This window comes from Quercus robur, chromosome 2 (genome assembly GCF_932294415.1).
Source record: "Quercus robur chromosome 2, dhQueRobu3.1, whole genome shotgun sequence".
Classification (NCBI taxonomy): domain Eukaryota; kingdom Viridiplantae; phylum Streptophyta; class Magnoliopsida; order Fagales; family Fagaceae; genus Quercus; species Quercus robur.
Genome location: NC_065535.1, coordinates 3,647,654 through 3,719,742, shown reverse-complemented (window position 1 = coordinate 3,719,742; position 72,089 = coordinate 3,647,654). Strand labels below are relative to the sequence as shown.

At 36.4% G+C, this 72,089-nt stretch overlaps 3 pseudogenes; all 3 read right to left on the bottom strand.

Moving 5' to 3' along the window:
- Positions 1–33,621: 33,621 nt before the first annotated feature.
- On the bottom strand, positions 33,622–36,004 carry LOC126716193 (putative receptor protein kinase ZmPK1; annotated as a pseudogene).
- Positions 36,005–50,061: 14,057 nt separating this feature from the next.
- On the bottom strand, positions 50,062–51,702 carry LOC126716192 (putative receptor protein kinase ZmPK1; annotated as a pseudogene).
- Positions 51,703–67,368: 15,666 nt separating this feature from the next.
- The window catches only part of LOC126716191 (putative receptor protein kinase ZmPK1), a 5,471-nt pseudogene continuing 750 nt past the window's right edge, over positions 67,369–72,089 (bottom strand).

The following is a 72,089-nucleotide window of genomic DNA, read 5'->3' as shown; positions in this document are numbered from 1 at the left end:
AGAGGTCGTCCTCATGGTCTCAACACCGGAGACGACGGGAGTAGCTGAAGTAACTGGTGTAACAGACAGACCTTTCCCAGTTACATGTACCCCCTTCTTCCCGATACTGGACAAAGGCTCGTCCTTCTTAGACCTCATCTTGGCATACATGTCCTTGTTGAACTTGGTCTTCATCTCTACAAGAAGAAAACACTTGTAAAAAAGAAAAGAAAAGAAAAGGGTGCTTAAAAGAAAGTTAACACTGACAGTATCAAACACTGACGAGATTAATACTTACTCTTTTTTTCTTCAATGCCAAGACTTCGCAGAACCTAGGAGGATGGGTTGGGACCAAGATGATAGAAAGCAAGTGTCCACGGATCTACCAAGTCGTCCCAATTCTCAATCAACAAAGCGTACTGTATGGCCTTCTCAACACGCTCCTTATACCTGCTCTTGAGCTTAGGTCGTCTTTTTACTACACAAGACAAGAAACAAGGAGTCAGTAACAATGACAGCAAACATAACGAAACTGAAAACAACGAGAAGAAATACTGACGTACCTAAGGTCGGGGTTCCCCACCGACGAAGCAACCTCGGGATATCACCCTAATCCTGACTGAAGGGAGTCTCAAAATCATCCTCGGACACAAAGAAAAATCTTGACTTCCAATACCTGAAGGACGATGATAAACCCCTAACAATCCTGGTTTTCCTCTCCCAGGGCATTAACTCATAATACCCATACTCTTTAGACCCTTTCAAACGGTACATATGGACGAGCTCAGCCACCTTAATCATGTCCCCGATAGCAGCCAACCATATTTCCATACAGTTAACCACTATCTTCCACGAGTTAGGCATAAGCTGCCTGGGAGCAATGTCAAAATGATCCAATAGCTCCATGATCAACGGGTGGATGGGGAACCTAAGGCCACAAGTGAAGGCAGCCTTATAGAAGCAAACCTCACTAGGAAAGAAGTGGCAAGCCCTATCCTTGTCATTAGGCCAACAAACATGAACCCTCTCCGGAAATTGAAATCTGTCTCTAAATCTACCTACGATTTCGGCATCTAGCCCACACACCTCCTTGAGGGCGTAAAAGCCCTAACCTCTCGAGGGGTAGAGACAACGGTATCTCCCTCTACCGGCTCGCCACTAGATGACAACCCAATGTCAAGCTCACTGGACCTAACCTCAGACATCGTCCCCCGCTCTTTAACCAGACCCTCGAACCAATCAATAGATTGATGAAGCAGAGGGCACAACTCCGCCAATACAACACCTAAATTGTTACCCTAAAAAACAAAGTCCTCGACGTTTGGGAAAACACCTAGAGACCCACCCAAATGCGCAAAAAGGAAAGAAATTGAGGGGCAAGCTATCCTAACCTCAGAACTACCAACCATAGACACCTAGAAAAAACGCAGAAGAATGAGGTAAATACTAAAACCCCAAAAGCCAGAAAACAAAAACAATCATAGCGATAGAAAGAAAAAGGAAAAATCAGAAGCTTACAACAGAGTACAAAAGAAAAGAAAAAGGAAATAGAGGGAAAGGAAAAGGAGAAACATACCTCGAAAAAGTGCAGTGCAAGTTGGAAAAGGAGAATCGCTAAAACAAAAGTTGGAACGGTAGCAAGAACAAGCGGGGAAGAAGAGACTTAGAGCAATGAATAAGGAAAATAGGAAAAGTAAAGGGGGAAATGAAAGGAAAAGGAAGTTTAAAAACTAAAGCCCAAACAACTGAAAAGCAGCGGGAAACCCAATGGTCATGCAAAAACCCACCAATCAGCATGCGCCACGTGGCCATGAAACGTGTGGCACCGCCACTATGCATTTAATACAGTGCAAAGTCCCAAGAGTCACTTACAAACCAATGACCTTTTATCTTCCACGGTCATCGTGACATGTCATAACGACCATAGAATCTGGGGGCATTTGATAGGATTGACGAAATTGTCTACAGACGAAATAAGCCTGACTGACGAGACCATCCCCCAGTGAAGAGCCTAACCCTTGCCCACGTCACTGACGAAGACAGCTGGACCATTCAATGCCACCAATAACGCCTCGGACGGTTACAGAACCAACTGTACAGACCGTTGAGAGCACATTAAAAGCTCCATTACAAGGCAGGAGGCGTTACCAAAGGAAGACATTAACATCACAATGCCAAGCATAATGGCTAGAATCCAGGGCAACATATATAAAGCTCCCCACACTGCCACCACAAGATACACACAAAAAAACAAAAATACTCTAAAACAATAGTGATTGCCATTTTACTGCTTTGTTTCATTTTACAATATACTCTCTCGTTTTGACTTTGGCATTGGAGATGTTGTGGCAGGCACCACACCAGTAACCACCATTAAGGAAGCAATCTCGTCAACTTTACAGACATCCAGGCGAGGATTTGGATCTATCTAGGCAATTTCAATTCGACTAGCGAAGTCACGCTTCATCAATTCTCATGCAAATAGGCTAGGCCTTAATCCAATTGTGATTTTTTTGCCCATAATATGGTAACCAAAAACGGGGACTTAATCCAATGCGTTCTTTGGATTCACAAAAAGAACTACTCTAGAATCCTTTTGAAAATAAGTGAGACTCTTAAGAGAATTTTGATTACAGACTATAAAGCTTAATTAAAATGCTTCATAAAACTTTTACCTCTAAAGAAAAAAAAGATAAGCTTCATTAAACTTGATTGACAATTTAAAATATTACAAAAGAAATGATGTTGTTTATTTGGCACTTAATGGCCACGTCAATCACAAAGATGAACAAAATGACCTTTTTAATAATAAAAAAAATCAAACTTGATGTCTAAAATAAAGTCTTAAAAAAAATTCAAATTTAAGAGATTAAAATAAAAAATAACCCTAAACTTAAGAGTAAAAAAATGTAATTTATTCATAAAGCTCTCTTATATATGTATGTATGTTTGGTGCCAATCAATTCATTTTCTATCACAGACATACAAAATATAAAACGTGCTTTTATTTATGTACTATTAAAGTTACAACCTTATCGGATCCCGTAATAAGAGATTATTTTGATATCGTTTACTTAAGTTAGCTTGTGGTATGGAGTCTATGGACTTTGCAGTTATTTGTATTATTGACTTACTGTGCTAGACTGCTATACTCCATATCAGAGAACCAAGCGAGTTTAATTTGAGAATGTATATAATTATGTGCTCCGTATGTATGATTGGTTGGGATTGTTAGGCCTCTTTGGTTTGTTTGGTCTGTTATTTCGTAGTCATTAGGAGATGAAAGTAAACAATACTATCACATTTTGTTAGAAAAGAAAAATGCATTTTCTGTATTTACCTTTTATTTTATTTTATGATGATTTTTTCGTTTCGGTTTGCTAAACACCATTAATCTTGGTCTCTTCCCCCGTGCATTGCGTTGCTACATGGCTAGTTCAAAGGGAAGATGCACAAATTAAATTCTTAATGATGTGAGATACGGAAGCGACAAGAAATAAAACACGTCTACTTCTAGAAAATTAAAAACAAAACACGTTTGCTTCTGAAAGATAATCTCGTATAAATAAAAAACCTAAACTAAAAATAATTAGAATTTCTTTTCAAGAAATTTGTGGTTTTGTTGTAGTTTTTTTTATGCTAATTACAGCTCCAATTGTGAATATTTTTGCCTGAACATTTCATAAAAATGGAATGAGGAAAGTGATAGAGGTTTTATTTAGGGGTAGAAAAAAAATTTCTAAAGTAAGAAAGCGTAGAAAGTGGGAGAGAGTAGATATGTATGAGGAGTTGCAAAGAAAAATAGATTACAGTGAAAGACTTAATAAGGAGAGAGAAAAAAGATACAAGAAGTGTTTAGTAAGTAGAGAAATAATGAGGATGCTATTAATTAGGTAGTATTTAATGATGATATAGATAATGGTATTTTCTTTTTGACCATCAGATCTTTTGGAATAATCGAAGTCTAATAGTTAGTTTTATATTAAATGTGACATCAACTTTCAATAAGAACTATTTTTTTTTTAATATAATATCTTTATAGCATATTGAAATTTTTGTTTTGAAATTTTTTTTTTAAACAATTAGACAACTTTTATATATATAATTTGGACAGTGATTAATGTAAGGCTCCCGGATGCTCCAGAACAGCTCCAGAAGCCCAGGAACCACCTTTGTAAATCCGGTTACTATTCAAAACAGTACCCGCACTAGCAGAGTTGCCGACAGAACACTATTCACTGCACAGTCCTGAACACTATGCAGAGTTACTATTTCAAAAAGCAAGAGGACAAGATACTGTTCATAAACAGTGACCAGTTACTGTTCACTCTACAGTACCCCAGCAGAATCATTGAGGTTACTATTGCTTTCGGCTGAAAAAATATTTACCTAGAAGTAAAAGCATTTCACCTCCCGTGATTTCAGCAGTCTCCTGAATGGATCCAAGACTCCCTCCATCTATATAAGGCATCCTTGGCCTCAGTCTTCAGCAGGCTCAATTCTAGACTAAAACTCAGAATTACCTCAGAGGTCTTTCTCTTGTAATCAGAATGACACTCTTCTTCTCTTCCCCCCTTAGTTTACACTTGTACCAGAACTACATTTGTAACCTATTTATGCTTCCGCCCCCAGTGCCCTCTGAACGGCACCTGTTTGTTGTAGCTTACCCCCATTTGGTATCAGAGCCATTTGAGCTCGATCGTAAGTATTTGTAAGTTACAGTAATTTACATTGTAATTATTTTGAATTATAATCAAGTTACAATGTATATATAAAGAATTTATCATTTGAAAGAGAGAATATTATTTTGAATCTAAATTGAGTAAGATAATTCAAGAATAAAATCTTTTTTTTTTTTTTTGAAATAGAAGCATGCCATTCAATTAATCAGAAAAATTAGCATCTTGGTACAAAGCTTCCCTAGCTATTGGAGGAACATCTTCCATCCAAAACAAATCATGACTAATATTCCTAGCAAATTGAGCTAACTCATGAGCAACTCTCTTTTTAAGACTATAATTTAAAAAAAAAAAAAAACTTAAATAATAGTTTATTGCATCGCAATAATAAAAATTAATGAATGAACAACATAAGGTCCGGACTCTAGACTGTAGACTATATGTAACCTTGTTACTGGGCTGGGCTGCTTGAACAAATCCGATTTCATCGTACTAGACTTGGTTAGAAAATCTAAGGGAAAGCCCAGTATCCACTTTGCTTATCTCATTGCTACCAGCTTATGTGGTCCCTCAAAATCCAATCTTAAAATTCTAGCTCCCTCATTGCTCAAGGCCTGCACTGTCCAAATTTGTTCGGCTATTTGAACATACAATGGGCTGTGTAACTCGAAGCCCAATTGGTATAACTGGGTGGTTCACAAAATGAACATTGCATCTTAGAAGTTAGTTGTACTCGTCGTTAACTGGTGCTATGCACTAAAAACCTTTGCATAAAATTATAATTTAATTATGTTTTTTGAAACTTAAACCAGTAAACTTAATTTATTATAATCGGATTGTGATCTTCACTAGTTTGCATCAAGTCATCGGGAAGAAAAAAAAAAAAAAAAAGTAAGAAGGAAAAGCCATAAAATATGCACTTCGAGAGGATTTATATGATTATTTATTTTTGAAAAGAAAAGGATAAAAAGTAGTACAAATTTTCACACATATATTTTGCTTAGGAGCTCATAAAATGAAATCTTCCAAAGGAAATAATATAATATAATATAGACTAAATATTATTCCTGTACCTACCATTTGTTTGAATTTCATTTTTCTGTCAAAGAAATTCACGCAAACTTTAAGTAGGAAAATTATGTAGCTTAGAAAATAAAAGAAAACACATGGAATTTAAGCGGCAAGAGACTGAAAACTTATTTCGCTGAAACTAAAACTGAAAATTTTTTGTTGAAAATGTAAAAAACAAGGTTAAAAAGCTAACCGAATAGTACAATGAGACTCATAAATAGTATAAAAAAGAAGCTAAAAATTCAAATAAATTGAAAATTGTAGCTCATTCCAAACAAGCTCTTAGAGTGGAAATAGTCCTAATTTAGTTTGGTTTTGTCTTTTGGAATAGATTTTTTTTTTTTTTTTTTTAAAAGTGAAAATTTGTTGGTCTCTTTAATTTAGTTTCGTCTTGCTTTTTGAAATAGAAAATTAACCAAAAAAAGAGATCAGAACGTGGAAATTGGTCTTCTAGCTTAGTTTGGTTTTGCATGTTGGAATAAAACGTGGAAATTTGTTGGTCTCTTTAGTTTCTTCTAGTTTAGTTTGGTTTTCCTTTTTGTAATAGAAAATTAATACAAAAAAAGAAGAAGAAGAAAATTAGAACGTGGAAAGTTGTTGGCCTCTTTAGTTTAGTCTCTTAATTCAGTTTGGTTTTGCCTTTTGGAATAGAAAATTAAGGACAAAAAGAAAAATTATAACGTCAAAATTTGTTGGTCTTCTAGTTTAGTTTGGTTTTACCTTTAAGAATAGAATAAAAAAAAAAAAAATGATTATGACATGAAAATGTGTGAGGTCTCCAAAGTGACATGATAAAATATTAAAAGTACTGAAAAAGTCACAAAAAGTGTAACAACTTTGACAATTATATTATTTTATTTATTATATAGATACCATGATAGATATAAATAGTCCATGTCAGACAACCATGCGAATTTTAGTTATATAATTATTATTATGAGCTCTGCAGCTGTGAGTACATGATTTGTTGGAATTGTTAGGCTTTTTTAGTTTGTTTGGTCATGAATTTCATCTTAACTTAAGGTGTTGAAAGGTAAACAATACTATTTGTTGGGTTATAAATTGACCCTAGTTAATTAATTCAATTATCCAAATTGATTAATTATTCAAATTTTATGCAAATATCATGAGGGCACAAACAAATCACTAAATAATTTAGAGTGCAGCAGAAATTAAATTTAAACAAGCGATTTCAAGTATAAGGAATTTTACCACTATCCAGACTATCCTAAAGTACCAACCTACAGTTGAATTCTTATGCTAATCTTCAATTAGACTTGATCTTGTAGAGACTTCTTCAATTGTACAAATATTCAATCTGTTACTAACTCCCAACAACTTGAAGTTTGTTATTGGATGTGAAGTTCTTCACTACACACTTGTATAATAGAAGCAATTTAGTTACAAAACTCTAAGATGCATAAGAGCGCAGTAGCTTCTCAAGAAGTATGTAAATTCTCTATGTATGAATGACGGTAGTAAAGTAATGCTTTTATATTGTCCAATAGGATAGAGAACGAAACCTTAGAAAAATCAAGCAATCATGAGCCAAAAAATAAATCTGAAAATTTTAGATCTACGTAGCTCGATAAATTGAGAGGTGTTGAGCCTCATTAATTCTCAATAGAGGCAGGTATTGAGTTAGGTGTCAAGATTCCTATTTTCAGCTTTTCACACTTGTTTTTTGTGCAGTTTTTATGTCTTAAATACTATCACTTAAAAAACCTTTTCAAGGAACTTCAAAATAAATATTCTTGAATCCATTTAGATTTATCAAAATACAAGTAAAATGCGTTTTATCATATGATATGACAACTACATAAAAATATGACACTAACACTATACATTTTGTTAGAGAATAAAATGCATTTTTCGCCAACTTATGTACTTAATTACCTTTTATTTTATGATTTTGTCATTTACTTATTTGAATTGACACCATTAAACTTTGTCTCTCATCCTGCGCATCATGCAGGTACATATCTAGTTTAAAGGAAATAAGATGCATGCCAATGAAAATATTACATAAAAAAAAGAAAAAAAAAAGGGCATAATTCTCAATTTACTTCGAAGTCAAGCTAAAGCCTAGACGCCATGGAGAGACTTCAATTTATTGGGTAACAGTTGTATGAAGAAAAAAAAAAAAAATTATTGGGTAACAGGTTCAGAAGTATCAAGTTTGTTTGCTTTAGGAAAGAAATTAAGCAGCCACTAGACATATCATATATTGTAGTCACCATCACTGAATCTTGTTTTTCATCTTTGTCTTCTTTTACACGTTGTAGAGCTACCCAAACCAAAGTTTCCATCTTGCTCATGTCATATTTTCCTTCCAACGTAGGATCAATTATCTCTTCATGATGTCGCCTAAAGAAAAGTACACATGATGCTCTCTTAATGGAACAGAAACTAAATTGTTAGTTTCTAGTAATAAACTTCGAATCCACGAGAGGTTTCCCTGAATCCACAAGGAGAATAAAATTGGAATCCATCAGAAGAAAATTTGACAAAATGTTTGTGTTTATTGATAATAGTCTCTTTGTCTCTGACGGCTACAAAACATATAAATACTAAGAAAAACGTCTTAAACCCTAATTCGCACTAATTACGCAATTATGTGACAAAAATACCGAATTTTACCAAAAATGGAAAAATTGAGTTAAATGTAGAATCATAAATTACTGACCTCAAGGGTTGTCCCAAAATTGACGAGACCTTATTCTGACTTTTAAACTAAAAGTTATTAAGGAAAAACAAATATTAGTATAAATAGCAAAAACATTGTTTTCGGGACCTTAATGAAGGAATTCGCCTAAATTTTGGCAACGTTCATAGTCATAATTTTAGATTAGAACATCGTTTCTTTTTAACTTGCCAAATTTCATTCAATTCTGACACTGTTACCTCAATGGCTTCTACCGACACCCTCCTTTGATCTTGCGTTGTGACTTCCTAAGCCCCTGCTACTCTAGGGAGGTATGTGTTGTCTGTTTTACATCACTTTAAGTAACGAAGTATTTGCAGCCACTCTATTCAATATTTCCCTCACCCACATCCCTAGCCTTTTGTGCTCTACCTCCTCTCCATCATCCATATCTTGGATACTTCTTGATAGTCGCTTTCCAATGACCATTTCCAACACAACAATCCCATAACTATAAACATCCATTTTGGAGATGATAGACAAATTGAAAACCCACTTGGGAGCCATATAACCTTGGGTTCCTCTTATCCTTGAAAAGCTTGAATTCTTAAAAAAAAAAAAACAACAAAACAAAAAACAACTCATTAGTGATTACTCAAAAACGAAGTGACAAATTTATTACAAACTCATTTGGAGAAAAATGATTGAATTGCATTCCATAGAAAATAGAAACAGAGTATTTATACAATAGGAATGGGAAGTAACTAACTTTCCGACTCAAAACTCTAACCAACTAACTGCTAACAGTACAACTGTCAACTACTATTCACCTAAACTACATGTAGTATACATACATAATTTTAATGTAAACGACCTGTAGTTTTCACTACTTCTGCAGCTGCTTCTTCTCTCCAATTTCTGCAGATTTGCTGCTGCTTGACTTCTTCTTTGCAACTTTACCTTCTGATGTCTTGAGCTCATCTTTACAAAATTCATAATTCTCGCTCCACACAGCAACATAATAGAGAAAGCAAGGGAACGATTGGTACGTCAAGATATAGACTAGTCACCTTGAAACAATCTTCACTAAGTCAAATTTTGTGGTAGAAAAGGCATATAATCTTAGAGCATCAAATCTTTTCTTAACTGAATTCTTTATTTGCACCGATTTTTGGATTACAATCTATCAAACAATGAATCTCTAAAATTTGTAGATTTATACATATTTATATTTGGTTGATTCTTATTTATTGGAAACTTCTTGTGGAACCAGCTTGTCGTTGTTCAGCTTTCTCAGGCTTAACTTGTCGATGAAATGAAGCTCTTAACAAGGTGCTTCCGTAATAATGTTGACAAAGGAATGTAATGAGAGCATGTAATTCAAAAAAAAAAATTTGAAAAATTATTTTTTCTTTTCAACTAACTAAACATGTTTTTCAGTTTGAAAACATAAGAAAATTGCATTTTTCCTTAAAAAAAAGAAATTAAAAATAGAAAACAAAAACATTTAATTACCAAACATAGCCTTAGAGTTTAATGATTGAACGTACCTAAGATCTAGAGTCTAGACAATAGACTATGTACCTGTTTGGTTTTAAGTCCACGTTTTGCATTTTTTTTTCCTGCACATGAATAGTAAAATCACATGATTTTATTATAAGGAAAAAAATACTGTTCACATACTATTCATATATTGTTTATACACTGTTCACGGGTTCCACAACACTATATACACATTTAAAAATTATTTTGTTACAGTGTTTTCAATTTTCAGTTTTAAGTTTCAACAACAATAAGTTCAATCCAAAAACCTTATTAACGGGCTGGGATGCTTGAACACATCCGATTTCATCTTACCAGACTTGTTGGAAAATCTAAGGTAAAGCCCAGTATCCTCTTTGCTTGGAAAGGAAATAAGAAATTAGGAAGAAAAAAAAGTAACTCAGGCCTGGGCTGCTTAACTCCTTACGGCCAGCTTATGTGGTCCCCGAAAATCCAATCTTAAAATTCTTGCTCCCTCCATGCTCAAGGTCTGCACTGTCCAAATTTGTCCGGCTATTTGAACATACAATGGCTGGTGTAACTTGAAGCCCAATTGGTATAGTAGGGTGGTTCACCAAATGAACTTTTCATCTTAGTTGGAAAATTATTTAGCCTATAAAATAAAATAAAATAAAGCATGTAGAATTTACACGGAAAGAGAGAGTGGAAATAGTCCTAGTTTAGGGGCTGTTATTGGGTATTGGGCTCACCTTTACGTAAGAGGGAGGGAGTATATTCCATAAATACCAAATAAATTTTTCTAGTTTAGTTTGGTTTTGCTTTTTGGAATAGAAAAGAAAATTAACCAAAAATAAAAAGATTAGAATGTGGAAATTGGTCCTAGTTTAGTTTGGTTATGCCTTTTGGAATAGAAAAAGAAAAGGATGTTGAAACTTGTTGGTCTCTTTAGTTTATGCTAATTTAGTTTGGTCTTGCTTTTTGGAATAGAAAATTAACAAAAAAAAAAAAAGATCAGAATGTGGAAATTTGTCCTTCTAGTATAGTTTGGATTTGCCTTTTGGAATAGAATTTTCTTTTTCTTTTTCTTTTTTTTAAATTAAAAAGTGGAAATATGTTGGTCTCTTCTAGTGTAGTTTGGTTTTGCTTTTCGGAATATAAAATTAACCAAAAAAAATAAGAAGATCAGAACGTGGAAATTGATCTTCTAGTATAGTTTGGTTTTGCCTTTTGGGATAGAGTTTTTTTTTTTTTTTTTTTTTTTTTTTTTTTTTTTTTTTTTTTTTTTTTTTAAATTGTGGAAATATGTTGGTCTCTTTAGTTTCTGCTAGTTTAGTTTGGTCTTGCCTTTTGGAATATAAAATTAACCAAAACAAAAAGAGGTCAGAACGTGGAAATTGGCCTTCTAGTTTAGTTTGGCTCTGCCTTTTGGAATTTTTTTTTTTTTTTTTTAAAAAAAACGTGGAAATTTGTTGGTCTCTTTAATTTCTCCTAGTTTAGTTTGGTTTTTCTTTTTGAAATAGAAAATTAACAAAAAAAGAAGAAGAAAATTATAAAGTGTGTTTGTTTGTTTAGACCCCTTAAAACTAGATTGTTTAACCTAATTAAATAACCAAGTTGACACTTAGGTTAAACAACAATAAATCATATCATGCAGTGCGAAAAATAAATAAGACAATGATATGATTATCTAGGAAAACCAATAAAACCAATAGTTTCAAGCTAAAAAACCCGAGGAGGATTTGACTTAACTATCCTCAAGGTAAAAGATTCGCTATGATAGAATGAAAGTTTTTACAATAAACATAACCCTAAATCTACTGCTACCTCTTGTAGTACTTACTTATAGGGCTATCCAGACCCGACCAGAGCCTGACAACTCAGCCAAATTGCCCGACGCCGACCCGATTCCAGCCCAAACCGAAGGTCCAGTGGGTTAGCGGCGGGTTTCTGTTTTCAAAAACTAACACCGGCGGAGATATATAAAAAATCTGAGCAACCCGAACTTGACTGGAGCTATATAAAAAATTCGGCCAAATCCTGCAAAAACAAGGTAGATTCGGCGAGATCTCGACCAAATCTGACTAGATATGGTGGGATTTAGCCAGATTCGGCCAAACTGACTGATGCTCACCCTCACCCAAAATTGACTTGTCCGATTGATTTCAGTGGTCGATTTTGGGTTCCTCCACCCTCCATTTGACGCCAGCGGGTCGTGTCCAAGTTGGGTCCAAAACCAACCCGACCCGACCCATGGACAGGCCTATTCACACGACCACGTGTAGCTCTGAATCCATGGACTCTTCTATCTTAAATTTGTTGCACACAAACACCCACATTTGTGACTTTGAGATCTACCTCAAAGGTCTTAGATCACCATCAGTAGTTGATCTTGTATGCAGCAACTTCTATAACACCGGATCTTGAGATTCTTTAAGGAATATTGCCGATAGAAGACTTTAGAAAGCTTTGGGTGCAAAAACCCTAGATCTACAATTAGATGCACAAGATGCACTCTTCTCACTCTAAAAACCATCACTAGGGTTAGCTTATAATGTCCTTTAAATACTGCAACAAGCAGATCGCGATTTGGGCTTCAAATGAACAAGTTTGGGCTAATGGGCCGAACTTAAAATTCTATAGATGTGATTCTCGATCGGTTGAGCCTTGTTCTTGATCGGTCGAACTTGTGAGAGACCATACCCCCGACCCATTGTCATTTGGAATGTTGGGCCAAACCCACGTGAATGGGTGGAGTCGTGTTATTGCCTCTCAAAATGGAAGTTCGACTAGTTATATTTTCCCTTTTAAATTAAGGGTTTTACAATGGAGTCGCCACTTATTTAATTATTGGAATAAATAAGAAAACCAAAAATTGAAAAATTCCTCATTTTACTAATCTGTAATTCAATTTACATTGATCATAGGAAAATTACATGGTTTTGTCCTAGATACAATCTAAGATAAAGTACATGGCTTTGTTTCCTAGTTACAATCTAAAAATCGAAAATTACATGGATAAGCATTTGATCTATTAACCCTTGATCTAAGCTCGGAGGCTATGTTACAAGGTGGGAAGGTGTTAGGCACCCACTTTGCCCAGTGAAACCGATCTTTTAGACTATAGTAGCCAACATTCATATCATAGCATCCAATATGTCAATCAATTTACATATTGAATTTAATGTGTGTGCATATGATAAACCCTAATTGAATTTATTAAGTATTGCATTTGGATTGAAAAATAAATTCTAGTGAATGTGTGTGAATGGTAATAACCTAGATTTAAGGATTTGAAAGAATTATTAAACAAACATGTTTTTCATATTTTTTTATGTGGATTTAAGATTAAATCTAGTAATATGCATGAACATGTGATGAATAACCAAGAACATGTGAAGAACACATAAGAATAATTAAAAACATTTAAATATATTCAAGAGAATTATCATGCTTTAATCTTAAATTCTCATCATGGCAACATAAACAAACAGTTAGGGAAGGGGATTATACTTTCATGCAAGATCCATATGGTGAAGGAGGGGACTCTTGATGGAGGTCCTAAGGGTCGAGGAAAAGAAGAGTTAGGAGAGGGAGAGTGAGTCTCACTTAATACCTTGAGTCTCAGGAAGACCAAGATATGACAAGACTACTCAACTTCACTAGAACAGAGGGGGGTTTTTTGTGTCTTTGAAATGAAGGAGAGGAAGGTTTTATATAGTAGTGGTAGAGGAAATATGAATGGAAGACCATTTAATGAGGGTTGACAAAGAATCATGAATTTAGACCTCATTTTAGCTTTTGGGGAAATTTGGTGCATTAAATGTGGAGATAGATGAGAGTGAGGAGCAAGAAAAGTTTGGTTTTCCCGTAGTTGCTGTAACAGCCTGTAGAACCATATTCGAAAAATCATATCTGACTCAATTCTAAGTGGAATTATCTCGTTCTTATGCTCAAATTGAAGCCCCGGATGTCTAGTTTCTAGGAAAATTAACCTCATTCACAGATTCAAAATATTATGAGAGATATTGATGAAATAGTGAGCAGAGGTCATTTGTTAGAAAATGGTTTCAGCACAATTAACATTAATAGGTCCCAAATTAGCTCCCAATTAACATTAAATGGCACCAATCACTCCCATTTTAGACTTAAATGATTCCAAATTTACTCTAATTAAAAGATAATTGCATAAATTACTCATTGAATAATTAATGTTTAACTATCTAGTTAATTAGGTGTGTGCAACTCTACCATATAATGTAGTCCTAACCAATCAAATTATGACACATCATCGTTCTTAAATTGATTATACTTATAACCAATTGAAATCAATTATTCATAATCACATATAGTCAGACTCAATTTGTGATTATGCATCTCGGCTATTAGAACTTGATTTGATGATAACTTTCAATTTGATGGTCCGATTAGGGCTTATGACCAGTCAATTTGATCGTTACAACATCAAGATCATTTTGGTGAAATGAGGTTAAGGATGTAGTAACCAAAATTAAGATGCATGTTTTTAAGGTGAAATTACCCTTTTACCCTCTATGTGAGGTTAAATGCGGGTTGTCAAATGGGAGGTCAACAGAATGCCCCTCATTGGCAGAGCTTGGAAAGCGAATGTCAATTTATGAAAGAGACACCTAACTTTGCAATCAGTATTTAACCGTGGTGAATGTATGTAGATAAAAATGTAGATGGTCATGTTGTGGATCAAAATATGGACCGAATCTCGAGGGAGATTTCCTACGTACCTCTTGGTGGGGGGATCAGGTCCAAACGTAGTTCATGCATGCAAATTTTTTTTTTTTTTTTGAATGAGTACAAGATATGCTTACCTGGAGGATGACGGGTCCTGGCTCATGTTTTCAAAGGACCAAGGGTTTTTTGGGCTTTGACTCATGTTTTCAGATGACCAAAGGTTATGGATCTTGGCTTATGTTTTCAGAGGACCAAAGGTTCTGGATCCTGACTCATGTTTTCAGAGACCTAGGATTTTTGGACCTTGGCTCATGTTTTCAGAGGACCAAGGGTTTTTTGGGCTTTGGCTCATGTTTTCAGAGGACCAAAGGTTCTGGATCCTGACTCATGTTTTCAGAGGCTTAGGATTTTTGGATCTTGGCTCATGTTTTCAGTGGACCAAGGGTTTTTGGGGTTTGGCTCATGTTTTCAGAGGACCAAAGGTTCCGGATCCTGGCTCATGTTTTTAGAGACCTAGGATTTTTGGATCTTGGCTCATGTTTTCAGAGAACCAAGTGTTTTTTGGGCTTTGGCTCATGTTTTCAGAGGACCAAAGGTTCCGGATCCTGGCTCATGTTTTCAAAGACCTAGGATTTTTGGATCTTGGCTCATGTTTTCAGAGGACTAAGAGTTTTTTGGGCTTTGGCTCATGTTTTCAGAGGACCAAGAGTTTTTTGGGCTTTGGCTCATGTTTTCAGAGGACCAAAGGTTCTGGACCCTAGCTCATGTTTTCAAAGGCCTAGGATTTTTGGATCTTGGCTCTTGTTTTTCAGAGAACCAAGGGTTTTTTGGACTTTGGCTCATGATTTCAGAGGACCAAAGGTTCTGGATCCTGGCTCATGTTTTCAGAGGCCTAGGATTTTTGGATCTTGGCTCATGTTTTTTAGAGGACCAAGGGTTTTTTTGGGCTTTGGCTCATGTTTTCAGAGGACCAAAGGTTTTGGATCCTGGCTCATGTTTTCAGAGGCCTAGGATTTTTGGATCTTGGCTCATGTTTTTAGAGGACTAAGGGTTTTTTTGGGCTTTGGCTCATGTTTTCAGAGGACCAAAGGTTCTAGATCCTGGCTCATGTTTTCAGAGACCTAGGATTTTTGGATCTTGGCTCATGTTTTCAGAGGACCAAGGGTTTTTTGGGCTTTGGCTCATGTTTTCAGACGACCAAAGGTTCTGGATCCTAGCTCATGTTTTCAGAGGCATAGGATTTTTAGATCTTGGCTCATGTTTTTCAGAGAATCAAGGGTTTTTCTGGGCTTTGGCTCATGTTTTCAGAGGACTAAAATTTCCGGATCCTGGCTCATGTTTTCAGAGACCTAGGATTTTTGGATCTTGGCTCATGTTTTCAGAGGACCAAGGGTTTTTTGGGCTTTGGCTCATGTTTTCAGAGGACCAAAGGTTCTGGATCCTGGCTCATGTTTTTAGAGGCCTAGGATTTTTAGATCTTGGCTCATGTTTTTCAGAGGACCAAGGGTTTTTTTGGGCTTTGGCTCATGTTTTCAGAGGACCAAAGGTTCCGGATCCTGGCTCATGTTTTCAGAAACCTAGGATTTTTGGATCTTGGCTCATGTTTTTAGAGGACCAAGGGTTTTTTGGGCTTTGGCTCATGTTTTTAGAGGACCAAAGGTTTTGGATCCTAGCTCATGTTTTCAGAGGCATAGGATTTTTAGATCTTGGCTCATGTTTTTCAGAGGACTAAGGGTTTTTCTGGGCTTTGGCTCATGTTTTTAGAGGACCAAAGGTTCCGGATCCTGGCTCATGTTTTCAGAGACCTAGGATTTTTGGATCTTGGCTCATGTTTTCAGAGGACCAAGGGTTTTTTGGGCTTTGGCTCATGTTTTCAGAGGACCAAAGGTTCTGGATCCTAGCTCATGTTTTTAGAGGCCTAGGATTTTTAGATCTTGGCTCATGTTTTTCAGAGGACCAAAGGTTTTTTTGGGCTTTGGCTCATGTTTTCAGAGGACCAAAGGTTCTAGATCCTGGCTCATGTTTTCAGAGACCTAGGATTTTTGGATCTCATGTTTTCAAAGGACCAAAGGTTTTTTTGGGCTTTGGCTCATGTTTTCAGAGGACCAAAGGTTCTGGATCCTGGCTCATGTTTTCGGAGGACCTAGGATTTATGGATCTTGGCTCATGCCGATGTGTGTGGCCTTTTACACTAGTACCTGCAAAATAAATGTTTTCAATTAGTAACGAAGTTATTCATTGAAAAGAAATTGGCATACCTGGCGAATGCCCCTAGTTTTGGACATATTCCATACTTCGATGAATGCTGAGGGTGGACAGTTAACTTGATGTTGCACCACTGGAAAATGTGGAAGAAGATCATAGCTTTTTGTTCCTGGAGAAGAATTTAATGAAGATTTTTTTTTTTTTTTTGGAAAAATTTGCAAAACCTGAATTTTTTGAAGGAATTAAAAATTTTGATTGATGAATTTTTTTTTAAAAAAAAATTGGAAATCTTGAATTTTTTCAAGGAATTGAAAATTTTGATTGATTTTTTTTTTTTTTTTTTAAAAGCAACCTAAGAAGTACGAGCCCAATGCCCCTAATCCGAAGGCCTTTTTTGGAAATTTCCTTCTTTTTTTTTTTTTGAAAGAATTAGAAAGAATTGATTTTTTAATTTAATTTAATTTTTTGAAAATTTTGTCTTCTGTCTTTTTTTTTTTTTTTTTTTTTTTTGAAAAATTTGGAAATCTTGAATTTTTTCAAGGAATTGAAAATTTTGCTTGATTTTTTTGAAAGCAACCTAAGAAGTATGAGCCCAATGCCCCTAGTTCCAAGGCCTTTTGAAAATTCTCTCTTTTCTTTTCTTCTCTCTCTTTTTTTTTTGAAAGATATGGAAATCCTTTTTTTTTTTTTAAAGTGAAGAAGATGAAGATGAAGATGGAGTAAAAGTGATGAATATTTATTCATGATTATTATTATTATTATTATTTTTGAAAAACCTATCCTTTGAATGAGAATAACTTTGGCTGGAAGTTGATAAGGATTGTTGGATAAGTCCTTGCTCAATTCCTGCAAAAAGATAATTTCAATTAGTAATGAATTTATTCATTGAAATGAATTGGAAGTACTTACCCAATGCCCTTAGTTTGGGGCATATTCCATGCTTAGATTGAAGTTGAATTCATTTGATATTGTAACCATTGGGGAACATGAAAGAAGATCATGGTCCACCATCCTTGGTTCCTACAAAAAGGCTTTCTTTCTCTAACTTGTTAGATACCAATTATCATGAAAACTTGCACACAATATAAATAGGCTAACGCACCAAGTTTAAACATCCTTAATGCAAACAAATGGGCTTAACCTAACATGCACCCAAACAATTTTGTCACATTGTTTTGACTTTGTTCTCCAAGGTTGTTTGGGTGAATGGGACCGGGCCTCTGCAAGGCTGCCTACGTACCTCTGTCATAGAGGATCAGGTCAAGACGTAGTTCAAGAGAATTGGATTTTGGAAAAGAATGATTTTTTTTTTTTTTGAAATAAGATTTCACTTCTTTTTTTTTTTTTTTGAAAAAAAAAAAAACAAATTTCCAATTTTTTTTTTTTTTTTTTGGAACAAGAGGTGATCCTTTGAACAACCATTTTGGCAAATCAAAGTGTTTAAGAATTGAACAAATCTCTTTGATTAGGAAGGATCAAGATCATTAAACTCATGTAATCAAATTTGTTTCATCCTTTTGAACATCGTCAGATTAAGTCTCCAAAGGCAATCAAGAAATGAAATGTGATAATATTTATGAATCACATTGTTGGGTGCAAACAAGGAGAGTGTTCCAGGTTTGGAAGTTCTTTTGAGTCATTTTGAGGATTTGAGAATTTGAGAAATTTTTTCTTGGACATGTCATCATGTGGGGTTTGACAATTTTAAGCATTTTTCCTTTTTAATTCAAAAGAAAATATTATAAGAGTTTAAGATGTGCCTACAATTAGCAAGACTTCAAGGAGATCTTTACTCATGGGTCGTAATGTAGGCCGGGTTTAGGTTATGAAATGAATGATATAAAAGGCTCAAAATTCCCTATGATCTTTCCCCAAGTATACATTACTCAAAAATCAAGTATTGGAGGAGTTTTCTCATATCTTCATTGTCATCTTCTCACTAGTCTTCATTGGTCACTTATATCAACATTTGCTCATTCATCTTGAATCATACCTCTAGACTTTCATCTTGTAAAATTCTTCTCTTTTTAGGTTGCTTCCTCAAGTTTCCAACTTGGTGGGGATTTACCCCTTTTTTTCTTTCCTTTGGCCCTAATTGGTTTTCAACGTAGTGGGCTTCCTTTTTTTTTTTTTTTGGTAATCTCTTGATTGAATGAACTTTTGGGGACCTTTTTCCCTCCTTGTATTTCTCAGCTTAAAGATTTTTAGTAATTTTGATGCACTTTCTAAACTTCTTTCTTGCCTCAATGCACCTTTCTGTGCTTGATGAAACTTTTCCCTTTTTTTTTAAAAAATTATTTATTTATTTATTTATTCATAAATTTTCTTTTGGATGAACCTTCTACTCTTCTTGGCATGATGAATTTCAGGTTCTTCAAACTTGATGCACTTTTTTTTTCTCTCACATTGATGGAATTTCATTTCTCTTTCCTTGATTGAGTGAAAATTCCTTTTACTTTGATGATCTCTTAGCTTAATTAATTCTCTACTTGTCTTTCATGTCTTCTAGGAGAGCTTTATCAATTAGCTTCAAAACTACAAGGTCGACTCCTCCTCAATATGAGATTTAAGCATGCATACTTTGAATTTTCCCACCCTAGGTTTAGATTTTAGTAGGTTCATGCAAAAAAAGTGGCTAAAATGATCATTCTAGGTGTTAAGGTATAATCTTGTTTTACCAAAGACGGCTTCCTATCCCTAGTAATGCTTGCTTGCAGGCACAGTGACTTGAGCTCTTTTAATAAATTCCTCTTAAAAGAAAAAGTATGAATGCTCTATTGGAGACACAAAAGTTTTCAGAAATTTGGAATGAATGTATGAGCTTTTTGAATTTTTTGATGGATGGATTCTTTTTGATTGCCTTTTAAGACCATTTCTTCTTTTATTCAAAGTAATTTAGCAAAAGTGTTTACACGGATCAAATGAAATTAATCCTTTCTCAATACAATTTGATTGTTCAAGCCTTTAATCATCACAATTTAGAAAAAGTTTTGTCCAAGGGATCCTCATGTACCATTTTGAAAAAAAGGCTTTAAAAAATCTTGAAATCTTTGAAAAGAAAAAAAAATGATCTTTTTGAAAAAGTCACTAGGTGGTCCAATGCTCATAGTTCAAGGAATTTTTTTTTTTTTTTTTTTTTTTTGTTTGTTTGTTTGTTTTAAATGACTTAAGGGCTCAATGCCCCTAGTCCAGAGACTTTTTTCATTTGAAAATTTTTCTCTTTTTTTGGGAAAGATTTGGAAATCTTGATTTTTTTTTTTTTGAATTTTTTGGTTTTGTTTTTTGTTTTTTTTTTTTAAAATATATATACACAAACAAAGCTCATTAAATGCTACATGAAATTTTTGAATTAAAAAAAAAAAAAACATAGAAACATGGAATAAACAAACAAACTTTAAGCTTAACCATAATGTTGCAAACCAAATGTGGAATGAGGCAAAGTTGGGCCACTTGCTTTTTCTTGATCCATTTAGGATGCTTGAGGCTTGGTGGGCTTGAACCTTGATTATGATGAAATGGCTTGGGCTTGCACTTGGAAGGGATGCATCTTGTGAGCTTTTGCCCTTTGATGTTGATCATCCATATACACCTTTGATGGGCTCAAGTGGTGGGCTTAGAATGATTCAAGAAACAATTGGGCTTCCATTTCAAGTAGAGTTCAATCATAGGCTTTAGGGTTTGAGTTCATTCATAGCATACAAGGTTCAAAAAAATTATAATGGGCTTAAACGTTGGACTTGGGCTTATCATAGTTCAAACAACGGCCAAACACATGCATAATGCAATGCAATTTATGGGAACCGACCTAAAGGTAGGTTCTATTGGTCATTACAACATGGGTAGAAGGTAGGCTAAAGGTCCCTACAATCTAAGACGTCGTACCTCCCAACTTGTGACGCCAGGAGCGCCACGTTGGTCCGAACAGTACAGTTTATCCCTATGAACCACCATGGCATAACCATGATGATCCTTGTCACGGTGGGTGGTAGGTTCACCGCTAGGTATGTGAGTCTCAGGAAGACCACAATCCACGGCTAATACTACCGGGCTTCTAGGCTAGCACACAAATAAAATAAATTTCATTCAAGCAAATGATGCATGACATGCAAATATTATGACATATTAGACATATTATATACAAAAAGCAATAAACAAACAATGACATGGTTGGCCACTATAACCTAATTGAAGCTTCGCCCTCAATATTCCCCAGTGGAGTCGCCACTATGAGAGACCGCGCCCCCGGCCCGTTTTCATTTGGAATGTTGGGCCAAACCCACGTGAATGGATGGAGTCGTGTTATTGCCTCTCAAAATGGAGGTTCGACTAGTTATATTTTCCCCTTTAGATTAAGAGTTTTACAATGGAGTCGCCACTTATTTAATTATTGGAATAAATAAGAAAACCAAAAATTGAAAAATTCCTCATTTTATTAATCTGTAATTCAATTTACATTGATCATAGGAAAATTATATGGCTTTGGTCCTAGATACAATCTAAGATAAAGTACATGACTTTGTTTCCTAGTTATAATCTAAAAATAAAAAATTACATGGATAAGCATTTGATCTACTAAACCTTGATCTAAGCTCGGAGGCTATGTTACAAGGTGGGAAGGTGTTAGGCACCCACCTTACCGGGTGAAACCGGTCTTCTAGACTATGGTGGCCAACATTCATATCATATCATCCAATATGTCAATCAATTTACATGTTGAATTTAATATGTGTGCATGTGATAAACCCTAATTCAATTTATTAAGCATTGCATTTGGATTGAAAAATAAATTCTAATGAATGTGTGTGAATGGTGATAACCTAGATTCAAGGATTTGAAAGAATTATTAAACAAACATGTTTTTCATATTTTTTTTATGTAGATTTAAGATTAAATCTAGTGATATGGATGAACATGTGGTGAATAACCAAGAACATGTGAAGAACAAATAAGAACAATTAAAAACATTCAAACATATTCAAGGGAATTATCATACTTTAATCTTAAATTCTCATCATGGCAATATAAATAAACAGTTAGGGAAGGGGATTATAACTTCATGCAAGATCCATACGGTGAAGGAAGGGACTCTTGATGGAGGTCCTAAGGGTGGGGGAAAAGAAGAGTTAAGAGAGGGAGAGTGAGTCTCACTCAATACCTTGAGTCTCAGGAAGATCAAGATATGACAAGACTATTCAACTTCACTAGAACTCAAGAGAAGAGAAGAGAGGGGGGGTTTTTTGTGTCTTTGAAATGAAGGAGAGGAAAGGTTTATATAGTAGTGGTAGAGGAAATATGAATAGAAGACCATTTAATAAGGGTTGACAAAGAATCATGAATCTAGACCTCATTTCAGCTTTTGGGGAAATTTGGTGCATTAAATGTGAAGATTGATGAGAGTGAGGAGCAAGCAAAGTTCGGTTTTCCTGTAGCTGCTGTAACAGCCTGTAGAACCAATTTTGAAAAATCATATCTGACTCAATTCTGATTGAAATTGTCTCATTCTTATGCTCAAATTGAAGCCCCGGATGTCTAGTTTCTAGGAAAATTAACCATATTCATAGATTCAAAATATTCGGAGAGATATTGATGAAATAGTGAGCAGAGGTCATTTGTTAGAAAATGGTTTCAGCACAATTAACATTAATAGGTCCCAAATTAGCTCCCAATTAACATTAAATGGCTTCAATCACTCCCATTTCAAACTTAAATGATTCCAAATTAATGTTTAACTATCTAGTTAATTAGGTGTGTGCAACCTTACCATATAATGTAGTCCTAACCAATCAAATTATGACACATCATCGTTCTCAAATTGATTATACTTATAACGAATTGAAATCAATTATTCATAATTACATATAGTTGGACTCAATTTCTGATTATGCATCTCGGCCATTAGAACTTGATTTGATGATAACTTTCAATCTGATGGTCCGATTAGGGCTTATGACCAGTCGATTTGATCGTTACAACATCAAGATCATTTTGGTGAAATGAGGTTAAGGATCTAGTGACCAAAATTAAGATGCATATTTCCAAGGTGAAATTACCCTTTTACCCTCCATGTGAGGTCAAATGCGGGTTGCAAAATGGGGTGTCAACAGAACCTAGCATGTTTCGAATGCACTGAACCTACAACTTCTTTTTTCTTGTATTCTAACTTGCAACACCTTGAACATTGTCTAATAAATCCTATAGACTCTAAGATCTATACCTAGACAAGTTTGTCCTCATAGTTTGCCAATTGTTCTAAATTTTTAGAATCTAACAATCTCCCCCTTTGGTAATCCGTGACAAAACTTACATACAAAAGGAAATGCTCAAATACAAGAACAAATTAGAATCTAACAATCTCCCCCTTTGGTAATCCATGACAAAACTTACATACAAAATGAAATGCTCAAATACAAGAACAACCCGTTTATAATAAAATGCCCAATTGCATCACAAATCCCAATCTAAGACTCCTAACCTAGAAGTTGCAAGAAGAGGCAGAAGATCTTAATTGAAATATACTTGTCTTTCTTGAAACACTTAAAAGAACACAACAATGCATGTATGGAAATCAAGACAGATAAACAACAAATAATAAATATACAAACTAACTCTCCCCCTACGTTAGATACATAAAAAAAAACTTTTATTTTCTCCCCCCTTTAAAACAATTTCATCTCCCCCTAAATAAAAATAGTTAAAACCCTTTTCTAAAATTTCATCTATTTCTCCCCCTTTTCGTCACGTATTGACAAAGACAACCTAATCAGAAGGTAAACAGGAAATATACATAACAGAGGACAAGAGAAAATAGAGAATTAAGGGAACACAAAACATAAGCTCTATAGAAAATAGAGACAACTCCACATATGAAGAGCAACAACTCCCCCTATAAAGAGCATAGGTTTAAAAAAAAAAAACTTTCTTCCCCTATAAAAATAGAAAAAACAAAACAAGTTTTGAGAAAAACAGTTTAGGGAACATTTAGGAGGTGGAGAAAACTAAAGCAACACAAACCTAACTTAAAAAATAAGTTGAGGATACACATGAATACAATAATTCTCTCTTTCAATATATGAAAACTTGACACTATGTGACCCATAAACAGATGCATGCAAACACTCCAAGCATAATCAGTTAAGACTATACAATATAGATCTCAATGAAGTAAAAATATCTAGCATGCAATGTGTTTTCATGTGTCAAGGTGTTTTGGAAACTCAAATCGACCTCAATAGTAGAGAAAATACTTGCACATTCATTATCCATTATATCTCAAAAAATAATATTTCCATTTTTCAGCAGTTCACACATTAAGAAAAAATAGCATATACTAAAATGCATAGAATTCAAAAATTAATAAATCAATTTTTTAAATCAAGTTAAGTATCCAATTTAGCAAAGTGTATGCATGTTGTGTGTGAAAGCAATGAGACGTATGACTGCAAAAATGCAAGATGGATAAAGAAAATAATGCAATGTATGTAAATCCTATCACAAATGTGCTTGAAATTAAACTATTAGTTTCTAGGTAGTAAATCTCGAATCCTATCTCAAATGATGGATAGAAACTAAACTGTTAGTTTCTGGGTAATAAACCTCGAATCCACAAAGGGTTTCTTAAATCCTCAAGGTGATAAAACTGGAATCCACCAGAGATAGAATTATACAGAAGTCTGTATTTTATTGATAATAGTCTAATTTGCATCTAACGGCTACAAAACATATAAATACTAAGAAAAACATCTAAAACCCTAATTCACACTAATTACGCAATTAGGTGACAAAATACCAAAATTTACCGAAAATTGTAGAATTATAAACTATTGACCTTACGGGTCGTCTAAAAAAAAAATGAAATTTTCTTTTGACTTTTGAGTAAAAAGTTATTAAGGGAACAAAAAATTACTATAAATAGCAAAATTGCAATTTTCGGGGCTTAAATGGAGGAATTCGCCATTTTCAGAGGTACCTCATGGCGATGCAATGACTATTGCTCAGAAGGCCGTTTCACTTCAGCCTATCAAATTTCATGCAATTCCGATTCTGTCGCCCAAATGATTTCTACCAGTGCCTTTTTGCCTTGCACGATTTCAGGCGCGCTTGGGACTCCCAAAAAGGCCATGGCGATCTATTCTACATCAATTACATTTCTTTTTTCTTATATTCTCTATACTTGTAAAATTTCAAAAAAAATCAAAGATAAATAGCTATGTCATCAATTAAATGTTTAAATTTTAAGTTTTTGTAGTCTAAAATTATACATACAAAATAAATTCATGGATCAAATATAAATAATATCTGATTGACATGAAATTTGACATGTGTTTTAAGAACATATAGAACATGCAATTCAATTATTAGATTTTCAAAATATGTAGTTGTGGGAGGACTTGATCACACACACTACGGTACACCCTTCCTTAGGCCAAAGGCTTATAAGGCAAGGGTGGGAGGCATCTCTCCCCGATGTGGGATTGAACAAATTTGTGCGGGTGGGACGCAGGTCAATCCTTGCCTATCCCAAAGCGAACAATACCTGATTGGAGGCCGAGAAGAAATTCCTCCCACAGTAGCCATTTTAATTTGTTTAATGAGAGTTTTAGCTTTAGGTATCAATTAAGTTTGTAGCCAAACTTTGTCCTTAAACTTTGGTCCCTTTAACAATATATTAGGTCTTTACAAATAAAAAGAAAAGGCCTTAAAAAAATTTTATGTAACTAAAATTTTGAAAGAGATGTAGCTTGCAATATTGATAATGAGATTATAATGCAACTATTTCAAAATAAGCAAATTTGTATAAGGAAATTGTAAGAATTTATGTATTTGCGTGTTTTTTTGTCAATATATTAAGTTCTCTTTCTATTAAATTTTGTATAATTTAAGTTTTTTAGTGACCATGCTGAAAAAAATCTTTGCAATTGCCACTGAGTTATAACCTTAAAGAATCCAATAATAAGAGAGATTATCTATATATATATAAAACCGAAACCTTTGCTGGCACCACAATTTTCCACGTCAGCACAATATTTAAAAAAAAAAAAATAAATAAAAATTATAACTCCTCAAAACCCTAGTAACTTTACCCCTCTCTCAAGTTAATAAATATAAAGCCACGGTTTCTGCAAACTCTCTTTCTCTCCAGACGTAGGAAGCCCTAAAGCATTCAAGATCTACAATGCACAGTATAGATTTTAGCTTATAAAGTTTAGCTTTTGTAAGGTTAGTTTTGTTTATATATTAGTTAATACATAGTACTTTGTTCACCATTGAATACTTATATAATCAATTTTCAATTCAGTGTTCAAGAATTAAACCAAAATTCTAACTGCGCTATCATAAAATATTATTATTAGTATGAATTTTATGGAGTTGCGGTGTTCAAGAATTAAACCAAAATTCTTTTAAATTATCTATAATATTTTGTCCTCTGAAAATTTTATCTCTTTGATTTTATTATATTGTGTTTCTTAAGCTATAGAGAGATTTTCTTTGGTTTCTGCAAACTCTCTCTCTCTCTCCAGATGTAGGAAGCCCTAAACGCACGGTATAGCATTCAAGATCTAAAACTCACAATATAGATTTTAGTTTATAAAGTTCAGCTTTTGTAAGGTTAGTTTGTTTATATATTTAGTCCTTACGTTTAGGTTTAGGTTTAGGTTTTAAGAGATTTATATATTACTACTATGTGGCTAAATTTTCCGTGACATCAGTTTTATGTTTTTAACCAAATACATCAGGAAAGCAAGAGAAGGCGCATAAATATTTAGTCCTTACGTTTAGGTTTAGGTTTAGGTTTAGGTTTTAAGAGATTTATATATTACTACTATGTGGCTGAATTTCCCGTGACATCAGTTTTATGTTTTTTTTTTTTTTTTTTTTAATTTGTTTAATGTAAGGTTAGTTTGTTTACATCAGTTCTTTATCTCAAAGATAAGACTTTTATTTCTACCGCAAGAACTATTTAGGTATGTATCCCTTGCAAGCACACATGAACTTAAATTGTCTTTTAATATATGCATGCTTTATTATTTTCTAATAGTTTTCCCGTGCATCGCACGGGTTAGCTGCTAGTTTATTTGACTCCTAAGCATTGGAAGTTGGAAACAATAAATGCTAATAACATACCTTAGGTTTGTTTGGTTTTATTTATTTATTTTTAAATATCGTTTACTTAGGTTAGCTTGTGGTATGAACTTTGATCTTAGTTGTAAAACTATGCTAGATAAAAATAGTCCTTGTAAGAGAATAACCATGCGAATTTTAGTTATCTAATATCACATTTAGTTAGAAAGAAAAATGTATTTTTTTTTTTTTTTTTTTGTATTTACTTTTAGTATCATGTTAACAGATGCTCTTAGGGCAATCGTTAATAAACCATAATAGGAAATTTTTGACACCATTTTCTTGGGAAATATAAAAAGCTATCAACAACATTTATTGTTTTATTATTCTCCCAATAAAATATTTCAAAAAATAGCTCCTAAACCAATGTCGTAAGGATATCGGTTAACATTTCCTTTACTTTTATTTTATGATGGTTTTGTCATTTTGATTGACTAAACATCATCAATCTTTTTCTCTTGCGCATTGTGCAGCTACATAGCTGGTTTAAAGGGAAGATGCACACTAATGAAAAGGCTATATATATATATATATATATATATATATATATATATATATATAATTCTTAATAGACTTCAAAAGTGCAAGCTAAAGGCTAAATGCCATGGAGACACTTCAATTTGTTGGATAACAGGGTTCACAACTATGTATGCCACTTCACGGCACTAAATCTTTTTATTGGCACTAGAGCATTTCAACTATTTGGCTCATGGTAGGTTGTATTTTTGTCATCTTCTACGCAATGTATAATTTTAAGCATGGAAATTAAAATCCAGGTGCTTAAAAATTTTAATTTGGAACATTCATTAATCCACTTGTGTTCCATAATTGTTGGGTCCACTGATCGTTTTGGTATTTGTTTGGTTAAGATTATACAAAGCGTTTTGGAAAATATAAAGTGACAAATTCATAAGAGCAATAGGTGTTATAGGTGATGCTCCCCATAATTGATAATTGTGCTTAGCTTGGGTTCAAACTTCAAATTAGCCTATGTTTATTTGGCTACAAATATGGCTAGAGGAGCTTCGAAATCCTTTGGGAATTCTCGTTCCACACGGCAACATGCACACAAACTTTAAAACACGCTTTCATATTATTAGTTACAAACTTAGACAGTTACTAGCCTCTGAGCATGCGCTCACGCGCGTGCTCATTGGCTCTTGTATTTTTTTAGATAAAGGTTAATAATTTACATCTATTATAATTTAGAAATATATAATTTTTATTTTTCAAAGAAATAAAAAGGATAAACTTTAGAGATAAGTAGTAACAGTAATTTCTTTTTTGAACGTGAAGGGAAAAAAAATTCTAAATTTAGGAGTTATCTTTTTGAATTCAAAATAAAATTTTTTATTTGACATTTATGACCTTATTTTTAAATGAAGTTATCATTCATTAATGAGGGTATTTTTGAACTACAAAAAAATCCAGTTGAAAGAGCAGAATCCTCTTATATATAGTATAGATAAGTGATATTATTTATGCTTAAATATATTGTTGGTCTCCAAAATTAAGCATATTAGGGCCTGTTTGGTAAGAGTATTTAAATATAGTTTTTTGTTTTGCAGTCCATAAAATAGTGGGTCTCATACTTAAATTTATTGTTTGGCTAATATTTTGTAAATACAGTTTTCAAAAAACTATATACTATTTTCCTAATTTAGAACATGATTTTGAAAACGGGTAAGGGAGTGTTTTCGGGTTTTTTTTTTTTTTAATGACATAGTTGTAAATAAATTGAAAATAGTGGACCCCACATATTTGTCCAAACTCTTTTATCTCTTAAATTAAGGAGTTTATCTTTATCACAAAAAGAATTCTCATACTTCAAATTTGAAATTTATCATTAAAAGAAAAACATGATAAGTTCTATTCTCGTATCATTATCCACAAAATAATAATAATAATAATCTGCAGATTTTACATATTACTTTTTGTAAATATATATATATATATATATATTTAAATCTCAAAAATAGAAATGGTCTCCCAAACAATTATTTTTTTATTTTTAGTATTTTGAAAATTGTTCTTAAAAATGGGAACCAAACACGTATAATATAAAAATTATTATCTGAAAACTAGTTTCAAGTTCAATTTTTTGAAAATTGTTTTTATACACAAAAATCTTCCTACCAATCAAGCCCTAAGTGAATTTAGTCCTATAGTTTAAAGTGAACGTGTCATGGCCCAAATTCATGGAATATGAATTTAGATGCATGACTAACTCGGTGATCTTACATAACTCAATAAACATAATCAATTTCAAATTTAAATACAACTCCAAATAAACAATGCTCTTAATAAACCTCTTATAATATCTAAAATACACAATTTAGAAATAATCTCCAAATACTATAAAATCTAAAGTGAAATAAAAATAACTAAAAATCCTTTAAGGCTTCAAGCATTATTGACGTTGCCTAAAAACTCCCACGTTCTATCTCGCACCTTACGAAGTGATTCAAAGGTTCTGTTTCCCAACTAAACTTTAATCTGAAAATTGTAATTGATGGAATGAACCACACATTTAAAACGCAATTATTCACAATACACCACAGGATAGAGTCAAGCATAGCACAAGTATTTTGATTTTTCACAAACTCATTCAATGATATCAAATGTAATTATTCCAAAACATATAATGAACCACTTAATACATATGTAATCAAATCTTAAAATAATTCAAAAACACATACAGATAATTGATCAGAGCACAGTGTCACATAGACACATATAACATATTCTCACATACAATCCTATAAGCAGATACCAACATCTAACCCCTATTGGTGAGGGATCAACACTTATTCTCACATAGAACCCTGTGAGCAGGCTTACACATATATCTGATCAATTTTAAAAACACTTATTTTGAGTCACATATCACAAAAGCATAGTTTATACAAAATAGAATAATTTACTTAATATTAAAAATTATTCCAAATATAGAGGCATATCGAAGATCACAATATCGAATTGAAACATAAATCAAAGGATGCTTGATTCAGGGAATGAATAGGAACTGAGGAGTTTATATAAATATTTTTACCATTCGTGAGTAAGTCTGAAAAAACTTAATTTGCTAAAAGAAACGTTTTAGATACCATTTGGAAAAAAATAAGAATATGAATCTGAAATCACTTGGTTTTAAACAAATTTAAAGAACAAGAACCTTTTTAGAAAACTTATTTTGAAACTCTATTCTTTTCTGAAAATGGTTTAGTTTAGAAATCATCTTTTAAATGAGTTTCAGATGTTCAAAATATTATTTAAAAGTCAAAGATCCTCTTTAAAACATTATTTAAATGTTGAAATTTCTCTTTCAATGATGTAAAAATGCTTTTGATTAACTTTTAGAAAACGTATGCTTAAAAACATGCATGTTTGGTAAGAGATACGTGTTGTAGAAAAGTGTTGTGTTGTTTAAGTGTTATGGAAATATATGTGGGTAAAAAAGTGTTATAGAAATACGTGTTGTGTTGTTTAAACAATGAAAACTGTTGTTCAAATAACATTACCAAATAGGTCCCTTTGAAAACCTTTGACTTCTAGGAACCTAATTAACGAACAAAACTTTTGCATATTATACATAATTACTTACAGCACTTGAATCACTCTGAATGTCCAGCCGAAACAACCTCCAAAAAGTCTCAAAACACTCTTAAATAGGACCTATAATCAACCATGGAAATTATTTAATATCCTCCACAAAATATAAAGCTTATCGAATTATACAAACTAACTCACTAGGATTATACTTTACTGAGCTAAATAATTACACTGATGCAAGACATCTCTACCCAAAAATATGTTTCCTTGAATTTATCAAAACTCATAGGCAGTAGCTAAAACTTTAGGGTTTAATATATGTTCTAAATGAAAAAGTAAAACCTTATACATGATTTAAGCTTTATAACCTTGGCTTTTGTTAAAGTTAAAGCCATCATAATATATATAATCAATGAAAACGTTAAACCATCCTAATATATAACCCCAAACGTTAAAGCCATATTCATGATTAAGATTGTAATTCCATGATTTTGTTCTTGAATAAAAACCGTAGGCAACTAACTCATTAGTGTAAATCATATTCTAGGAAAATACCCCTTTTAAACAATCTACACACCACTAATGTTTCCATGATAAAATTCTAACCCTTTAATTCTTTGTTTCTAACAGTGAGAAATCATACCTTGAACAATTTGGTTGCCTCTTCAATTGTGTTTTTTCTAAACTCCAAGGAAAAATACACCTCTTAGCCTCCTTAGTAATGAAACCCTTCCTATGAAAACCCTAATTTATCTCTTCCTCTACCTTGTATTTAACACATCAGAGATGTGGGCTTGGTGGGGTAGTGGACTAAAGTTACTAACAAAAATTATTTATGACCCATCAATTATATATAAAAGAAAAATGTAATAATCTCAAAGTAAGGTTTATTTGTTTAGATAAGCTAGAATTCCAAAGGATCCCAATAACTTTTAAACTTTTAATCCAAATAGGTTTTAATTCTCTAATAATTTTCCTTAATTGATTAGGAGACCAAAAGTTTTATGTGAACAATCCCACAAAATAACACTCCACGTTACATCTTCCTCTTTTATTTATTTATTTATTATTTTAACTGCCGTACTAAATTATATGCACTAAAACTTTAATTTTATCAACTATTTTGTAGCACCACAAAATTGTCTATTCTCATCTTACTATGCGCACAAATATAGTACCTTAACTCCATAATAATAATGACAATGACGTTGTAAGGTTGAATTTATTCAACCATCTAATTGGCTTTATTCCGTGCCAAATTTGCTTGTAATTCAGCATTTAGTAACCCTGTATTTAGGTGGGATTGTTGTAAGGGTAGTGAGTGAGATAGTGTGAAGATTGCTCAAGAGTGTGCAAGAAAACAAAGTGTCGCGGCTGGGACTCGTGGGTGGACTCGCGGCTTCAACCCGCCAGAAGATGCACACGTGCCAAGCATGCTGGAAGGTGAACAGTCATGCTAGCTGGAGCACTACAGGACAAAACAGGACAACTGGCCATACGGTTAACTCGCGACTGGAACTCGCGACTTAGTCAAGCCGCGAGGTCAAGCCGCGAGCCACCCCTGTTTTGGAAAAAACCTGACGTTTCACATTCCTCTTCACTCCAGTATAAATACCCTTTTAACCCACGATTGAAAGAGAGCTTCCAGAAAGAATTTTGAGAGAGAAACCCTAAAGAAAAACCAGATTGTTTCACCCACAATCTCTACCTTAGAGTCTCATCAAATTCCCTCACTCTCTTCCTCTCCATTGTCAAAACCTTGAGAGGCATTATACCAAACCTGGTTCTCACCATTATCATCTCTGTGAGACAGTCGTTTGGAGTTCTGGGAAGCAGTTAGGAAGGAGCCAATCTTCATTGGTTGATGCTACGGTGTAGTAGCGGAATCCGGGAAGCTAGAAAAGAAAAAGGTTCGGCGCAACCTCGTTGGAGCAAGAAGCTTGGAGGGCTTAGGTGCACTGGGTAGATTAGGCTTGGAGGGTCTATTGCTGTCCTTGTATCCCAACTGTATTTTCTAGTGGATTGATTACCGCTTGGAGGGCGGCGGAGAGGTTTTTCGCCGAGGTCTTCGGTTTCCTCTTCGATAACACATCGGGTGTTATCTTTGTGTTTGCATCTTCCTTCCTCTCTATCTCTGCCTTTATATTATCTGCTGTGATTTTATTATGTTATGGCTTAGATAGTTTTTATCCTATTTCACATTATAGCATATGTTAAGTTTCCGCACACTTGTTGTTTAACATATTGCTTGTGTTGGTTAAGATATTTTTTTTGGGGGTCTAAACGTTCAAAAGTGTATTGGTACACGTTTTTGAACTTTCAGACGTTGATGATCATTAAAAAAAAAAAGGGTATTACAGAACGCATTTAGTCTATTACATGATATGGGAATATTAGAAGTGGACACATTATCATTCCACAAGAACAAGAAGTAATCACTTCGAGTATGTTAGACACCAAGATTGACCATTTAAATTTTTTAGGTACTAAAAGTGATTGCTTTAAGTTTGTTAAGGACCAAAAGTGATCACTTTAAATTTCAAGAACTAAAATCGCTAATATGCTAAAATTTAGAGATCAACAATATATTTTAACCAAAATTTTTTAACATATTATTTAAGTTTTATTCTTTGGAAAGGATGGTGAATATTTATCTATAACAAACGAGAAATTGAATTTGCTTTCTTTGTGTGTTAAACGAATGCAAAATAATATATTATCTGACACTCTCATTTGTCATATAATAATAATAATAATAATAATAATAATAATAATTATAGGTTTACATTGAATATCAATGTAAATCTTACACTGTAAACAAAACAAATATATACAATATTGTACACATTTATTTAGTTTACAATGTAAATCTTACATTACTAGTATAATGTAAACTAAAAATTTTCCTAATAAATTAATGATAATAATTGTCCTCCTTTATTTTGACCAGTAAAGTTAAAATTGGCTACTATTTATCATATTACATTTATATAAATGATGCACAACTCTTGCAAGCCAATGAAAACATTAAATAATTAAAAAAAAAAAAAACACACACACACACATACACACAATTATTTCACTTAAATGTGAATGCTAAATGCCAGCCCAATGTAAAGGATATACTCCAATTTATTGGATAACTGGTTCACAACAATGCTTGCTTTATGAATCTTTTTCCTGGCCTAATAGCATCTCAACTACTTGGTTCATGGTAGGTCTTTCATTTCTGTCTTCTTCTACACATTGTAAAGCAATCCCAACCAAAGTTTTCATCATGCCAATGTCATATTTGCCTTCCAACAGTGGATCAATAATCTCTTCAAGTGATGAGAAGTATTTGCACCCACTCTATTCATTATTTCCCTCACCCACGTAACTAGCCTTTTGTGCTCTGCCTTCCCCCCATCATCTATAGCATGGACACTCTCAAATGGACCCATTCTGGTCACCATTTCCAGCACAACAATTCCATAGCTATAAACATCCACTTTGGAGGTAATAGGTAGATTGAAAACCCAGTCTGGAGCCATATATCCTCGAGTTCTTCTTATCTTTGAGAAGCTTGAATTCATAAGGACATCTCTGTTTTGTAGCTTTGATAGGCCAAAATCTATCACTTTTGGTTGATAATTCGAGTCCAAAAGTATATTTTGAGACTTTACATCGCAATGCAAAATCTAGTCTAAGCATTCCTCATGCAAATAGGCTAGGCCTTTTGCAATACTCCCAACAATTTTGAATCTTTTCTCCCAATCAAGTGCCTTGGATGAGAGGTTTTCTGCTAAAGAACCATGCTCTATGTACTCATACACCAAAATCCTATGCTTACCTTCTACGCAATACCCCCACATCTCTATTAGGTTCATGTGGTTAATCCTTCCAATGATGCTTACTTCGGCTAGAAATTCACCTTCTCCTTGGTTGGCTTCATGGAGACGTTTGATTGCGACAACTCCATTGTCAGACAACACCCCTTTGTAGACAATTCCTCCTGCACCTCTTCCAATCTTCTCAGTAAAACTCTTTGTGGCCTTTTTAAGCTCAGTATATGTAAATTTTCTAAACCCAATGTCAAGCCGATCATAGGCTTGCTTGTCAACACGTAAACTTTTCTGGGTTCTGATGAAGAGACACCACACCAGAAAGATAAAGAAAATTTCAAGTCCACCCACTCCACTAGCAAACCAGAGCATGAATTTCAGTGTCCTGTTTTTACGGCTTTGTAGTGTACGGTTACTTTTTTTATTTTGAGAAGATAGTGTATGATCACTTGAGCAAATTAAACTGAATTCTTGTAGAGGATTGGCGTCGGACAAGATTTTGCTTTTTGGCAGTTTCAAATAGATATCGCCCCAAAAATTTGGTGAACGATATCCATTTAGCAACCGTGTCTTAGGATAACAAATTGAATAACCAATATCTTTAAAGCTGCATTGGAACGCTATGCAATCACATGCTTTCAAACATAGATCCCTACATTCATCAAAGGTGTAATTATTGAAGTTTGTAAAATCATACCTGTTAAAGTCAACATGGGATAACATCACAAAGCCTGACTCATTTTGTTCACAAGAGAGATCAACTTCAGCTTCACAGCCATCAGCCCAATCGCTTCGATTTTTCATCTTGTATCCAGGAGGGCAGGAACATTTCCTGCCAGAACCAATAACGTAACTGCATACACTGCTGACTCCACAAGCACCATCAATCGTGCAAGGTTTCTGAATGACTTGCCATGAAACCACCCAAGTCTGCCCCTCCTCTTTCCAACTGTACAATCGAACATTACCATCTTTATCAAGTGTCAATCTCCTATGAAGCACTGCTCCATAGTCAGCTGACATAAAAGTAAAATTATCGGATGAGCTGAAGTTCCCTAAGGCATCAAGGACAGCAATTTTGCTGTTGTTATACGGACTCACACTCCCTGGGTCTGGCGGCCAGTAAATACTGGAAAGATGACCATGATAAAGAAGGCAAAGAAGGCCATTTTTGTTGAAGGAAAGCTCATATAAACCAGAGGAATAGTTGGCCTTGTTTCTCGAGGAGACAAGCTTTGTGTTTCTAGTGAGTGGTTGTTGAGGAAGAAGGGTATCTGTAGGGGAGTCAAAGCTTTGCCACAAAACAACATCTTCCATGTTACGTAGAACTAAATTACCGGTGTCAGAGAGAAATAATTGGACTAAGAGGAGTGAGACAGTGTTTGTGGCCCAAACGGTGACTTTTAACTTAGTGGCATCAGTTAAGATGAGATTGCCAGTTTCGAGGAGAGAGCTTTGAGTGCTTCCCATTAACTGGCTGATCACGGTTTGCCATCCAAACTACGGTGCTTGAGTTGCTAAACCAAATGGCAAAACAATAAGCATTTTCACCCACGGAATAAAAGCCAGCAGAGAAGTCGCCATTTGGTGATATTAGAATATCTGGATTCTCTACAGATAGGGATGTGCCTGTACTGAATCTACTGATAGCGGCTGCTGCAAATGAAAGTGGGAAAGAAAATGACAGAGAGTAGAAGGAAGTGAAACAAGACTAGCGAACCCATGTTTGAAAGCTCAAGCTCGAGAGGTACTGGGTAAAGTAAGACCATAATGATTTTCTATTTAAAGTTGAAAAGGGCTATCTCAACCAAAATATTAAATGCTAAAAATTTCTGATGTAGAGCACAATGGTCAAAGTTCATTGGGAACTACAACTTTATCGTGCTAAAAATTAAAATTCTAAAAATTGAATCAAAATTTTAAAAATTAACAAACAACAAAAATTAAAATTAAGTGTGTGTGGTAAGAAATTTTTAATAATATTATTTAAATATTGTAAAAATATATATAAAAATACGTGTTGTAATATTTAAATAATAAAAAGTGTTGTTGAAATGGTAATATGCCTAAATACTATAATCTCAAAACATAAAGAACCTGAACCAAAAAAGAAGTCAAAGAAACGGACACCTTTCAAAGTTCACAAAGTCCACTGCTTCCCTTAAAGCCTTAGATAAAGCCACAAATCCTTCAAGTTCTACAACCTTCCAGTTTAGTGCCAGAGCACCATCAAGCTCCACAGACGCTCCTTTCTCCCTTGCTTCGCAAAGACCCAACAATGCCGTGGGCAATCTGGATCAACAATCATGCGGTAGAGCTCAGCAGCTCCATGATCAACAACATACGATGGGATCTGCTCATGATCTATGGATGGACGAACAAAGATCTGCTGAACTCTTAGAGTTTCATCTTCCTTCTGACAGAGCAAAGCATGGGGGATGGGTGCCTTCCTCTCACGCACCCAACATGGCACAACACTCCGAATCCATGGTGGAGATTCAGCTTAGACCTTCCTTTGGGTCAAAGGACATCAAGCACCTCAGGGGATCGCTTGCAGTCCGACCTCTCAGAAATATCACTGGACCTGCTAGAAAGGGAGCAAGCTCCAGTGGAAATTTGTCAGAGAAAGTTTCTCACGGGCGAGACAATAGGAGTTTTAATTTAAGGACTCTTCCACAGCTTAAGCTCATTCAGACTCTGTCATTCACGGAGAGCTTCACCTTGGGGACTGTCACGAGACAGACGCAGTTGCAATTGCTAGAGCATGCCATTACACTAGCGTAGAACCTTGTGATGCCCAAGGAGGAATTAAGTCAGGTGGGATGGAAATGGATGACAATCAGGAGGGCTTTTGCCCAAGCATGTGAGTCCTTTTCTTCCTCTCTATCCCCAAAAATGAATATACTAGTCTGGAATTGTAGAGGGGCTATGAAGCCCTCTTTTCGTAGCACTATTCGTGATCTGACAAATTTTCATTCTCCTGGCATTGTGGTTGTCACGGAGACTCGCATAAGTGGCTCTAGAGCTGGTGAAATCCTTCATGCCCTGCCTTATGATGGAATCCACACAACTGATCCCATTGGCTATGTTGGAGGAATTTGGCTTTTATGGCGCAAGGATATGGTGGACATGGACGTGCTCACTGTCACAAAACAAGAGATACATGCGTATTCTCCTCTCCTTCTCCTTGGCTTCTTTCCTCTATATATGGAAGTCTGATAATTTGTGCTCAGTCTCTCTCCTTCATGGCCTTCCTTGGACCATTGTGGGTGATTTTAATGATGTCATTGATAGCACTGAAAAGCTAGGGGGTAATCCAGTTAGCCTTAGACACATTACAGCCTATAGGAACTGCATGAACTTTTGTAACATGATTGATCTGGGATTCTCTGGTGCCTCTTTCATGTGGACCAATCATAGAGATATCAATGCATTAATCCAACAAAGAATTGGTAGATGTTGGACTAATCCTAACTGGACCTTACTCTTTCCTAATGCCAATGTCACCCATCTTCCTAGGGTGAGTTCAGATCATTGCCCTCTTCTCCTGAGATTATTTGAGAATGGTCAGAGGAGACTGGAACGGCCTTTTCGTTTTGAAAAAATGTGGCTTAGCCATCTAGGTTTTCAGCAAATTATGGAAAAGGCCTGGGAGATTATGCCAAGTCTGGGTCTAGCCATCTCCACCTTCAAAGATCTGGCAACCACCTGGAACAAGGATATTTTTGGGAGCATCTTTGCAAGGAAAAGGCAGCTCCTTGCCAGAATTGGGGGTTTCCAGAAAGCTTTAGCTACTCGACCCTTGGCTTTCCTTATTTCTTTGGAACAAGAACTCTCCTTGGAATATGCCTCTTTACTAAATCAAGAAGAGGATTTTAGGGCTTTAAAATCTCAGGTGGACTGGCAACTTTTTGGTGATAGAAATACAACATTCTACCACACAAAAACAATTATTAAGAGGAAGCACAATCGAATTCGGAGGATCATGAATCAATCTAGGGAATGGGTTGAGGACAAAGATCAGGTGATGGACATTATTCTTAGTGGATACAAAGAGCTTTGTCAAACCCAACACTTGACCTCCATCTCCACTGTAGACTTGGAAATTGAATGGGCTGTTGCTCTCTCTGAAGAGGACTCCCGCAAGCTTTCTGTCATACCCTTGCATACGAAAATTCTCAAAGCCTTCTCCTCTTTGAAACCTTATAAAGCCCCAAGAGTGGACGGTCTTCATGCTAGCTTCTTCCAACATTTTTGGCACATTCTTGGATCATCAGTCATTGATGAAATTCTGACTATCTTCGCAACTAAGCGAATTCCCTCATATTTGAACCATACCTTGTTGACTCTCATTCCAAAGAGAAATGGTTCGGAAGTCCTTGGCCATTTTAGGCCAATTAGCCTCTGCACAACTATTTATAAAATTGTCTCAAAAATCATTGTCAATAGAATAAGGCCCCATGTGCAGCACTTAGTCTCTCCTCTTCAAGCTGCCTTCATCCCTGGTAGAAAAGGGCTTGACAACATGATCATAGCCCAAGAGATTCTTCACTCTATGGAAAAGAAAAAAGGGAGGGTTGGCACTATGGCATTAAAGATCGACCTTGAAAAGGCTTTTGGTCGCCTTGAATGGAGTTTTATCAAGGAAGTTCTTGTCCATTTTAATTTTCCCTCTAATCTCATTGCCATCATCATGGATTGTATTTCGTCAACCTCTGTTTCCGTGCTTTTTAATGGTGGTAAGCTCCCTACTTTCAGTCCATCCCGTGGTATCCGGCAAGGAGACCCGATATCACCATACATTTTTATTATGTGTCTTGAATATCTTGGGCTTCTTATTCATGATAAAACTGCAAATAATTCTTGGAAACCCATCAAAGCTCCTAGGTCTGGGCCAACCTTCTCCCATCTATTCTTTGCCGATGACTTGATGCTTTTTGGCCAAGCTAGTCTTAAGAACAGTGAGACAATTGATGAAGTGCTAACTACTTTTTGTTAACTCTTTGGGCAGAAAGTTAGCAAGGAAAAATCTAGAGTCCTTTTCTCAAAAAACACTCCTGAAGAAACTAGAAGAGTAATTTGTGGTTCTATGGGCATGCTCGAAACCCGAAAATTTGACAAGTATCTTAGGTTCCCGCTAAAATTTGCTGATCGTGGTGCTAGGGACTTTAACTTCATTATCCACAAGGTGCAAGAAAAGCTAGCAAGATGGCAAGCTAGGCTACTATCCCTTGCTAGTAGGAGGACCCTTAATAAGTCATCTTCAGGTGCAATTCTTGATTATGTCATGCAAGGTGCCTTGTTGCCAAGTAAAGTTTGCAAAGAAATCAACCGTGCAAATAGAAAATTCCTTTGGGGCTCGACTCCAGAAAAAAGGAAGATGCACCTTGTGAATTAGGACACTGTCACTTGGCCTAAAGACCATGGTGGATTGGGTATTCTTGAAACAAGACTGCGGAATCTCGCTCTTATTGCTAAACTGAACTGGAAATTACTGTATGAGGACCACTCCCCTTGGGCTCAAGTCCTAAAAGCTAAATACCTCTCCAACAATACTAGCAGGAACCCATGGATCTCTAAAGGCTCTTGCTCCTGCACGTGGGCAGCTTGTAAAGCAGCCAAACCCCTTCTGGATAGCGGCATACGGAAGGTAATTACCTCTGGTGCCTCTACTTCCTTTTGGTTTGATAACTGGACTTCTCTCGGCCCTCTAAGAGCCCAATTAATTGGTCCTCTCAATTATGGTGAGGAAAATCAACTTGTCAACCAAGCCTTTGACACATATGGCAATTGGAACATACAGCTCTCTTTTGATCTCCCTGATAATATTTTGAAAATCATCCAAGCTATCCCCACCGTTTTAGCTTCTCAAGGGGAAGACTTGATTGCTTGGGCCTTCACTAATGATGGTGTCTTCTCTCTTTGGACTACCTATATTGCAGCAAAGGGTTTAAATACCTTGAACCCGACCACTCCCTCTCTCACTTGGATATGGAAGCTTAGAGTTCCTTCGAAGCTCGTCCTTTTTATTTGGCTTTGTACTTATAATAGCATACCTGTAAAAGAAGTTTTGGGTTCACAGGGTTTAAGCCTTGACCAGCGATGCTCCATCTCTAAATCACAATCCGAGTCCATTAGCCACATGCTTAAAGAATGTCCCTACTTTGTCAGTTTTTGGAACCGGCTTGGCCCTCCCACAGGTCTATACAACTCATTCGGCCTCCCTTTATCAAATTGGTTGCATGACAACTGCTCCTCTATTCTGCCCTCTCGGCACCATGGCATACCATTGTCCACTCTTTTTATTTTTGGTATTTGGTCTTTATGGACTAATAGAAATTATGCTACTTACCAAGCTAAACCTCTGAACCAGCAGCTTCTAAAAGAGTGTGTTGCAAAAGCTTTAGAGTATCATTTTCTCACAGCTTCATCTAAAGTCCCTAGTGCAAGGCCTCGGCTCAATGCCAAATGGGACAAACCCCCACCAGGCTGGTATAAGCTAAATTATGATGCTTCCATTACCAATGGCCATGCTGGTGCGGGTGGTCTTCTTCGTGATTCGAATGGGACTTGGGTCCAAGGTTTCTCTAAACCATTAGGCATTACCACGGTCCTAATGGCTGAACTTTGGGCTTTGAGAGAAGGGCTTCGCATGGCAAGACAACTTAATATATATTATCTTATAGTTAATGTTGATTCCTCTGATGTTGTTAAGCTCTTTTCCTCCTCATCTTCCTCTAATAGACTAACTTGGCCATTGGTGGCTGAATGCAGGGACATTCTCCAAGCTTTCCATCAGGTCCAGCTCAGCCACTGCTATAGGGAGACCAACCATGCTGCTGACTTACTTGCTAAAATAGGAAGTTCACAACGCGAGGATTTTGTTTATTATGTTACTCCTCCTTTTTTCTTGTTGGATGTATTAACTTTTGATTGCGCTAGTGACAACGCCCTTAATGTTTCTGTAAATCCTAAAACTACTGTATCTTTTGATACCCGTTCCCTTGTGGGTTAGTTTGCAATAGACTCGTGGTTTAATAAAAAAAAAAAAAAAAACACTATAATTCTATCCTGTATCAACAGAGTTTGAAGTGGTCTTCGCCCAATAGGATTAGTTCATGATATTTTATTAAATTTGGGTCAATAGAAAAAGGAGGAAGAAGATAGTTCTGTTTAAATATAGGGGAGATGCACATGGGCGGCACCGCTTGGAGCCCAGAATTGGCCCAAAATCAATTATGAATAATATTTTTTTTAATCTTGTTTTTGTTTTGACCTCTCTAAAATAAAATTTTGAATACCTTAATTTTAGATTTTTTTTAAGCCCAGCTAAAAGAAATTTGAATATGATCATTTTAACAATATCCTGACATTTTTAAATACAAAAAAAGCTCAATAACAAACCAATTTGATCTAAATTCTAGGAAAAAGAAATTGATAAGCCCAATAACAAAAGTAGAAATTTGTTAATCTTAAATCTTAGAAAAAACACATTTAGATCTTAAAAAATTTGAAATATATCAATCAAATGAAAGATTAATAGATGAATGATTGCTTGACTGTGAACACTGAAAGAGATGTAACTCATATGATTGATAATGAAAATATTTTGTAATGATTTCAAAATATGAAGCATCATAGAAAGCAATTGTAAAACTTTATATATTTCAGTTTTTGTTTTTTGTAATGTCAATATATTCAAGTTCTCTTTTGTTTTAAATTTTGTATAATTTATTTTTTTATTGACCCCTAAAAAATAATCCTAGAGCTACAACTAGAGATGCATAGCTTATGTGGTCCTAGAAAATCCAATCTTAAAATTCTGGCACCCTCCTTGCTCAAAGCCTGCACTGTCCAAATTTGAACATACAATGGCCGGTGTAACTCCAAGCCCAATTGATATAGCTGTGTGGTTGATGGTTCACAAAATTTTAATGCGGAAGAAACTAAAGTCTAATTCTATGAGGACTGTTTGTGAAAAGGTAGGATAAGAATATCCAACTAACTTTTCTAAATTTTCTTCTAAGTGACCTCTCTCAACTGAAAGCTCTTTCTACTCCGGTTTGCTTTTCGTCGGCGCTTTACTTTGGCGTTGTTTCCTATTTCCTGCCTTGTCTTGTCCCTTTTGTCCTTTCTTTCTTCACTTCTGCTCATCCTTACACTTGTTCCTCCTCAAGACTCGCATATCTCTTGCTTTTCCCAACTTTCAACCTCTTATCTTTAGTTGCTTTGTTTGTTGAACCCGAGAAGTAAACTTTGTATGGTTCTTTTGTTTATCCTTCCTTTATTTCCTTGGTCTACCTTTTCAACTCCTTTATTACTTGTTTCAACCTTTCCTTACTCCTTTCTTTTGTCCTTTCTTCTCCGTGTCTTTCCTTGTTTTCTTTGGGTCCCTGTTTCCTGACTTTCTACACTGACCATGGGGGACCACATCCCTGCAAGGGAGTATGGCTGGACTGAGAGCAGTGGGTCTGATATTAGTGTCGGCCCCTTCACTAAAGCTACTGATGCCTCCTCCCAGACTAGTGACGAAAATGAGACTCCTTTTGCTCGACATGTACCAGTTCTTGAAGCGGACATGGATAATCTCAACATGCAAAGAGATCTCTGGTCCTATTGTGCCATTGGGTTCTTGTTGGACTACAGGAAATTTTCTGTACAACATCTACAACAAGTTATTAACTCTGCATGGCGTATCAGAGGGGTAGTTTCAGTTGTTGGCCGAGATTCTTTTTTCTACCTCATCCATTTTGAACTTTTAGAGGATTTGAATCACTTCTGTTCGGAAGGTCCTTGGGCTGTAGATGGTGCTTTATTAATCTTGGAAAAATGGAGACCAAATCTGGTGCTCAATCGTTTGCAACTCAACTATGTCTCTCTATAGGTCCAGCTTCATGGATTGCCCCTTGATTATCAATACCCAGAATTGGCTGAGTGCATGGGTCAGTTAATGGGAATATTTGAGAAGGTGGATTGGGAGGATTGTATTCCCAGGAACATTAGATTTATGAGAGTAAGGGTGAGAATTGATCCATGGATGCCCCTGCCTACTGGATTCATGCTTCAACTGGATGATGGGACTCGGACTTGGGTGCAGTGTAGATATGAAAGAGTGCACAAGCTCTGTACCTGTTGTGGCTTAATTGGACACATGAAGGGCCAATGCAATGAGAGTATGGATGAGATTGAGAGAATGCTCATCCGTCAAAGGAACAGGATTCAGCGAACTCACCAAGTCCAGTTTGGGTTTGATTCCCTGGAACCTCATTTCCACAACGATCTAAGGGCTTACTATCATAGAAGACGGAGGTAGACTACTCAAGTGAGGTTTTTCCTGATCCTGAATCCCCTACTATTCCTAATCCCCACCTCACTACTAGTACTGCCCCTACACAGCCAGAGAATGGACATGCAAACCTTCATTCTGCTATTTTATCCCTTTCCTTAAGTAACCCCTCCACCACTCTGACACCTCTCAACCCCCTTGCTTCTTCCCCTGGTCATACCCTGAATATTGATACTCCACCCAATCCGACCTTAGATCAGTCTTCCCTTGGTGACTTGCCTCAAGCTCTTCACCCTGTTTCTGGTGATACTTTCATCCTTCATCCACCTTGTGCCTTACCTGTGGATTCTTCCCTTCGCTGGACTTGGGTTGAAGGAAATGGACCTTTCATGACTAATGGTACTCTTAGAGAGGATACTCGGTCTGATTCTGCTACAGACAGCGATGAAACAATGTTGCTATTCAACTTGGATAGACTTAATGAAGATCGTCCTGAATGGGTATGTAGGGATGCATGGAATAGAGGACAAATTCTTGACATACCGAAACCAAGTATTGAGAATTTAGTGCAAAGAATAGACAGTGATGGGCCTCAGGTTAGAAGTCCCCAAGCTATGGGCCAGGATGGCTCATGGACCCAGTACCTAGCAGAGCCTGAAACACAAGTGGGAACTACTCATAGCCACACAGTCAGTTTGGACACTGGACTCACCAATATTGTGAACACGGAGATTGAAAACCTTGGCCCAGGCCCACCATTCCCTGTTTCTATTGCCTCGGATCCTAGACAATCTTCTATTTTGCATTGTGAAGAATGGCTGGAAGGTAGTCAAGTTCCTCCCAAGAAGAGACTCAGATCAGAATTTGGTTGACTAGGAAGGAATATCAGACAGAAACTTCTTTGTGGCTTCTTCACAAGGGAAGGTACCATTCCTACCTCCTTCGAATCTATTTCCTTTTGTAATATTGGTTTTGATTGTCATTCACTTGATGAGGATGCTCCTAAATATCCAAATGGGTGCTGGGAAGCTGACCCTAATCAGCTTCCCTAGCAGCCATGAGGATTTTGAGCTGGAACTGTAGAGGTTTGGGCAAATCTTCTGCAGTTCTACAGTGCCAGAAAAAAGCCCAAGAGTTTAAACCTGACATCATTTTTCTTATGGAAACTAAATTAGTGGATGGTAAAGGTAGAGATGTGTGGACTAGATGTGGTTTTTCTGATGGTTTGGAAGTTCCTAGAGTGGGATTGAGTGGAGGTCTGATTCTAGCCTGGATGGATAGACCTAGTCTTAAGGTTCAGCTTGTTACCAATCACCTTATTCATATTGATCTACTAGACAATAAGGGCAAACCAGTTTCCATTACCTTTGTTTATGGACATCCTGAATTAGCTCGGAGGGAGGAGGTTTGGCAGCAACTTTCCTCTATTAAAGCTTTTTCCCATGTAAGCTGGTTATGCATTGGGGACTTTAACCAAATTCTTAGCAGGGACGAAAAATTTTCTTTTACCCAAGGGAGAATTAGTGGGGCGCCTCTATTCCAAAAAGTTATTTCTGATCTCCAGTTTTGTGATCTGGCTGCTTCTGGGCAACAGTACACTTGGATGAATAATAGGGAGGATAATGAGTTCATCATGGAAAGACTTGATAGAGCTTTTGCTACTGTTGAGTGGATCAACATGTATCCTTGTTACTCCCTTAGGAACTTGCCCATAATCAGATCAGATCATGGGCCAATTATTTTGGACTTTGAATTTCTCACCCCTTTTAGATGTAGACCCTTTAGATTTGAGCATATGTGGACTACTCATCCCTCCAGTGAGAGTATGATCCAACAAGCCTGGGAGTCTAATTCAGTGGGGTCAAGAGTTGCACAATTGTGGGCAAAATTATTAAGTGTTAGAAAATCTGCTAGGAATTGGAACAAATCTGTGTTTGGGAAGTTAGATTATGAAATTAAGCTGAAACAAACTCAGCTACAACAAATCCAAAATTCTATTAGGTCCGTTGAGGATGTTAGGAAGGAAAGACTTCTCAGGGGTGTCCTAGAAGAACTTCTTGATAGAGAAGAGATGATGTGGGCACAAAAAGCTAGAACTCAGTGGATTCTTCAAGGGGATAGGAACACCAAATACTTCCAGACTGTTGTTAGACAAAGAAGAGCTAAAAATAGGATTTTACAAATTAAAGACTCTGTTGGTAATACAATAGAGGATTAGATGGAAATTGAGACCATCTTGGTGGAGCACTGTAGAAATTGCTTTGAAAACAAATCTCAGGCTAACTTCCATAGTGTTGTTCAAGAGCTACAAGCCTTACCTGTCCCTTTTCTTTCTGACCAGCACAGACTCCTTCTTGATAAGCCCATCACTCCTGTTAAGATTGAAAATACTATTTCCAACTTGGTTCACACAAAGCACCTGGGCCTGATGGTCTCCCAGCTTTCTTTTTTCAAAAATTTTGGAGTATTGTGAAAATGGATGTCATTAATACTGTCCAAGCCTTTTTTCACTCTGGATCTCTTTTTAAACCTCTCAATCATACCTTCATAACCCTCATCCCCAAAGTTCCTTTTCCAGATGAGGTTTCTCATTTTAGGCCTATCAGCCTTTGTAATGTCATTTACAAGGTCATCTCCAAAATTATGGTTAATAGGCTTAAACCCTTCATGGACAGTCTCATTACTCCTTATCAGAATGCCTTCATTAAAGGAAGAAACATTACTGATAACATACTCATTGCCCATGAAATTATTGATGTCTTTAGGAAGAAGAAAGGCAGGAAAGCCAGTTTTGGAACTCTTAAGATTGATATGAGTAAGGCTTATGATAGGGTAGATTGGATGTTCCTTAAGGCTGTTTTAACTGTCATGAAGTTTGAGGATAGATGGATTCAATGGATTATGGAGTGTGTGACATCTGTTAGCTACACTTTGCTTGTTAATGGCAATTCAACATCCTCTTTCAAGCCTTCCTAAGGATTAAGACAGGGAGATCCCCTCTCTACCTACCTCTTTCTTCTTTGTGCTAATATTCTCTCAATTGCCTTAATACAAGCTGAAAGTCATAAACAATTACAAGGTGTTAAAGTGGGTAGGAATGGGTTGTCCTTTACCCATCTCCTTTTTGCAGATGACTCTCTTCTTTTTTTCAAAAAGGAAGAGAAGTCTGTAACCACTTTAATTGCTATTTTGGACTGGTATTACTCACTTTCTGGCCAGAAAATCAACTTAGCCAAATCTGACCTGTTTTGTTCCCCAAATATGGATGTTGCTGACCAGGAACTTCTTGCCTCAACTCTTCAAGTTAATCTCGTCCAGAATCCTACTAAATATCTTGGTATGAATTTTGTGTTGAAAGGTAATAGATGTGCTGACTTTCAATTTTTGGTTGATAAACTTCAATCAAAATTTCAAGGGTCGAAAGCCAGACTTTTATCCCAAGCTGGCAGGACCACACTCATTTCTTCTGTGCTTCAATCCCTCCCTCTTTATACTTTTGCTTGCTTTAAGGTACCTGAATCTATTTGCAATAAAATGGATTCTATTATCCGAGCTTTTTGGTGGGGACATGAGACTGGAGAAAAGAAATTGCACTTGTTGAATTGGGAAAGAGTCTGCCAACCTAAAAGATTTTGGAGGGCTTGGATTTAAATCCTTTAAAACCATGAATCAAGCTATGCTCAACAAACAGTTCTGGAAAATAAACCAGAAGCCCCAATCTTTGCTAGCTAGGACTTACAAAGCCAAATACTTCCCTAGAGATTCCTTAATGGATTGCTGTCCTAAGCCCCATTACTCCTGGGTATGGAGGAACATCATTAAGCAAAACCATCCAATATTGAGAGAGGGAACTTGGTGGGTGGGTGATGGGTACAACATTCCTCTCCAGCATAAAGATTGGTATCATTGCCTTTCTCTCAATCTTCATGACCAGAGGCTTCCAACTGGTACTGTAGGAGACTTAATTGATCACAATTCTGCTTCCTGGAACCATAATTTGGTCAGATCTCTATACCCTCATCCTGTGGCTAGTCAAATCTTGCAAACACCCATTTCTAGAACCAAGTCTGTCTCAGATAAGCTGGTTTGGAGGCATTCCTATGATGGAGAGTATAAGGTCCGGATAGCTTATGAGTTGCTTAATTCAGAGCACTTGGCCCCACCCCAACAAGTTCTTAGAAACCAAGAGGTTTGGTACAGGATTTGGAAAGTGAAGACCCCTTTGAAGATAAATAATTTTGTGTGGAGATTGCTTCATGACAGTATTCCCACCTTTTCCAATCTTAAGCAACGAGGAATTTCTATTGATTCCACCTGTCCTTTCTGTAATGATTATGAGGAAACCAGTACTCATCTCTTTCTCCTCTGCCCTTTCTCTAGGGCCTGTTGGCATGGTTCATCCTTGGGAATCCATTCTTCTGACTTCAGCAATATCTCCATTCAGCATTGGTTATCTATTGTTATTACTATTCACAATTACAAGGATCCTGGCTCTATGAATTATCTGCAATCCCTCTTCATCACCTTGTGGACTATTTGGAACCTTAGGAACCAAGTGGTTCATGAAGGTATATCTCCTAATCCTATGCAAGTAATTCTCACGGTTCAAACTTTGTCTTGCAGGTACGGTAATGCATTCTCTGACCAACAAAACTCAAACTGGTTCTCAAGTAGACCTAAACCACCAACCCAGTCAGCTGCAGGACCCTGGCAATTAATTATCAAAGTTGCTGGTTTCAGAAACAAGAAGAAGAATAGAAGGGCCTATGTATATGAAGCTATAAACACACAGGGAGATTTTATGTTTTTTGGTGCTAATAGTAGTTTGGCAAGAACAGCACCTGGAGTTTTACTTGAAGCTGTGGTGGAAGCTTGTCTCATTGCAGAAAACCATGGTCTTCATCATGTTTTGTTTCTAAGTGACTGCAGAGGTTTAGTCAAAGTCTTCAACTCTGGAAGAGCTTCTGATGGGCAGGACAATGTTAGACTTGGACATCAATTTTCTTGTTCTACATGGATTCCTCTATAAAATGATCTTAGTCCCTCACGTGCTGTGTAAGTCTTTATGTAATATAGCTAGACAGGCAACTATAATGCCTCTTAAACTTTGCTGGTTTAATCCAGCCTTTTTGTAATCTCCCTTATTTGGTATCAAAAAAAAAAAAAAAAAAAAAAACTAACTTTTCTAATATCCGATTTAAAAGCAAAAATTAAGGAAGATTTAGCTCCATTGAACATAATTCTGATTGGCCAAAAAAAAAAAAATAATAAATAAATAAAAAAAAAAGAAGAAGAAGAAGAAGAAGAACATAATTCTAATATAACCTATTAACAATGGTTAAACAACAACCCTTTTTTTTTAAAGAACAATGGTTAAAAAAAAGGATTAGTTATTTTAATTATAGTTAGCTTGTCACATGAACCTTGCATCTTAGTTGTATTATTGTGCTAGATATAAATAGTCCAAATCATAGACATTGGCGGAGCCAGAGGGGGAAGAGGGGGGGGGGGGGGGCACTTGCCTCCTGACTTCTCCTAAAATTTTTTAGTAATAGTAGTCTAAAGTAGTTACATTCTGACATGGAGGAAAAAAAAAATTGAAAAAAAAAGACTTCTACTTGGTTGAAAGTCACCAAACCATTGCTTTTGTCTTGTCCTACTGCAACTTGAACCTATTTCACTATTTTTTATTTTTTATTTTATATCATTATTTACACCATTTTTAATATTTATGATACTTTTCACAACATTTTATTCTTGAATTATGCTAGAGATATTACAAATTTTATTATTTATATCTTACAAATTGGCATGTCATCAATCACAAAAAATAATTTCTAACATTTATTCATTATATTTTTTAAGTAACACTAATCACATTCTTACTCTATCAGTTTATAAATTTTTAATAGCTATGAATTGGTTATTTTTTTTTTTTTACTTATTTTAATAATATGAAATATATTCATATTTGCTTACAACTGTTTATTTATTTTGTTATTATTGTTGGTTAATATTTTTTAGATTAATTTCACTTTTAATATCATCTTTTAATTTTGCCCCCTCTAGACTAATATTCTGCCTCCGTCACTGCTCATAGAACCATGCAAAATTTTAGTTATATAATCATTATGCCCTCTATAGCTGTGAATTTATGATTTTTTGGGATTGTTAGGCTTCTTTAGTTTGTTTGATCTTAAATTTCATCTTAATTTGAGGTGATAAAAGGTAAAAAAAATGCTATCACATTTTGTTATAAAACAGAATGCATTTTTCGCCAACTTATGAATTTACCTTTTATTTTATGATTTTGTCATTTACTCATTTGAACTGACACCATTAAAGTTTGTCTCTCATCCTGCGCATCATGCAGGTACTTATCTAATTTAAAGGAAATAAGAATCATAAGATGCACCCTAATGAAAAGGTTAGATAAAAAAGAAAAAAAAGAAGCCTAATCGTTTAACAAAAAAGGAAAAAAAGAAAAAAAAAAGTCTACTTCTTAATTGACATCAAAATCAAGCTAAAGCCTAAATTCCATGGAAAGACTTCAATTTGTTGAATAACAGGTTCACAAGTATGAAGTATGCTTGCCTTAGGAGAGAAATTAGGTTGCCTCACCCATGTCACCAGCCTTTTGTGCTCTGCCTCCCCTCCATCATCTACAACCAGAACACTTCTTGATGGACATTTTCCGGTTACCATTTCCAACACAACAATCCCATAACTAAAAACATCTACTTTGGAGGTGATAGGCAAATTTAAAACTCACTCTGGAGCCATATAACCTCGAGTTCCTCTTATTCTTGAGAAACTTGAATTCTTAAAGGCATTTCTGTTTTGTAGCTTTGACAGGCCAAAATCTGCCACCTTTGGTCGATAATTCGAGTCCAAAAGTATATTTTGAGGCTTTACATCGCAGTGTAAAATCCAATCTAAACAATCCTCATGCAAATAGGCTAGGCCTTTCGCAGTTCCCTTGGCAATTTCGAATCTTTTCTCCCAATCAAGTACATTGGCAGAGAGGTTATCTGCTAAAGAGCCATGCTCCATGTACTCATAAACCAAAAGCCTATACTTTCCCTCAACGCAATACCCCCACATCTCTATTAAGTTCATGTGGTTAACCTTTCCAATGATGCTTACTTCTGCTAGAAATTGACCTTCATCTTGGTTGGCTTCATTGAGGCGCTTGATTGCTGCAACTCGATTGTCAGACAACACCCCTTTGTATACAATTCCCCCTGCACCTCTTCCAATCTCCTTAGCAAAACCCTTTGTGGCCTTTTTTAATTCAGCGTAGGTAAATTTTCTTAATCTAATGACAGCAATAGCGTGGCCTTGCTTGTCATGAACACCTAAACGTTTTCGGGTTCTAGTCGAGACACCACACCACAAAGATACAGATGATTTCAAGTCCACCCACTCCACCAGCAAACCAGAGCATGAATTTCACTGTACCATTATCACCATTTTTACTGCTTTGTAGCGTACCAACACTTGAGCAATTTAAACTGAATTCTTGTAGAGGATTGTCGCCGGACAAGATTTTGCTTTTTGGAAGTTTCAAATAGATATCTCCCCATAAATCCGGTGAACGATATCCATTCATCAATCGTGTCTTCAGATAACAAGTGTTATTGTTGTATTGGAAACCTTTGCAATCACATGCTGCCAAACATAGGTCCCTACATTGATCAAAGGTGTAATTACTGGAGATATTAAAATCAAACCCATAAAAGTCAACATGGGATAACCGCAAAAATTTTGGCTCACTTCTGTTGCAAATTAGATAAACTTCGGGTTCACAGCCATAAGCCCAATCGCTACGACTTTTCATCTTATATCCTGGAGGGCAGAAACATTTTCGGCCGGAACCAATAACATAACTACACAAACTGTTGGCCCCACAAGCACCAGGAATCTGGCAAGGTCTCTGCACGGCTTGCCATGAAACAACCCAAGTTTGCCCCTCCTCTTCCCAACTGTACAATCGAATATTACCATCGTAATCAAGTGTCAATCTTCTAGGAAGCACTGCTCCATAGTCCGCTGACATAATTATTAAATCATCGGATGAACTAAAATTCCCTAAGGAATTAAAGACAAGTGTGCTACTATTGTAATACTCAACTAATGAATAATAATAATAAGTACGGGAAACATCAGGACCATTATAAACACTTTGAAGATAGCTATCGTTGTCGAAGGAAAGCTCATAGAAACCAGAGGAAATATTGGTTTGGCTTCTTGAGGAGGCAAGCTTTGTTTTTCTAGTGAGCAGTTGTTCAGGAAGAAGGGTATCTGTAGGGTGTTGAAATGGGCCGTGTGTATGACTTTAATTGCCAAGCCCAAGTCAACGTAAATAGAATCCTAGTTGTAAAAGGAATGCTCCAGCCGACTTTGACATATATATATATATATATATATATATATTAGGTTTTGACAAGCAAATGTGTAGCCGTGAGATTAAAAAGAGAGAAATCCTAATTAACCTAGTGTGCAGCCGCATGAGAGAAAATAGAGAAAAGAGAGGCAGCCAACTTCTATTCTTATTTTTTTTTCTGTGAGAGAGTGTTAGGGTGTAATTGGGATTTGGGTTTCTTGAGAGTGTTCTTGTGCACTATTGTATTTTTCCCTGATAATAGTGAAATCCCTGCAACTCCGTGGACGTAGGCAAATTGCCGAACCACGTAAATATTGTCTTGTGCGTGTGATTATTTTTCTTTGGCGTATGTTTTCTCTATTCATTTTGTTTCTCACAGGTTGGGAATTTTAGTTAAATTCCCTACAACTGGTATCAGAGCCTAGGGTTAGGTTTGAGTGGGAGCAATGACAGAGGAAGCAGGAAAGGCGTCTGGAATAGAAAAGTTTGATGGCACAGACTTCGCGTATTGGAGGATGCAGATTGAGGATTACCTTTATGGGAGGAAATTGCATCAACCGCTTCTAGGGGAAAAACCTGAGGCTATGAAGGCTGAGGAATGGGCTCTTCTTGACAGACAGGTACTAGGAGTTATCAGGTTAACTCTGTCTAGGTCTGTTGCACACAATATTGTAAAGGAGAAGACCACAGCAGATCTGATGAAAGCTTTGTCTGGTATGTATGAAAAGCCGTCAGCAAACAATAAGGTGCACTTGATGAAAAAACTGTTCAATCTGAAGATGGAAGAGAATGCATCAGTAGCACAACATCTGAATGAATTTAATACTATCACAAATCAATTGTCGTCTGTAGAAATTGATTTTGATGATGAGATTCGTGCTCTGATCGTCTTGGCTTCTTTGCCAAACAGTTGGGAGGCAATGAGGATGGCAGTAAGCAATTCTACAGGAAAGGAAAAACTCAAGTACAATGATATACGAGATTTAATTCTGGCTGAGGAGATTCGCAGAAGAGATGCAGGTGAATCCTCAGGATTTGGTTCTGCCCTAAACCTTGAGACGAGAGGCAGAGGTAATAACAGAAATTCAAATCGGGGCAGATCAAAATCCAAAAATTCTAATTGGAACAGAAGTAAATCTAGATCAGGCCAACAAGTACAATGCTGGAATTGTGGGAAAACAGGTCACTTTAGGAATCAATGCAAAAGTCCTAAGAAGAAGAATGAAGATGATTCAGCTAATGCTGTAACAGAAGAGGTACAGAATGCATTACTTCTTACAGTAGACAGTCCACTTGATGATTGGGTTTTGGATTCAGGAGCTTCGTTTCATACCACTCCACACCGAGAAATCATACAGAATTATGTTGCAGGTGATTTTGGTAAGGTGTATTTGGCTGATGGTTCAGCCTTGGATGTTGTGGGTATGGGAGATGTTCGAATATTGTTGCCCAATGGGTCTGTTTGGTTACTGGAGAAGATTCGACATATTCCTGACCTGAGGAGGAATCTGATTTCTGTTGGACAACTTGATGATGAAGGACATGCAATACTATTTGTTGGTGGTACTTGGAAGGTTACAAAGGGAGCTAGGGTATTAGCTCGTGGAAAGAAAACTGGTACTCTGTACATGACCTCAAGTCCAAGAGACATAATTGCAGTTGCTGATGCAAGTATTGATACAAGCTTATGGCACCAAAGACTTGGTCACATGAGTGAGAAAGGGATGAAGATGCTGCTATCAAAAGGAAAATTACCAGAATTGAAGTCCATTGATTTTGACATGTGTGAAAGTTGCATCTTAGGAAAGCAGAAAAAGGTGAGCTTCTTGAAAACTGGCAGGACACCGAAGGCTGAAAAATTGGAGTTAGTACACACTGATTTGTGGGGGCTTTCTCCGGTTGCATCCCTTGGAGGTTCAAGGTACTACATCACTTTCATTGATGACTCAAGTAGAAAGGTATGGGTTTATTTTCTGAAAAATAAATCAGATGTATTTGAAACCTTTAAGAAGTGGAAGGCCATGGTTGAGACAGAAACAGGTTTAAAAGTAAAATGTTTGAGGTCAGATAATGGAGGAGAGTACATAGATGGAGGGTTCAGTGAGTATTGTGCTGCACAGGGAATTAGGATGGAGAAGACCATTCCTGGGACACCACAGCAGAATGGTGTGGCTGAGCGCATGAATAGAACTCTCAATGAGCGTGCTAGGAGTATGAGGTTGCATGCTGGACTACCAAAAACTTTTTGGGCTGATGCTGTTAGTACTGCAGCTTACCTGATAAACCGAGGACCTTCAGTTCCCATGGAGTTCAGACTTCCTGAGGAGGTTTGGAGCGGTAAAGAGGTAAAGTTTTCACACTTAAAATTTTTTGGTTGTGTTTCTTATATTCATATTGATTCTGATACTCGTAGTAAACTTGATGCAAAGTCTAAAATATGTTTTTTCATTGGCTATGGTGATGAGAAATTTGGCTATAGGTTTTGGGATGAACAAAACAGGAAAATCATCAGAAGTAGAAATGTGATATTTAATGAACAGGTTATGTACAAGGACAGGTCAACTGTAGTGTCAGATATTACAGAGATGGATCAAAAGAAATCTGAGTTTGTCAACTTAGATGAATTGACTGAAGGTACTGTCCAGAAAAAGGGTGAAGAAGATAAGGAGAATGTAAATTCACAGGTAGATCTGAGTACACCTGTAGCTGAAGTCCGCAGATCTTCCAGGAACATTAGACCTCCACAGCGTTATTCACCCACTTTAAATTATCTCCTGTTGACTGATGGTGGTGAGCCAGAGTGTTATGATGAAGCCTTGCAAGATGAGAATTCAAGCAAGTGGGAGTTAGCCATGAAGGATGAGATGGATTCCTTGTTGGGGAATCAGACATGGGAACTGACTGAATTGCCAGTAGGAAAGAAGGCTTTGCACAACAAGTGGGTATACAGAATAAAGAATGAGCATGATGGTAGCAAACGTTACAAGGCCAGATTAGTTGTTAAAGGGTTTCAGCAGAAGGAAGGCATTGACTACACAGAGATATTTTCTCCAGTTGTGAAGATGTCAACAATCAGACTAGTACTGGGAATGGTGGCTGCAGAAAACTTACATCTTGAGCAGTTAGATGTGAAGACAACATTCCTTCATGGTGACTTGGAGGAAGACCTTTACATGATTCAGCCAGAAGGGTTCATTGCTCAAGGACAAGAGAATTTAGTTTGCAAACTGAGAAAGAGCTTGTATGGCCTAAAACAAGCTCCTAGACAGTGGTACAAGAAATTTGACAGTTTTATGCATAGAATTGGGTTCAAGAGATGTGAAGCTGATCACTGTTGCTATGTTAAGTTTTTTGAAAACTCTTACATCATATTACTGTTGTATGTGGATGATATGCTTATTGCAGGGTCTAGCATTGAGGAGATTAAAAATCTGAAGAAGCAATTGTCCAAACAGTTTGCAATGAAGGATTTGGGAGCTGCAAAGCAAATCCTTGGTATGAGAATCATTAGAGACAAGGCTAATGGTACATTGAAGCTTTCACAGTCAGAGTATGTGAAGAAAGTTCTCAGCAGGTTCAACATGAATGAAGCTAAACCAGTGAGCACACCCTTGGGTAGTCATTTCAAACTAAGCAAAGAACAGTCACCGAATACAGAAGTAGAAAGGGACCACATGAGCAAGGTGCCCTATGCCTCAGCTATTGGCAGCTTGATGTATGCTATGGTGTGTACAAGGCCAGACATTGCACATGCAGTGGGAGTTGTGAGTAGATTCATGAGTAGGCCTGGAAAGTAGCATTGGGAGGCAGTCAAGTGGATTCTGAGATATCTGAAGGGTTCATCAGATACATGTCTTTGCTTCACAGGTGCAAGTTTGAAACTGCAGGGTTATGTAGATGCTGATTTTGCTGGTGATATTGATAGTAGAAAGAGTATTATTGGGTTTGTTTTCACTCTGGGTGGTACAGCTATATCATGGGCTTCAAATCTACAGAAGATTGTTACTTTGTCTAGTACAGAAGCTGAGTATGTTGCAGCAACTGAAGCTGGAAAGGAGATGATTTGGCTACATAGTTTCTTAGAAGAATTGGGTAAGAAGCAGGAGATGGGCATTCTACACAGTGACAGTCAGAGTGCAATCTTTCTTGCCAAGAATTCGGCTTTTCATTCAAAGTCGAAGCACATACAGACAAAATACCACTTTATCCGTTACCTTGTTGAAGATAAACTGGTAATACTTGAGAAGATTTGTGAATTTAAGAACCCGGCAGACATGTTGACTAAGGGTGTCACTATTGAGAAGTTGAAGCTGTGCGCAGCTTCAATTGGTCTTCTAGCTTGAGGACAGGAGGATGAGTTGCAGGGATGAGGGACTGTGTTATGGAGGATTGTGGCTAATGTTTGCAGCTTGTGAGCCCTTAAGGGCTAAGGTGGAGCTGATGGATAAGTTTGCTCGTGTAGCTTGATCAATTGAAGTCAAGGTGGAGATTTGTTGAAATGGGCCGTGTGTATGACTTTAATTGCCAAGCCCAAGTCAACGTAAATAGAATCCTAGTTGTAAAAGGAATGCTCCAGCCGACTTTGACATATATATATATATATATATATTAGGTTTTGACAAGCAAATGTGTAGCTGTGAGATTAAAAAGAGAGAAATCCTAATTAACCTAGTGTGCAGCCGCATGAGAGAAAATAGAGAAAAGAGAGGCAGCCAACTTCTATTCTTATTTTTTTTTCTGTGAGAGAGTGTTAGGGTGTAATTGGGATTTGGGTTTCTTGAGAGTGTTCTTGTGCACTATTGTATTTTTCCCTGATAATAGTGAAATCCCTGCAACTCCGTGGACGTAGGCAAATTGCCGAACCACGTAAATATTGTCTTGTGCGTGTGATTATTTTTCTTTGGCGTATGTTTTCTCTATTCATTTTGTTTCTCACAGGTTGGGAATTTTAGTTAAATTCCCTACAACTGGTATCAGAGCCTAGGGTTAGGTTTGAGTGGGAGCAATGACAGAGGAAGCAGGAAAGGCGTCTGGAATAGAAAAGTTTGATGGCACAGACTTCGCGTATTGGAGGATGCAGATTGAGGATTACCTTTATGGGAGGAAATTGCATCAACCGCTTCTAGGGGAAAAACCTGAGGCTATGAAGGCTGAGGAATGGGCTCTTCTTGACAGACAGGTACTAGGAGTTATCAGGTTAACTCTGTCTAGGTCTGTTGCACACAATATTGTAAAGGAGAAGACCACAGCAGATCTGATGAAAGCTTTGTCTGGTATGTATGAAAAGCCGTCAGCAAACAATAAGGTGCACTTGATGAAAAAACTGTTCAATCTGAAGATGGAAGAGAATGCATCAGTAGCACAACATCTGAATGAATTTAATACTATCACAAATCAATTGTCGTCTGTAGAAATTGATTTTGATGATGAGATTCGTGCTCTGATCGTCTTGGCTTCTTTGCCAAACAGTTGGGAGGCAATGAGGATGGCAGTAAGCAATTCTACAGGAAAGGAAAAACTCAAGTACAATGATATACGAGATTTAATTCTGGCTGAGGAGATTCGCAGAAGAGATGCAGGTGAATCCTCAGGATTTGGTTCTGCCCTAAACCTTGAGACGAGAGGCAGAGGTAATAACAGAAATTCAAATCGGGGCAGATCAAAATCCAAAAATTCTAATTGGAACAGAAGTAAATCTAGATCAGGCCAACAAGTACAATGCTGGAATTGTGGGAAAACAGGTCACTTTAGGAATCAATGCAAAAGTCCTAAGAAGAAGAATGAAGATGATTCAGCTAATGCTGTAACAGAAGAGGTACAGGATGCATTACTTCTTACAGTAGACAGTCCACTTGATGATTGGGTTTTGGATTCAGGAGCTTCGTTTCATACCACTCCACACCGAGAAATCATACAGAATTATGTTGCAGGTGATTTTGGTAAGGTGTATTTGGCTGATGGTTCAGCCTTGGATGTTGTGGGTATGGGAGATGTTCGAATATTGTTGCCCAATGGGTCTGTTTGGTTACTGGAGAAGATTCGACATATTCCTGACCTGAGGAGGAATCTGATTTCTGTTGGACAACTTGATGATGAAGGACATGCAATACTATTTGTTGGTGGTACTTGGAAGGTTACAAAGGGAGCTAGGGTATTAGCTCGTGGAAAGAAAACTGGTACTCTGTACATGACCTCAAGTCCAAGAGACATAATTGCAGTTGCTGATGCAAGTATTGATACAAGCTTATGGCACCAAAGACTTGGTCACATGAGTGAGAAAGGGATGAAGATGCTGCTATCAAAAGGAAAATTACCAGAATTGAAGTCCATTGATTTTGACATGTGTGAAAGTTGCATCTTAGGAAAGCAGAAAAAGGTGAGCTTCTTGAAAACTGGCAGGACACCGAAGGCTGAAAAATTGGAGTTAGTACACACTGATTTGTGGGGGCTTTCTCCGGTTGCATCCCTTGGAGGTTCAAGGTACTACATCACTTTCATTGATGACTCAAGTAGAAAGGTATGGGTTTATTTTCTGAAAAATAAATCAGATGTATTTGAAACCTTTAAGAAGTGGAAGGCCATGGTTGAGACAGAAACAGGTTTAAAAGTAAAATGTTTGAGGTCAGATAATGGAGGAGAGTACATAGATGGAGGGTTCAGTGAGTATTGTGCTGCACAGGGAATTAGGATGGAGAAGACCATTCCTGGGACACCACAGCAGAATGGTGTGGCTGAGCGCATGAATAGAACTCTCAATGAGCGTGCTAGGAGTATGAGGTTGCATGCTGGACTACCAAAAACTTTTTGGGCTGATGCTGTTAGTACTGCAGCTTACCTGATAAACCGAGGACCTTCAGTTCCCATGGAGTTCAGACTTCCTGAGGAGGTTTGGAGCGGTAAAGAGGTAAAGTTTTCACACTTAAAATTTTTTGGTTGTGTTTCTTATGTTCATATTGATTCTGATACTCGTAGTAAACTTGATGCAAAGTCTAAAATATGTTTTTTCATTGGCTATGGTGATGAGAAATTTGGCTATAGGTTTTGGGATGAACAAAACAGGAAAATCATCAGAAGTAGAAATGTGATATTTAATGAACAGGTTATGTACAAGGACAGGTCAACTGTAGTGTCAGATATTACAGAGATGGATCAAAAGAAATCTGAGTTTGTCAACTTAGATGAATTGACTGAAGGTACTGTCCAGAAAAAGGGTGAAGAAGATAAGGAGAATGTAAATTCACAGGTAGATCTGAGTACACCTGTAGCTGAAGTCCGCAGATCTTCCAGGAACATTAGACCTCCACAGCGTTATTCACCCACTTTAAATTATCTCCTGTTGACTGATGGTGGTGAGCCAGAGTGTTATGATGAAGCCTTGCAAGATGAGAATTCAAGCAAGTGGGAGTTAGCCATGAAGGATGAGATGGATTCCTTGTTGGGGAATCAGACATGGGAACTGACTGAATTGCCAGTAGGAAAGAAGGCTTTGCACAACAAGTGGGTATACAGAATAAAGAATGAGCATGATGGTAGCAAACGTTACAAGGCCAGATTAGTTGTTAAAGGGTTTCAGCAGAAGGAAGGCATTGACTACACAGAGATATTTTCTCCAGTTGTGAAGATGTCAACAATCAGACTAGTACTGGGAATGGTGGCTGCAGAAAACTTACATCTTGAGCAGTTAGATGTGAAGACAACATTCCTTCATGGTGACTTGGAGGAAGACCTTTACATGATTCAGCCAGAAGGGTTCATTGCTCAAGGACAAGAGAATTTAGTTTGCAAACTGAGAAAGAGCTTGTATGGCCTAAAACAAGCTCCTAGACAGTGGTACAAGAAATTTGACAGTTTTATGCATAGAATTGGGTTCAAGAGATGTGAAGCTGATCACTGTTGCTATGTTAAGTTTTTTGAAAACTCTTACATCATATTACTGTTGTATGTGGATGATATGCTTATTGCAGGGTCTAGCATTGAGGAGATTAAAAATCTGAAGAAGCAATTGTCCAAACAGTTTGCAATGAAGGATTTGGGAGCTGCAAAGCAAATCCTTGGTATGAGAATCATTAGAGACAAGGCTAATGGTACATTGAAGCTTTCACAGTCAGAGTATGTGAAGAAAGTTCTCAGCAGGTTCAACATGAATGAAGCTAAACCAGTGAGCACACCCTTGGGTAGTCATTTCAAACTAAGCAAAGAACAGTCACCGAATACAGAAGTAGAAAGGGACCACATGAGCAAGGTGCCCTATGCCTCAGCTATTGGCAGCTTGATGTATGCTATGGTGTGTACAAGGCCAGACATTGCACATGCAGTGGGAGTTGTGAGTAGATTCATGAGTAGGCCTGGAAAGTAGCATTGGGAGGCAGTCAAGTGGATTCTGAGATATCTGAAGGGTTCATCAGATACATGTCTTTGCTTCACAGGTGCAAGTTTGAAACTGCAGGGTTATGTAGATGCTGATTTTGCTGGTGATATTGATAGTAGAAAGAGTATTATTGGGTTTGTTTTCACTCTGGGTGGTACAGCTATATCATGGGCTTCAAATCTACAGAAGATTGTTACTTTGTCTAGTACAGAAGCTGAGTATGTTGCAGCAACTGAAGCTGGAAAGGAGATGATTTGGCTACATAGTTTCTTAGAAGAATTGGGTAAGAAGCAGGAGATGGGCATTCTACACAGTGACAGTCAGAGTGCAATCTTTCTTGCCAAGAATTCGGCTTTTCATTCAAAGTCGAAGCACATACAGACAAAATACCACTTTATCCGTTACCTTGTTGAAGATAAACTGGTAATACTTGAGAAGATTTGTGAATTTAAGAACCCGGCAGACATGTTGACTAAGGGTGTCACTATTGAGAAGTTGAAGCTGTGCGCAGCTTCAATTGGTCTTCTAGCTTGAGGACAGGAGGATGAGTTGCAGGGATGAGGGACTGTGTTATGGAGGATTGTGGCTAATGTTTGCAGCTTGTGAGCCCTTAAGGGCTAAGGTGGAGCTGATGGATAAGTTTGCTCGTGTAGCTTGATCAATTGAAGTCAAGGTGGAGATTTGTTGAAATGGGCCGTGTGTATGACTTTAATTGCCAAGCCCAAGTCAACGTAAATAGAATCCTAGTTGTAAAAGGAATGCTCCAGCCGACTTTGACATATATATATATATATATATATATTAGGTTTTGACAAGCAAATGTGTAGCTGTGAGATTAAAAAGAGAGAAATCCTAATTAACCTAGTGTGCAGCCGCATGAGAGAAAATAGAGAAAAGAGAGGCAGCCAACTTCTATTCTTATTTTTTTTCTGTGAGAGAGTGTTAGGGTGTAATTGGGATTTGGGTTTCTTGAGAGTGTTCTTGTGCACTATTGTATTTTTCGCTGATAATAGTGAAATCCCTGCAACTCCGTGGACGTAGGCAAATTGCCGAACCACGTAAATATTGTCTTGTGCGTGTGATTATTTTTCTTGGCGTATGTTTTCTCTATTCATTTTGTTTCTCACAGGTTGGGAATTTTAGTTAAATTCCCTACATAGGGAAGTCAAAGCTTTGCCACAAAATATGTTCCTTGTTACGTAGAACAAGATTACCGGTGTTGTTGAGAAATAATTGGACTGAGGAGAGTGAGACAGTGTTTGTGGCCCAGACGGTGACATTTAACTTAGTGGCATCAGTTAGGATGAGATTGCCAGTATTGAGGAGGGAGAGCTTTGAGCGCTTTCCATTTACTGGCTGGTCACGGTTTGCCATCCAAACTACGGTGCGTGAGTTGCTAAACCATATGGCAAAGCAATAGGCATTATCACCCACGGAATAAAAGCCAGCAGAGAAGTCGCCATTTGGCGACGTTAGAATATCTGGTTTCTCTACTGATAAGGATGTGCCGTTACTGATGATAACTGCTGAAGATGAAAGTGGGAAAGAAAATGCCAAAGAGAGTAGAAGGAACAAGACTGACGAACCCATGATTGAAAGCTCAAAACTAGTGATGGATTTGGGCAAGGCAAGACCATAGTTATTTTATAGTATTTAAAGCTGACGTAGACAATTCATACGGAAAAATTTTGTGAAAAAATTCTTATACAGAGTGTAGACTGGAATCCTTGCGGCTTGGGGCAATGACGCAGCTGGACGCGTTTATTGCTGGTTCAAAAAAAGTGTAGACTGTAGACTGGAGCACAACGGTCAAAGTTCGTAGAGAAATATAACGCGCGTTAAACATATATAGGAGCATTCATATTTACTTGTACAAAATTTACTTACTATTTTAGTATATAAGAAGTTTTTTTTTTTTTTTTTTTTTAGTTAATCAATTTTTAAAAACATGCCTTAGGGTAACTGTGTTACTCTAAGGTAAAAAACTCTTCCAAGAAGAGAACAATTCTACAACTTAGGAAAAGATGAATAGCCTACCTTTTACACTTAAAATCAATTGGTAATATGAAATACACACTCAAATCTTTTACAACCTTCAACATTGTGTCTTGACCTATTTTAGAATAATCATAGGAATCAAATGGTGGTTCCCCAACCATAAGAAACACTGTAGCAGAATTGTATTTTAGGGGATGTGTAAGGAAGCCAATATTGTTTTTTTTTTTTTTTTTGGGGGGGGGGGGGGGTGGTGAAGGGATGTTCAGGACCTAAATTGTGCTTTTGTCCTATTATTGGGAAACAAATGGGATTTTGGGAATGCTTTCAACTCATAACGCGTTAGTTAAATTCTAGAGAAAGAGAAACTCTTAAGAGAATTTTGATTAAAGAATAATCGCTTTTAGACTTGAGATCAATTAAAAAGTTTAATAAAACTTGATTCACAAGTTTAAATACTCTAAAAGAGATTACACCATACCATAACAAGATCCTAATTTATTTAAGACAATATTAAAAACACCTAAAATGAAGAAACATAGTAAGCTACAAACTAAAATCCTAAAAATTACATCAAAATTTTAAAAGTTAACAAACAACAAAAATTAAACACTATAATCTATCCTACATCAACAGAGTTTAAAGTGGTCTTCGCCCAATTCAATGTTGGCCAAAAGACATTCATATTTAAATACAGCAGAGATGCGCATTATAATTTTACACTCTAAGACAATATATAGGCATGGCTTGATGACAATGGCACCAATAATCATGTTCATAGCTTAGGGTCCGTTTAGATACTGTTTATTTTGTAAAAAATTGAAAACTGAAAACACTGTAACAAAATAATTTTTAAATATGTGAATAGTACTATGAGACCTATTTTTAATGAAAGTTTTATTAAAAAAAGAGGTTTGTGAGTTCTGTGAACAGTGCATGGAACCCATTAGAGCACCGTCCACCGCTTATTTTGTTGGTCAAAGAGGTAGTGGGTCCCGTATATAGCCCAAAAAATGCATATCCAAAGGCATACTACATTATAGCTACGATCATTTATACATAAATTTCTGAATGTGGCAGTGGGGAAGAAAATAAGTTGAGAGATGTGTCCCATGTTTCATCTGCAATTGGTCGAAACTCGAAAGGAAAGATGGAGCCCATGGCAGTGACCATTACCGTGGTCAGGGGACTGAAAGTTACCACATTTTTTTCTAATTTAATCATTTCACTTGAAAGTTCTAAGCGTGTTTTACGTTTCTAGGTCCCAATAGACACAATTTGACAGTAATAAAAAAAACTTAGACATCTTAGCAAAAAAAAAAAAAAAAAAAAAACTTAGACATAAAAAGGGATATGGATCGATGTTGATATTGGGCCCGTGTGGCTTGAATTGCCAAGCCCAAATTTGGTCATCTTATTTGACCGAATCCAAATTGTAAAAGGAATGCTCTTTCACCGGGCAAAAATGGCCCATTACCATCAATTTTCAAAATAATTTGCCCAGAAACACTGTTTCCAAACTATATAGCAATATACCACTTCTTTAGGTACTCGAGCTTGCCAAGCTCGAGTACCATGTTCTTTTAATCCACTATCGCCCCATATTCAAGGAGCCCTATAGTGGCGTTTTTAAGCCCTATAGTGACGTTTTCGGGCCAAAAAACGCCACTATAGGGCCCTTGAACCTGTTATGGGGACTTATAAAAAAATTTTACAGGAAAACGCCGCTATAGGGCCCAAAAACATCACTATAGGGCTTAAAAACGCCACTATAGGGCCCCTTGAACCTGTTATGGGGACTTATAAAAAAAATTTTGCAGGAAAACGCCGCTATAGGGCCAAAAAACGTCACTATAGGGCTTAAAAACGCCACTATAGGGCCCCTTGAACCTGTTATGGGGACTTATAAAAAAAAATTTGCAGGAAAACGCCGCTATAGGGCCCGAAAACGTCACTATAGGGCCCCTTAACCTGTATGGGGGCTTAAAAACGCCGCTATAGGGCCCGAAAACGTCACTATAGGGCTTAAAAACGCCACTATAGGGCTTCTTGAATATGGGGCGATAGTGGATTAAAAAAACATGGTACTCGAGCTTGGCAAGCTCGAGTACCTAAAAAAGTGGTATATTGCTATATAGTTTGGAAACAGTGTTTCTGGGCAAATTATTTTGAAAATTGATGGTAATGGGCCATTTTTGCCCTTTCACCGACTTGGTTAATACTGTAACACACATACATCAGTCGTGCTTTGTGCGATGTGGCTTATTTTTTAGTATAATAATTTTTCATTTATTTTAATTTAAGGTTTACACTTTTTTTTTATTAATATTACGCATTTAGAACTACTAATACAACTAAAATGTCATGAGTCTAGTTTCAAAAAATGAACAAATATTACATGTTTATTTTATAAAAAAAAAAAAAAAAAAAAAAACCTGCGTTTTTATTTTATATATATAATTTTTATTTTGAGAATCTAATTTATAAGTGAATAATGTAATTTAAAATTATCAAAAGAGTGACTCTATTTTTTAAGCAATGTTTTAGTGGGAGTTAGAGTTGTATTTTTAATGGATTGTCCTTTAGTTTCGTCTCTACTTAAACATAGGAGAGTATGAACATTTTTCAACTAGAAAAAATGAGGAATCAAAACAGGAAAAACCCCTTAAATAATAGTATAGACTAGTGTGTGCGCGTCTGTGTGTGTGTATTGTTATGTGGCAATAAAAAGTGAATTGAGAATTCCTAAAACCTAGCAGCAAGTGCATGTATAAGAAGAAGAGTAGAGCTTTCTTGTCTTGTGGGTGAGAGAGAGTTAGGATGTAATTGGAATTTGAGTTTTTTAGAGAGTGTTATTATGCATTATTGCATCTTCCTATTTTTATAGTGGAATTTCTCTGTTATCACTGTGGAAGTAAGGAGTTTGCCGAACCACGTAAATTCTTGTGTTCTTTGTGTGTGCAAGTTATTTAATTCTGCTTATTTATTATTATTGATTTGAGTCCTAGAGTGTTATTTGCACAATAGTTTTGGGCTATAAAAACGTGTTTTACATTTCTAGGTCCCAATCGAGACAAATTAACAATAATGAAAACAACTTATACATAAAGAGGGATATATGGATCAATGTTAGTGTGTTACTCTAAATGGTTTTCTCCCTACAATTAATTACTCTCCTCTAAATGATTTTCTCTCTTTCAAACTCAAGATCCATTTGTTGAAGAACCAGTTCATCGGATCCCACTTTCTCTCTCCTCCAATTTATTCTCTCACTATTTTTCTTTTAATGTAAAAAATTATAGTAAACTTCACTTTTGGAAAGTTGAGGATTATTTTTGTGATTTTTTATATTTCATAATTTTCATTTTGGCTCTTTATGTATGTTTTCATTTTCAATTTGGTTCTGCCATCAATTTTTTTATAATAATTTGACCATTAAGTGCCTTCATGTTTAACTATTTCACGAACTACTGACTCTAAAATGTTATGGAATGCAAGAATTTCATTGTCGTATGCTAAAAACCATACTATGGATAGTTAGATTACTAGCGGAAATTGATGCAATGCCAATATGAAAACAAAATTAAGCATGAAGGATCAATACAAAATTTTGAAATGTAATGGACTATAAATGAAAACAATCCTAAATTTGAAGGACCAAAAATATACTTTGAATCTAAATTCACAAATGGCAGAACATAGTAAAAAAGTTACAAGAAATAGAACTTGAGTTATTATAGGACCACAATTTTTACTACTCACTTTCTCACAAATATCCTATGTGGTACATTATGACTAGCCGTTTATCACATTCACATGAATTTATCACTTTTTTTCCACCACTCATAATTTACCACATCAAAGTTGTGGGCCTTGTGGCAAAGTTGTAGCACAAAGGATTGTGTTCTCAAAATTTTCTCATAGAACTTATCTGTTTAAAACTAGTACTTCATGGCAAGTTTGGTTTAACTTTTTGAAATTGAGTTTTTTTGAAAAAGTAGTTTTTTGGCCATTGCTACTCATCTGGCACAATGCAAAAAAGTGGAAAAATTACATTATTGGACTCAAAAAGGAGAATTTGTAAATTTTACAAAATCCATCATATCACGTTTTGGAACCACAAACGTGGTTTTTTACCCAAAAGATGGTAACCACACGGGAACTTAATCCAATGCCTTATTTGAATTCACAAAAAGAACTACACTAAAATCCCTTTGAAAATAAGTGAAATCCTTTAGAGAATTTAGATTACCGACTTTAAGACTAATTAAAATGCTTCATAAAACTTTTACATAGAGAGAGAGAGAGAGAGAGAGAGAGAGAGAGAGAGAGAGAGAGAGAGAGAGAGAGAGAGGCTTCATAAAACTTGATTGACAATTTAAAATATTCTAAAAGAAACGGTATTTTTTATTTGGTACTTACCGGTCATTCCACATAGATGAGTGGAATGACCATTTATTTAAATGAAAGTTGATAGACTAAAATAAAAACATCCCTAAACTTTAAGAGTAAAAAATGTAATTTAAGACTCGTATATACGTTTGGTGCCAATCAATTCATTTTCTATCACATACATACAAAATATAAAAAACGTGCTTTTATTTATATATATACTATGAAGGTTACAACCTTATAGGATCCAATAATAAGAGAGATTATTTTGATATCGTTTACTTAGGTTAGCTTGTGGTATGGAGTCTATGGACTTTGCTCTTATTTGTATTACCCCATATCAAAGAACCAAGTGAATTTTGTCATTTTGATGGACTAAACAGTAAACACCCATTAATCTTGGTCTCTCCCTCTGCGCACTATGCTGCTACATGTCTAGTTCAAAGGGAAGATGTACTAGTCAAATTCTTAGAAAAGAAAAAAGAAAAGAAAAGAAAAGGAAATGAAAATTCTTAATTGACTTTAAAATGAAAGCTAAAGCCAAAATGCCATGGAGAGAGACATCAAATTGTTGCATAACAGGTTCACAACTATGCTTGCTTTAGGAAAGAAATTAGGTAACGACTTGACATATCATATTTAGCATGCTAAATATGATATGTCACTTGACGGCACTCATTGTACATAACATCATCATTGAATCTTTTTCATGGCTTAAAAGCATCTCAACCACTTGGCTCATGGTAGCTCTTTCATCTTTGTCTTCTTTTACGCATTGTAGAGAAACCCAAACCAAAGTTTCCATCTTGCCCATGTCATATTTACCTTCCAACACTGGATCAATGATCTCTTCAAGTGAGGAAGTATTTGCAGCCTGTGCTTTGCCTCCACACCATCATGTATTGCATGGATACTAATTGATGGGCCCTTTCCGGTTATCATTTCCAATACAACAATTCCATAACTATAAACATCAACTTTCAAAGTGATGGGGAGATTGCAAACCCACTTTGAAGCCATATAACCTTGGGTTCCTCTTATCCTTGAGAAGCTTGAACTCTTAAGGGCATCTCTGTTTTGTAGCTTTGATAGGCCAAAATCTGCCACCTTTGGTTGATAATTTGAGTCTAGAAGTATGTTTTGAGACTTTACATCGCAATGAAAAATCCAGTCCAAGCAGTCCTCATGTAGTTGCTAGGCCTTTTGCAGTGCCCACTGCAATTTTGAACCTTTTCTCCCAGTCAAGAGCAGTGGTTGAGACTGAGAGGTTATCTGCTAAAGAACCATGCTCCATGTACTCGAAGACCAAAAGTTTGTGCTTTCCTTTTGCACAATACCCCCACATCTCTATTAAGTTCATGTAGTTAATCCTTCCAATGATGCTTACTTCAGCTAGAAATTCATCTTCTTCTTGGTTGGCTTCATTGAGACACTTGATTATAGCAACTCGATTGTCATTTAGTACCCCTTTGTAGAAAATTCCCCCTACACCTCTTCCAATTTCCTCAGTAAAACTCTGAGTGGCCTTTTTTAGTTCAGCATGGGTAAAATTTCTGAATCTGTTGGCACAAAGAGCATAGCCTTGCTTGTCTGCACCTGATCTTTTTCGGGTTTCGTTCAAGAGACACCACACCACAAAGATACATATGACTTCGAGTCCAGCCACTCCACTGGCAAACCAAAGCATAAATTTTATTGTCCCATTTTCATAGCGTTCCACATTTGTTCTGTCTGCAAACTGTGAAATTCTGAATTAGTAATCTATTGTTACTAAAGTTTAAATGATTATATAAAATGTAAAGATGCAACATAAAGTATGTTCCTAAAAATTACAGACCCTAAATAGCTCTTCTACTTCCACCATACATGATGATGTGTTTTGGAAGGGATGCATAAGATAATTTCTTCTATCAAATACAAATAAATACAATAAAAGGCATAATCATTGTACCTTACTCGAGCAGTTTAAATTGAATTCTTCTATAGGTTTGGCGTAGGACAAGATATTGTTTTGTGGCACTTTCAAGAAAAGGTCTCTAGAGAAACTCGGCAATTGATACCCATTCAACAATAGTGTCTTAAGGTAACAAGTTGAAAAACCAGTATCCTTCTTAAAGGAGTATTGGAATGCTTTGCAATCGCATAATTGCAAACATAAATCCCAACATTGATCAAAGGTGTGTAATTGGGATGAAACCCATAATCATAACCGTAAAATTCAACATGGGATAGCAACATAAAGCCAAACTCATTTTTGTCACAAGAGAGATCAAATTCGGGTTCACACCCATAAGCCCAATCAGTACGATTTTTCATTTTGTACCCTGGAAGACAAGAACATTTCCTGCCAGAACTAACAACATAACTGCACAAACTGTTGGCCCCACAAGCACAATGAATATTGCAAGGTGTCTGAATGGCTTGCCAAGAGACAACCCAAGTTTGCCTCTCTTCTTCCCAACTGTACAATCGAATATTACCATCGTAATCAATTGTCAATCTTCTATGAAGCACTGCTCCATAGTCACTTGACATCTATGAAGTACGGGTACGTTTCGAGAATCGGGTGCAGATGCGGGACTTGGTAATTTTTGAAAAAATAGGGTGCGGGTGCGACAGGACTCGGCAATTAAAAAATTATTTAAAATATTTTTATTTATATTTTCTATATATTTTTACTATTAAAATATTTTTAAAAAACACATTACTATGCCTTGATTCACAAAACAAAGAAAGAAGAAGGCAAGAAACACATTACTATGCCACTGAGGTGAGAATTTCGGCTTTTCCGGCTATATTCAAGGCTAATTTCGACTTGTTTCAGCCGTATCGACCGTTTTGGTCGTCGGCCGATACGACCCGATATGGCCAATACGACCCGATTCTAGCCGAATTAGCTTGGTTCAGCGCGAATCGAGCTAAGTCGGCACGAATCGGAGAAAAAAAAAAAAAAAAAAAAAAAAAAAACTCAAATGCGGCACCGACGAGCGGGCAACCGCGTCGGATGCCATGTCTCGCGTCAGGTTGCATCGAACTCGGGTGCGACACCCTCCCAGCCGCGTCCGTGCTTTCTAGCTTGACATAGAATTAAACCATCAGATGAACTAAAGTTCCCCAAGGAATTAAGGACAGCAATTCTACTATTGTTATATGAGTTCCTCCCAGCTTGCAAGCCATGGGTCAGGCCAATAGATACTGGAAATCTCAGGACCATTATAGAGAAGGCGGAGAATGTTATCATTGTCGAAGAAAAGCTTGTAGAAGGCGGAAAATATATATTTTCTATATATTTTTACTATTAAAATATTTTTAAAAAACACATTACTATGCCTTGATTCAAAAAACAAAGAAAGAAGAAGGCAAGAAACACATTACTATGCCATTGAGGTGAGAATTTCGACTTTTCCGGCTATATTCAAGGCTGATTTCGGCCTGTTTCAACCATATCGACCGTTTTGGTCGCCGGCCGATACGACCCGATATGGCCAATACGACCCGATTCTAGCCGAATTAGCCTAGTTCGGCGCAAATCGAGCTGAGTCGGCACGAATCGGAGAAAAAAAAAAAAAAAAAAAAACTCAAATGCGGCACCGACGCGTGGGCAACCACATCGGATGCCATGTCTCGCGTCAGGCTGCATCAGACTCGGGTGCAACACCCTCTCAACCGCGTCCATGCTTTCTAGCTTGACATAGAATTAAAACCATCAGATGAACTAAAGTTCCCCAAGGAATTAAGGACAGCAATTCTACTATTGTTATATGAGTTCCTCCCAGCTTGCAAGCTATGGGTCAGGCCAATAGATACTGGAAATCTCAGGACCATTATAGAGAAGGTGGAGAACGTTATCATTGTCGAAGAAAAGCTTGTAGAATCCAGAATGATAGTTTTTTTTTTTTTTTGATAATATTCTATTAATATTAAACAAGGGAAACAAGAGGATAGTCTACCTTACAAGCAGAGACAAGATCTGCAGGCAGATTATAATTATTGAAATAAAAAGACATGTTGGAGCGTATAGCAAGCTTTGTTGTTGTATGAGATACACAGTGTTGCATACCCGCTTAACCCAACGAAAACTAAAACGAAGACAAGAATTAGAGATACTAATAATATTACAAATGATGTTACTTATGGACCAATCAGGTGGGAGGTCTCTAGAAATTAAGGGCTCAAAACAAACTTTAGAGTCACCCTAAAAAATGACTTAGCTCCATTACTTGCTAGCAGCAATCTGAACCGCCCATAAGAGTGCAGTAGCTTCAGCTTGGAGAGGAGAGCACTTTTCATGCAATTTAGCCCAAACCTTCATAACCTTACCATCAGAGTCTCTAGCTATGACAGCTAAGGCGGTGCCGGCCGAGAGGTTTTCTGTTAAAGAACCATGCTCTATGTACTCATACACCAGAATCCTATGCTTTCTGTCAACACAATAACCCCACACCTCTATTTAGTTCATGTGGTGAATCCTTCCAATGATGCTTACTTCGGCTAAAAATTCACTTTCTCCTTGGTTGGCTTCATTGAGACGCTTGATTGCTGCAACTTGCTTATCAGACAATACTCCTTTGTGTACAACTCCCCATGCACCTCTTCCAATCTCTTCAATAAAACCCTTTGTAGCCTTTTTTAGCTCAGTATGTAAATTTTTTGAATCCCGTGGCAGCAATAACATAGCCTTGCTTGTCTGCAGCTGAACTTTCTCGGGTTCTGATCAAAAGACACCACACCACAAAGATACATATAACTTCAAGTCCTCCCACTCCACAGGCAAACCAGAGCATGAATTTCACTGTCCCATTTACACGGCTTTTTACATACTTTCTAGCCGACTCTATCATACCTTCATTTGAGCAAACTAAACTGAATTTTTCTACATGATTGACGTATGAATCGTATTTGCTTTTTGGCAGTCTCAAATAGATGTCTCCTATGAAATCTGAAGAATGATATCCATTCAACAATAATGTTTTAGGGTAACAATTCCAAGAGCCAGTATCCCCGCGAAAGGTGTATTGGAATGCTCTGCAATCGCATGCTTGTAAGCATACATTCGTACATTGATCAAACGTGTAATTGGGAAAGAACCCAAAATCATACTCGTAGAATTCAACGTGGGATAGCAGCAAAAAGTCAGACTCATTTTTGTTGCATGAGATATCAAATTCTGGTTCACACCCATAACTCCAATCAGTACTATTTTTCATCTTGTATCCCGGAAGACAAGAACATTTCCTACTAGAACCAATAACATAACTACACAAACTGTTTACCCCACAAGCACCATGAATTGTGCAAGGTTTTTGAATGGCTTGCCATGAAACAACCCAAGTTTGCCTCTCCTCTTCCCAACTATACAATTGAATATTTCCATCGTAACCA